The 71,472-nt window shown below is 40.8% G+C and overlaps 6 protein-coding genes across 11 annotated transcripts; 5 read left to right on the forward strand and 1 right to left on the reverse strand.

Annotated features, from left to right (window-relative positions):
- Positions 1-1,193: 1,193 nt before the first annotated feature.
- zmynd19 (zinc finger, MYND-type containing 19) lies at positions 1,194-9,388 on the forward strand. Its single transcript, XM_080419037.1, has 7 exons — positions 1,194-1,455; positions 3,221-3,280; positions 3,395-3,501; positions 3,984-4,124; positions 6,061-6,241; positions 6,696-7,930; positions 8,240-9,388. The coding sequence occupies exons 1-6, from the start codon at positions 1,405-1,407 to the stop codon at positions 6,837-6,839; spliced, it is 684 nt and encodes a 227-aa protein (XP_080275163.1). The 5' UTR covers positions 1,194-1,404; the 3' UTR covers positions 6,840-7,930; positions 8,240-9,388.
- Positions 9,389-12,524: 3,136 nt separating this feature from the next.
- On the forward strand, positions 12,525-16,334 carry tmem141 (transmembrane protein 141). The gene is made up of 5 exons (XM_080418840.1): positions 12,525-12,713; positions 12,822-12,888; positions 13,256-13,339; positions 13,470-13,589; positions 14,463-16,334. Exons 1-5 carry the CDS (start codon positions 12,660-12,662, stop codon positions 14,522-14,524), a joined length of 387 nt encoding a protein of 128 aa, XP_080274966.1. The 5' UTR covers positions 12,525-12,659; the 3' UTR covers positions 14,525-16,334.
- A 1,970-nt stretch (positions 16,335-18,304) lies between these two features.
- Positions 18,305-32,509, forward strand: sapcd2 (suppressor APC domain containing 2). 2 transcript variants are annotated; one of them, XM_080419787.1, is made up of 7 exons: positions 18,305-19,151; positions 19,604-19,810; positions 24,485-24,621; positions 28,199-28,345; positions 28,977-29,078; positions 29,437-29,541; positions 30,165-32,509. In XM_080419787.1, exons 1-7 carry the CDS (start codon positions 18,482-18,484, stop codon positions 30,291-30,293), a joined length of 1,497 nt encoding a protein of 498 aa, XP_080275913.1. In that variant the 5' UTR covers positions 18,305-18,481; the 3' UTR covers positions 30,294-32,509. The 2 variants fall into 2 exon arrangements, with proteins under 2 accessions (XP_080275913.1, XP_080275914.1); XM_080419788.1 differs by having other exon boundaries at positions 18,305-19,115.
- A 3,623-nt stretch (positions 32,510-36,132) lies between these two features.
- Positions 36,133-37,014, forward strand: hcar2 (hydroxycarboxylic acid receptor 2; the record flags this gene model as incomplete). Its single annotated transcript, XM_080420250.1, has 1 exon — positions 36,133-37,014. The coding sequence occupies one exon, from the start codon at positions 36,133-36,135 to the stop codon at positions 37,012-37,014; it is 882 nt and encodes a 293-aa protein (XP_080276376.1).
- A 306-nt stretch (positions 37,015-37,320) lies between these two features.
- LOC308078087 (uncharacterized protein) lies at positions 37,321-41,572 on the reverse strand. The gene is made up of 2 exons (XM_080419151.1): positions 41,239-41,572; positions 37,321-40,071 (listed from the first exon to the last, which is right to left on the reverse strand). The coding sequence occupies exons 1-2, from the start codon at positions 41,450-41,452 to the stop codon at positions 38,414-38,416; spliced, it is 1,872 nt and encodes a 623-aa protein (XP_080275277.1). The 5' UTR covers positions 41,453-41,572; the 3' UTR covers positions 37,321-38,413.
- Positions 41,573-43,534: 1,962 nt separating this feature from the next.
- On the forward strand, positions 43,535-60,296 carry LOC308077735 (uncharacterized protein). Of its 5 annotated transcripts, none has more exons than XM_080418624.1 (16): positions 43,535-43,635; positions 46,855-47,534; positions 47,832-47,928; positions 48,105-48,489; positions 49,138-50,838; positions 50,970-51,050; positions 51,155-51,267; positions 52,120-52,178; positions 52,264-52,353; positions 52,812-52,855; positions 53,023-53,195; positions 54,053-54,123; positions 55,228-55,373; positions 56,047-56,191; positions 56,621-56,767; positions 58,861-60,296. In XM_080418624.1, the coding sequence occupies exons 2-16, from the start codon at positions 47,055-47,057 to the stop codon at positions 59,143-59,145; spliced, it is 4,017 nt and encodes a 1,338-aa protein (XP_080274750.1). In that variant the 5' UTR covers positions 43,535-43,635; positions 46,855-47,054; the 3' UTR covers positions 59,146-60,296. The 5 variants fall into 5 exon arrangements, with proteins under 5 accessions (XP_080274750.1, XP_080274752.1, XP_080274751.1 ...); XM_080418626.1 differs by lacking the exon at positions 43,535-43,635 and adding an exon at positions 43,949-44,018; XM_080418625.1 differs by lacking the exon at positions 43,535-43,635 and adding an exon at positions 44,051-44,265.
- The last annotated feature ends 11,176 nt before the right edge of the window (positions 60,297-71,472 follow it).

Raw genomic sequence — 71,472 nt, forward strand, 5'->3', positions numbered from 1 at the left:
ATAGCAGGTGCACCTAGTCAGCAAGTGCTTTGAGAGCCTGTGCCCCATGCTTCTCCAAGCGTACGTTTTTCACATGTATTTCACATCTATGTATACCTTGTGTTGTCTTTGCTTACTGTTAAGTCGCTCTGGATTAAGAGCGTCTACTAAATATTGTAAATTGTATGTACCTAAAAAGTGCATCTAAGTGACAATAAAGTGAATCTGAATCATGTAAACTTCCAAATGATAGTCTTCAAGAGACAATAAAGTGGCCGCACACACTGGTAGCCAAAGTGCCAATATTCTATTCTGGATGCAAAGTAATGGAAATGGATGTATCAGCAGCTAATAACTGCCTTCTATAGGGCCTTCTTTACCCTGAAGAAGGCAGTTACGAAATGTTGGTTTCAATTACTCATGGGGTTTCTATATGTGGCACCACAAAATGTAGGGCTATCTTATTGTGTCATATAACTACATGATACAAGTCACCATAAATTGACACTATTGTTACGCTCTTATTCGTGTTTAATCATAGTGGCACTAAATAAGGTGGCAGTGGACCTAAATCTTGTATTGCTTTTCTGGATTGTGGATTGGTAGAGCATTGTGTGACCAAGTGTCTGTCCAGTGACAATACTGACTGATAAATAGAGTTAAATAACATTACCACATTACAACTTTGTCATTTGTTACATCTCAAATCTCTAATTTGCAATAAATGAATGCTAAAGGGGTCCGCTGCTTTAATCAGCAGTAATTGTCATTTGAGGATATTTATATTCTGGTCGTCTACCTGTAAAAGACTGAAATTATTACATCAAAAACATGATGAAATGAAATGGCATGTTCCAGGTGATTACTGTGCCATAATGAGTAGGTAAATTGAATCAAGTTTCTACTGTTTTTACTAGGCTTATATAGGTGATCAAGTGTGTTTCTGCTACCGCTATTTTTTAAATATGTTTTAATGATGAACATCATTCCTATAATTATAGCAGGCATATGCCCAAAATAAGGACGCCAGGTTGAGAGTGGTTAAAACAAATTGAGTTTTAATAACTCTCAACCTGGCTTCCCTGTTTTGGATTAACGATTAGAGGACTTCAAAATAAGACGAATAGCTCGTTTTACTTTGAAGTCGACTTATCGGAAATCCGACCGTTACTGAAGTTTACTTGACGCAGGTCCCTAAACGTTGTTCGGCTTCCTTACGCCAGTAGCGGTGTGTCAGTGGGATCTCATCGCTACCGGAGTGGAGAGAACCAGAAAAACGGGCAAGGGGAAGGCTGGACCCACTAACCCACAAACTGGCATCGCATTGGGGCTGAGGGGGTCGCCCTGACGAGTTGTCAACTTCAACATCGTTCAAGTTGATCATAAGTTGAGCTGCGTGGTGTGACCATCTGCTCTCTCTCCCCAATGTCGGATTTCAAGCTCGGGATCGTTCGACTTGGCCGTGTGGCCGGGAAGGTGAGCTGGATCCGAGGAGGGCTGCCATGTGCGACGAGCAGAGGAGGGCCCGCGCGGATCACAAAAGCGCATATAAACTCGCCTTGGCGATGCTTGACCACCGAACGGTTCAATTGCAAACAACCGTTGTTGATACGGCGCCCGTGCAAAACGTTCCAAACCTGGTACAGTGTGTATTTCAGCGGATTAGTGTGATGCCGCCGCGCCGACTTCGACTTGATTTTTCCTCCATCTCCGCTAAAGCTAACGCAGACCGGGTTCGATTCGATTTAGCCAGTTTGGCATATCCGATGTCGAGGGTGTCGGCGGATACGGAAACACTCGCGTTTGTGCCTGTGGGATATGACCGGATTCGAGGTTCAGAGTAGGCGGGCTCTAGGCCGGATGGCTCTGTTTAAAATGGAATGGAAACGGGGCTTTCCACGGGTGCTGCGGAAAGCCTGGTGACGCGAGGTTTGAAGCTAACATCAGCTAGCCAGCGGCTAACGTTAACCCTTAATCCAGACTAAACGTCGTTCAGTCAACCGCATGTGTTCTATATCGACAGGAGCGAGTGTTATTGCTTTCCGTAACCTATAATTTTTCCACCTGGTGTTTTTTAAGGTGAACTTCAATGTGATGAGGATGTTGGTGTGCAGCTTGTTGTTGGTTAATGAGGAGGAAGCCATTGCCACGCTAGAACGTTATATCCACTATCTTTTGTGTAACGCGGCAGGGCTCTGGTATAATAATGATCATACGTGGTTTATGCTTTATCGCTTAAACTGTCTCCACACATATGATATGATTTAGATTCTCCTTTACTCAAGTTGCGCCATATTGCAGACTGACTGCACGGTAAAATCATGAGTGGTACTTAAACTCTTGAGAGTGTTTGTCTGTAACGAACGGGGGTCCATTTGGTTATATCCTCAGATGGATAAATGATCAGCTTCCCATCTGCAGAGTATCACAGAGTAACGTTAGTTAGCTGACCAGTAGATAACGTAATTTAACACTGTAAAAAAATGCATGTCCTATAAAAAATATGGAATTCAATGTCGCTCAAAACGCTTGTTTTGATCCCTCTGTGGCATCCAGTCTGTGTTGTATTATTTAAGCAAGGGTGCACTGTTTTCTCAGAGATTCGAAGTTGGTATATTGCTATGTGCTGTATGTGCATCCTACTACGTTTGGACAAAATCCAAGTAGATTTAAAGATCTGAGCCATCACCTGCACTGACTGAGTCACATGTAGGATGCCCATTGTATGTCCCCAATTGCTTTGTAAACATTGTCAACGTTTTTCAGGCCAAGGACCCCTTAGCTGAGGGACCCCCACTACATATTGTATACAATACACCATACACCAAAATGTGTTTGGTCTATGGTTTTTGTTTATTTCAGACATTTAACCACTTAAACCCTCAATACTTAGTAAGCTTGACCTTTGGCTCTTGGACCTTTTGCTAATCTTTCCCTCCATACCAAGCCACTTTGCCGAAAATAGCCGATCTACAAGCTCACAGCTGTGAGGCGTTGTGAGCTTATAGATTTTCAGCTAATGTTCCCCTCAGAACAGGGATGTTAGTGGTTAATGTAAAGGGAAAAAATCCTATCACATAAATATTTGGTGGCCCCCTGTAGTAACTCTGAGGACCCCCTATGGGTCACGGACCCCCCGATGAAGACCTGATGTATATGAAACCTGTTTTAAACATGCCACTTCATTCTGCTCTACATGGTGCTCTTACAGATAGAGCATTAAAGATAATGTTTGTTTCAGACTAAATACACACTGATTGATGAACAGGACATACCGCTGGTGGAAAACTATGCGTTTGAGGTAAATGGCTAAGATTTGCATATTACAGAACAGATGGGTTAGGCTTTCCAGCTTTATTGTATACTATATATATTGTATTTTCGTGTTCAACATTTGCATTGATATCACTTATAGGCACGCATGGAGGTTGATGCGGATGGCAATGGGGCAAAGATCTTTGCCTATGCCTTTGACATTGGTAAAGGGCGATGGGCAGGCAGGCCACTACATGAGCTGCTCTGGTGAGTTGATTAATTAATACACCTATACTGTATATTGCAATTTCTCTTTTTTTACATTCACATAATTAGAAATGCATGGATGGAGTGAACCAGTGTGCATAGAGATTGTTCATAGACACTGCATGGATTGGAAGTTTGCTCTCAATGGAGAGACGGATGTCTGTCTTAAGAATTTGACTATGCTGTTTGATTTTTGACATACGTATAAGGGTGGGCTGTCAAATGTTCTCTTACGAAAAAATTAACAACTTAAGCCCTATATACGCCGTTCTATGACGATAGAGAAAATAGATCATCTACAAACTTGTGAGCTTGTATCGTAGTTTGCTACTTTTGCTATTTTAGAAATTTTCTGAAAATGTTTGCCTATAACGGCATGCACAAAATAGGAATGCCAAGTTGAATGTGGTTAATAACCGTTGTTATTCTGCAACTTATCTGCAGTCTTACAGATAATTATAAATGTGCATATATTTCTATAGGGAGAAGCACAGAGGAGGCATTGCCCCCAGTTTTCAAGTGGTCCACATCAACTCTGTGACAGTGGACAACCGGCTGGACAATTTGCGCCTGGTTCCAGTGGGCTGGAGCCCCAAACCTGAGGAGATCTCCAGCAAGCAGAGGTAGTACCACAGCTAGTTTTGAGTTAATATTATAAAATTGCAAGACAGATTTTCTAAAAATTTGACTTTCCTAATAGTTCCGTGCAAGTCTTTTCCGTGCAACAATTGCCACCAACGACACTTCATTTGCACCAGTCCGAGGCTAGCTTTACGATGGAAACTATCACATTAGCAAACATGCACAGATGTTTTAGATTAATTTAAAGTTCCTCTCACTAGTTTCCACTGCAGTTGATTTTAACTTGGGCCTAGTATATTTTGATGTGATAAACAAGCAAATCTTTTTCATACAAATGAAATGATTGTATGAAAACTGATTCTGTCTCCAGTCTGACATTACCTCCACCCTACGCACTTTCCAGGGGGGGGGGGGGATTTAATTTCCCTAACCAATCATTAGAGATCAACGTATCCGATCCTCTCTGTGAACTGTGTAGTTTGGGCCATCATCAACCAAATAAGAAAACTACATTATTGAAATATGAGGCACATTTCAAGTGACAACGCGAGTACCTGCCGCTTAGATCCCGTTACCTGAGTGGACGGTCGCCTGAACGTGTTGTGCTGATTTATCCAGTCAGTCGACAACCTGTCTGTTTTAGTTCAGTGAGTGGATATGCTACACAGGCAGACCTCCAGCCAAGCACTGAACAAACTGGTGAACAAATCATTTGAACGAAACATTTTAAGGAATTTTACTAAATCATTCATTGCACACTGAAAAAGAACATTAAATCCCAACACTGGTTATTACTCCTCACCAGTCACCTCAGCTCTTGTACACAGCTTGACAACAGCACGTAATTAATTGGCTAATCATTAGACCCACCCCCAGGCTGGCACTCATTGGCGAATCGCTTTTTCAACTGGGAAAACTGCAGGTTCAAAACATAATGCCTGGCAGACCAGATAAGCAGTCTACTCAGTGAAGTGTCCTTCAATCCTAATCCAGGGTTGTTTCTTAAATTGTTAGGGGGTTAATATTGTTGGTTTGGTCTTGCTTGTTTGTTTCCAGTTGTTATTCCATCTCCCCTGTTGACTACAACATACCCCTCCTGGTACAACATGATGTAATGTGACACATTCCACAAATCACTATTCAACAGCAAGTGGTGTGTATAGACCGCTTATCAGACCACGTCACACTGACATCATGCAGGCATGTGCGCAGGCAGGTTGAAAAAGAACCTGCCCACTCAAAAGACACAATGGAAAAGAAGGCATGTGTGAAAAATGTTTACACTTCAATGCATTCCATTGAATAGAGGTTTCAAAAGCAATTCCAATACCCTTCCCCCTATTGCTGTGATTGGCACAGACACGTGCTTGCCTAATAACCTATTCTGTGTCCACCAAAGCTTGCCACCTCAGATGGCGAGCTTATTGACGCTCAAAAGCCCTAAATTTAAATGGGGAAATGTGGCAGGTAAAGAGACAGTTGATGTTCTTAGAATTAAAATGCTAAAACTTTGAGGAAGTAAGAGGAAAGTGAAATTAAGATTCAATATTTTATTTGTTACATCCAGACAAGATGTATAGGTACAAAACCGTTGGTCAAACTGAATTCCCACTCGGCACTGTGACTGCACACCCCCGGGTCGTCTTTAAATACAGTAGCATAAATGGACCAATTAATAAATAGACCAATACACTCCAATGAACACAAGTGGCTGTGGGAAGCCGCGTGTGGAGGGTGATTTCTGTCACTGCACTAGCAACTCCTTCAGGTTTGTTGAGGCACCTGTTTAATGGGGGGCAGTACTTCCTCCACATGTATAGCACCCTGTCAGTTGAAAACAAGTGACTGGTGACATCACATGTATTGGAGGGGCCACGTGGCTGTCTGCAGCCAACCACCATGTTGGCACTTAATGTGTAGTGGATGCTTGTTCACTAATGTATATCCACCTGTTCTTTCTCCGTTTTCCATCTTCAGAGAGCAGTCCTTGTATTGGTTGGCCATCCAGCAAGTGCCAGCTGACCCAGTGGAAGAACAGTACCTTGAGCTGAGCCGAACGCGTTATTATAATGCCAACGGGGAGCTAGTGGAGGAGGAGGAATGCTCATGCACCTATTACGAGTGTCACTACCCTCCTTGTTCACTCATCGAGAGGAGGGTACGTATCATCACTAGCGGTCTTAACAAAAATATATTTGATGTTTGAAATATTTGAAGGATCATACTGGTGTCAATACACGTCTTTCTCTATTCAGAGCTTCTGCCATATAGCGTACTGTACATAAACATAGACTATTTTAGACTTTGTGTACATTTTAACCAAAGTTAAAACATAAAATGTTACCGAACGTACCTGAATAATTGGAGCAATTTTGGCCAAACACAATTGTAATAACAAGTTTGAATTTCATTCAGAAATTCAAACGTCGGGGACTATTTACTGGACAATTAATTTATTTTTATTTGTCCATATCAAGCTGTGGTTTAAATGCATAAAAATGCAGCAATAGTTGGAAGATGAAAAGCAAAGTTGTGCACGTACAGCCACGGTGCCAATAGTGTTTTCTGTCACTTAAACACACAATTTAAGGTGCTCTCATGCTTCTCCACAGCTCAGAGAGTTTAACATCTGTGGGCGCTGCCAGGTGGCACGTTACTGCGGCTCCCAGTGCCAGCAGAGGGACTGGCCTGCCCACAAGAAGCAGTGTCGTGAGCGCAAACGGGTGCTGGCCCTGGAGTCCGAGCCTGAACGATGATCCCCTCCCTCCATTCTCATCAGGAAGAGGAGAGAGAATGGGGGGAAGGATTAGACTTGTGGGAGGGGAGGGGACGGGGGACAAAGTGCAAAAATGAAAGAAAAAATAATAATAATCTGCTGACACGAGACTAACGACGGAGGACAATGTTGGTTGGTTGATGGGGTGATTGGGATTGAAGAGCTGGAGAAGAATAAAACAAAGACAACTACCACTTCCCAGAACTGATAAATCTCCATAGCTTGCTTCCCGTGTGGATGGGGATGTTTGGGAAACATTATTATTATAATTATTATTATTATTGTTTTGTTTTTTTCTTTCTTGAGGTTGGAGACCCCCGAGCTCCACCTGCTGCTATGGATTTGTATGTGAGGGGAGGGAGAGAAGTTGTTCCACTGATTTAAAAAGTTGGCACACTTTGGACCACAGTCGACTATGGACAGTTGTCATCCACTTTTTTTCTCCACCCACCAGCTGGGTTTGATGTGTGTGCGATTTGGGATCTAGGGGCTACAGTACCTGTCATTAAGCTGGTACAATGGGACATGGACCTTTTCACTGTACTGCTCCCCCTGTGACCTCTCTGGTACACATGGCTGCCATCGTCCTGGTCTTTCACCTCCTTAGCCACCTCTATGTCTGTCATTCTCTCCTGAGACCAACCAGAACATGCAACAGATCGATTTCACTGATTGAATCACACTACCAGTATTGTGTGTTTGTTTGTGTGGTTGTGTGTGTGGATGCGTGTGTGGATGCGTGTGTGTGTGTGTGTGTGTGTGTGTATGCTGCCGTTACAGACTGAAGGACACTGATGAAGTGGTGAGGGGGGGGGGTTGATTAGTGTATGTCTCTTGCTTTTGAAAGGGGCCATATTATAGAATTTTACAGCTCTTGATTCAATGAAGATATTTTGTTCGGGATCTTGTGGGGGGAGGGGGGGATTGACAGTTCTGTCAGGAAAAAACTATTCTGGAAGTGTTTCCTTGGTAAAAATGATTTATTAAATTCTAATCAGAACATTTCAAAGAAGGCTGAATTTGAATTGGCTAGGTTTATAGTTATTTGACACTCAAAAGTATGTTAAAGGAGTAGTTCACCCAAAAAATGACTTATTTTCTATCAAATGCACACCCCATGAAGCCTTGAATCCATGGATTTATTTGTGTTTTTGTCGCATTCCTAAGCTAATAATTTGATTCCTGTCTCCTACCGGCTAATGTATCCGGTAGGAGACACAAAGTAGATTCTTTGTCTCCTACCGGAAATGCACCCGGGCATCAAATTATTGGCTTAGGAATGCGACAAAAAACAAAATAAATCCATGGATTCAAGGCTTCATGGGGTGTGCAATTGATATAAAATAAATCATTTTTTGGGTGAACTCCTCCTTTAAGTAGAAACCTTCATGTACTTGATTCGCATTCCTCTAAAGAATGGTTACAATTGGCCAACCGTGAAGGTTTTTAAGTGGCATGCCCTCTGCAACACCTCCATTTGATCAAATTGGATCTTTTGACAGCAGGATCCAGTGTTGTAACATTTATTTATGATGTTTTGTTGGAAAAATCCCTATTGATTGAAATATGTTTATAAAACATTGTGAAGCACATTATTTTAACCACATTGTAGCTATTAAAGCAAAATCACAGAAAGCTAATGTTATGGGACTTTTTCGTGGGTATGTGGGAGATCTGGGCCTGTTCATTTTTTTAAGGCATTTTTCTTTTCTAATGGTAAATGTCTTGATTCTGAATGAATGAATGAATCGATCTCTACACCTCTTAACATGACTTGTCCTTCCAGATCCTTTACAGCCCAGCTCAGATCACACTTAACACTGAAGCCGGTTTTATGCTTGGTTGCGGACAGTTGTCACGAAAATAGCCGATATGCGTACAAACTCGCACTATGGCGCTTTGTGAGCTTGTAGATCGGCTATTTTGGTGCACGACCTCCCCCACACAACCAAGTATAACTCGGGCTTGAATACTCCTCTGTGAGGGATGTCCTGGGATAAAACACTTGAAATCCCCACATAATGCCCAGGTTGAATTTACATAGGAGACCGTATATTCAAAAGGCCTAATACCAATTCCTTTTTTTCCCCTTCTTCCTACTGCACAGGTATGATTCAAGTAAATTGGTTTCAGTTTCATCCCTAAGCACCTACCTTTTCACTGTATTATCCACACTCGCGCTCAATGTGTGTCTTCCTGTTGTGTCTTAGGTGACGAGTTCAGACAAACATTTGCATGTGGCACCAGATGTACATGCAATTTGTTGATTGTTTATTTTGTATGTATGGGTATGTGGATGGGTTCTCAACACTGCGCTCAAATGTTGGCTCCCATGTTAGTCTTTGTCATATGATTGGATGGGGAGTGATCGGCGGCAGGAGTGTACAGAATGTGTCAGAAATCCTTTTGTTTTGTAAGAATATAAGCATTAATCACCTAGAAATAAAGAGCTACAGTATGTGAATAGAAGTACAGTTGGGGGTAACTGACCATCTCTTCACTGTAAAATGATAAATAAATAAAATGTGGATATAATATGATTTTTGGGATTTTGATTGGGATGTTGAAATTACGAACCATCCTACAGGATGAAGAGTGCTGTTTTCATGTCGTGTTGTCTACAGTATATATGCATCTACTAGCTCTGGTCCATAGCGTTAGGAGTTCTTAACGCTATGGAAACAATGATCATGTATTTAAGTTGGACTGACAAAACCTAAAAAAAGAATTGTGAGGTGCTGTGAATATTGTAGTCCAGAGGTTCCCAAACGTTTACATGGCAAGGAAATAGCCTTAGCCTCTGGATGTACCCCCCCCTGGTTAAACTGGCACAATCATCTTATGAATTTAAATGGAATGTTTTATATATAGTTCTGCAGGCTAGTAATTAATGAAAAAGAATGTTATGACTGTTAATCTTATATATATTTTAATGAATCCTTGCTGATTAGAAAATCTCACTTTGTGGTGGAAAACTTGTGAGATCATCTGGTTTACCAGAACACTGTGAAAGGGATCTTGATTTGAAGTTTATGACTTCAAATCATTTGACATTTTTTGTCATAATAGATTCACACATTGATCTATGCTCTCATCACATTGCACTTATGGGTTTATTATTGATAATCCATACATAGGCTGTTTGTTCATTTTATGTATCCTGTACCCTAAACCCAAGCTTCGGTTGCAGCATTCGAGGCTTTAAATATCCCCAAGGAGCAAGTAAATGTGGACATTTCCTCACATCCACCAGTGCAGCAGGTTTGCGTAATAGATTTGCTTGCTTGCTTACAGGTAGATTTTCAAGTGTGTATTAATAAACTTAACACAAAAGACTAAGTCTCTGCACTTAGGTTGAGTTGTTTTCTTAGAAATATGCCTGTATGCCACAACAGCTTTCTTTTTCACCTTCTCACTATGTAGTCCAGCCATCCTAGGGAGGGGACTACAAATGCCAGTAAGACAAGTACAGTGAGTGTTTGTTCAGTAACAGGTCTCCCTGGCTCTCCAGCTCTTTAGTAAAAAAAAAGTCATGATACCAATGTTATTCAATCAGGAGAGAACTCATACAGGATAAACAAGTTAAATTGGAAGTGACCACAGCAAGAATGAGCCGACACAATTGGAACTGGAACACTCAAAATTAAGCTGATAATGATCAGGAGACGATGATGATACTGTCTCCTGATTGGATGAAATTGGTAACCCACCTGGAAATGTATTTTCTGTTTACTAAAGAGCTGGACAAACGGGGAGACACCTGTTACTTTTTATTTGAACCAAAACTCACTTACACTACCTTTAAAGACTTGCTATGGTAATTTTATATTATGAGCTGCATCAGCCACCTAGCAGAATACCTGTGGAAAATGACAAAAATGAACTCTCTTTTATGATGTACCAGTGAGTGACACACAACCATATTGTCTATTTTGATCTATTTGATATACTCTGATCAGCAGCTGTCCCTCAAGATAAGTTCACTTCACAATTGAGATCAAAATACCAGCTCTAGCAGCCAATCTGTCCTATTGTTCCGTGAATGGGAAGAGATATAAATAAATTCTGATGTATGAAGTTTCTATTGGATTTTTTAAAAATAAATTGTTCTTTGCCATCGTTGGGTGACTATTGACACATCTGTTTTGAATGTTGAATTTGTGTGTGTGTGTGTGTGTGTGTGTGTGTGTGTGTGTGTGTGTGTGTGTGTGTGTGTGTGTGTGTGTGTGTGTGTGTGTGTGTGTGGTTGTTGCATTCTTTCCATCTGTCTCCCTATCAGGTATCCAGCCTTCCCCCTCAGAATACCACCTAGAAGATAGAGCTCTTATGGTGTGAGCTGTCAACAGGAATGTATCTGCGATCAAGGGGGGCGCTCTCTTCTCATGTTCATCGAGACATCTGTCAGCAGGAATTTTTATGTGTTCATTTATTATTGGCTTCATTACTTTTGTTCATGCTGCTTTTGGTGTGGACATTTGAACATTTTCTGTGTAGTGTCTCTCTTACAAGTCTAAATGTATTTGTTTTAACTGTTCAAATATAATATAAAATATTTTATGGGGTTACATTTGGTTGGAGTTTTAGATTAAATTAAATTAAATTATTTGGTTTTATATCAGTGTTTTACGCTCATTACAAATAGCAACACGACCTTTAGAGCTTCAAAATACCAATATATTTTCAGTTTTTAGCTGTTATGTCAGTTTTAACAAAAGGTCAGTGTATGGGTGGAATATGGACATCCCAGTATGCCGGTGCCAAGCAGTTCTTAGAGTAGATTGTGTTAAAGTGCAGCATCAGTTGAGAAACAGGTTTTAGAACTGTCTTTTTAATTTGTCATCAGACTGCTTTAACTAAAAACGGTAAACTCACACAAACCAAGGACCCGTCAGCCCACAGCCAGTTCAAAAGGATCAAAAGCTCAGAATATTGTTCAATTATTATGCTACATTAACTTTCATAATAATTATTGTCCTCCTTGGTCTAATCTGTTCCAGTTGAACACCTGAATCGAATGGGAGCATAATGCTCCCTTAGCCCTATGTTCCCTCAGCCTTTTGTTCCCTCAAAACTAAACCAAACCCTAAACCCTAACCCTAAACTGAGGGAACATAGGGCTGAGGGAACATAGACATGACACATGACCCCAATAGAATCAAGGCAGCCAGGTTTGTGTGATTACTCCACCAGCTTAAGTACTCATTATGCAGAATGTCTCATTTCAAGTTTTCAAAATGTATACAAATCTTTTGAAAATAGCAGATCTACAAGCTCACAACGCGTCGCGATATGACGCGTTGTGAGCTTGTAGAGCGGCTATTTTCAAATAGCCGAAATATAGAGCTTAAGTGGTTAATGTATTTTGTAATAATAATCTAAATCTGAAGTTTTCAAATGATTGTAGTGTAGTACAAGTACAATATTTTCCTCTGAGATGTAGTGGAGTAGAAGCTAAAATATTGAAAATTGGAAATACTCCAGTAAAGTAAAATTAAATACATCAACATTTTACTTAAGTACAGTACTTAAGTAAATGTACCAAGTTACTTTCCACCACTGGACATGACATCTTTGAGCTTTCATCAGACTTGTTGGTAGACAGTTGCAGTATCACCTCCACTCCACTTGGCGGCGTTATATGTTGAGTAAAAACAAGTCCTGTCTTTACAACAAGGAAGTCAGTGGCAAGCAAGTTAGATAACAACTGGATATATTAACTATAAATAAGAGCATGTCGAGGCAGAATATCGCTCTGTGATTGATATTTCGTGTCAAGTATCTCATCATCTCAGACAACAACATGGTCAACATCGGGCTCACGAAAGTAGACGATGCCCTGGCAGCAAAACATCCTGTGGGTAACATTCATTCTGTGCATGCTTCCAAGGTTGATGGCATCCATTCACCTTTCCCATTATACAGATCAACTCGTGTATTTGATGTTGTGTTATTATCCTCTCAGGGTTTAGGGCAATATGCTGCTTGTCAGTCCGGCGCCTTTATGAAAGGGACAGGGACCTTTGCTTTTGGTGAGTCTTATCTGTTGAGAGACAACAGTATCACCTTGATTGTAAAGTATTATTTGAACTATTCCACAGTTATAAGGCTTTTGGATGTTGCATGATTATATTATCAACTATATATACGTGTGTGTGTGTGTGTGTGTGTGTGTGTGTGTGTGTGTGTGTGTGTGTGTGTGTGTGTGTGTGTGTGTGTGTGTGTGTGTGTGTGTGTGTGTGTGTGTGTGTGTGTGTGTGTGTGTGTGTGGATTGATTGATTGATTGATTGATTGATTGAATACTGTATTAACAGTTTGCAAAAGGTACAGAGGTACAGTTAGTACATTAGTATGTACATAGTAACAGATGTTGTATCCTGTTGTGTGCTCCTTTTTAGGTACTGCTGGTTTATTTGGAATTCAAAAACTTCTACAGATGAAGCTTCCTTATCCCTTTCAATGGAACCTACTTATATCAGTTGGTGAGACCATTTTTGATCAGGCTGGTGAATAGTCTGTGACCACCAGTTCACCCCACATACCAGACCAGACATGTCACTCACAGTGTCTTTATTTGTCACTATTCTTACACTCCCTCTCCTCCGTTGTCAGTGACTTCATCAGTTGCAAGCTATTTAGTGACACGCTGGGAGACGCAAAAGTGTACAGATCTTTGGATTCTTCTAGAAACGGGCAAAGTCCCAGACAGATCACCACCACCGGCACCTCAAAGTGAGTAGGCCTGTCACAGTTATTACATACTCGCCTAATCATAATTATTTGAGATAATCGCAATTATTTTTGCATAATCGTCATAATCGTTCCCATGTCTACAAGCTTCAGATCAGATTTTTCCACTATATATATATATATATATATATATATATATATATATATATATATATATATATATATATATATATATATATATATATATATATATATATATATAAAATAAGTATACAATTATTAAATGTGTCAGTAATTTCTTTGTATGTTTAAGTTAATTGTCATATCGGCCCTGTGCAATTTGTGATTATGAAGCCTAGAAAACAAACAGAAATTAAAATTGTATTCATATGTTGCAATGTTCAATGCCGAAAACATAATTAAACCGTTAATCGCAATTATTTGTGTGACAATTAATCGTCAACTGCTGACCAATTTGTCCATGCCTCATGTTATTTCACCTGATGAAATAACATGCATTTTTCACATTGTTCAGACTTGGCCTTTGTATCATGCACATTTGATGTGCCGCCAATACCTCTTAATCACTTAAGCCCTACACTTAGTATGATGAATAGTGAAAATAGCCAATCTACAAACTCACAATATGTTGCATTGCGGCGCCTTGAAGATCTGCTATTTTTGCCTATAATGCCTATAATGACATGCCCAAACTTGGGATGGCGGGTTGAAAGTGTTAACCTGGCTTATTACGATCTCGCACTTGTAAGTTGCTCTTGATAAGAGCGTCTGCTAAATGCCTAAATAAATAAAAAATCATTGTACATGTTAAGTCAGAAGGAATGAAATATGAACAAATGTATATTTTCTTGCTGCCTCTAATAATGTTCTATTATTATTCTATCTGTCTTTCAGTACCCAAGTCGGATGAACAAACAGGCCCTAAGAAGACTCCTTATGGTGACGTAATGGAGTGACACAAAAAACAGCCCCCCCCCCATCAGACAGTTGTGTTTTTAAACATTTAATGGACTGCAAGAGAGAATCTGGGAGATGGTGCTGTAATGCAACAATGTTACCATCTGAGATAACCTGAGCTACCTCTTAATATAGCTATTGTTTCTCCATTTCATATTATGGTTCTTGTTAGATTACAGGTTTATTGTCAGACCTTAATAAATGATGAAATCATAGATTGAAAAGTATAGATACTGTATAATGGTCATAACTAAGCACACTTCTGTGTTCAGAACCACATACTTTGTTTTGATTTTTTGTTTTTTTTCCCCCATACAAATTGTCAGATTGGGAAGTCACAAATCTGTTGTTTTTTGGTATGGGGAATCAAACATTAAGCTATGATCCTGTATTATTTAAATTGTGATGTGTTTGTTGGCATGGTGGCACAGAGAGGTTTGCCACTAGTGAGTGGTCTGTCTTCATCTGCCAATATTTGTAGAGCTGTTATTTTTACTGTACGTTAATGGGAAAAACAACCCAATTAGTACCTGACTGTACAGTATATCAATACAATTTCCATTGTGGTTCTTCATTATGATGGCTGTTGGCATATATTATATAAAATCACAAGAGTAAATATTGCAACCTAAACTAATACAAATTGGACACTAATAGACTGACAATGTCTCCATTACCATGGATGTTTTGTAGTTGAATCAAGAGAGTAGTTTGCTGCTAGTACCAAATACTGGTAGCAAATGGTTTGCTATGTTCTACTACACACCAACATTTTGCTCTGTACTCTTATTGAAAGTCAAGGATTTAAATTATTCACATCCCTTCTCCTCTGAATGTTTGAATAAATACACCCTGTCTCAATCGGTAACATAATAATCTGTGTATTATTTAGAAATGTTACAATTTACAAGCTTTAATCCTGTTTGGAATTATTTTTATAAAATATTTAAAATTTAAGAGATGTTTATTTAGAAGTGTTGGTGATGGATAACAGGTCGCTCTTTTGTGCCACTACTTTTGTAAGTGTAAGCCTGATTTATACTTCGTCATATGACGGTATAGCGCACCGAAAATAGCCGATCTACAAGCTTACAACGCGTCGCATCCATGATGCATTGTGAGCTTGTCGATCGGGTATTTTTGCGACACAGGCATACGACGGAGCGTAAATCAGGCATTATTATGCAATGGTAAAGGAGTGCCCAGAGGCTTCCTGGAATGAGAGAGACATTTCTGTGTTGAATTGTCACCAGAGGCACAGTTTTTTTATCATGTACTATGAAAACTCACATTTGCTTTAATAATTAGTACTAATGTCTCTATATGAATACTGCCCATTTGTCATGATAAGTCACCATGCAGATACTGTATGGACTTCATATTTAGATAATACTGTAATTTGATGCTTCCTCAGTCCAGTGCCGCTATACAAAACCATAAGCAATACATTTTATAGATCACAAGTTTATATTGTGGATCATTACCCATAGAGTTCAGCAGCCCAGTCAGAACAGGATCACCTTTTAATTGATTAATTAAAGTACAGTGATTATGATAGTGTTATGTTTTGTCTAAAACACATTGTGACTCGAATTTGCATAGCTGAACTAGTTTTTCTTTCACTAATGGGGGCCATTGAAACAATGGACTCTTTCAAGTATGATATTATTGAGGAAACGGAATGACCAAAGTCCAGCCTTATAGACTCACAGTGAAGAAAAGCCACGACTGCAGGAAGCTGCAAACATAATTTAAGGTAAACCTACAGTGAAACATGTAGATGAATGCTTTCAAATGAAGAAAATGTTATAGAGAGTCTCATACAAATGCATTCTGAAACATGAAAGACATTGACTTTAATGTTTTTTTCCCCCTCTATCTTGCTGCAGCCAGAATCCACCCCCACTCGTTTTCTTTTGTCCTCCCACAGCAATTCAGCTCTGAGTAAATGCCTACAAGACTTGAACGTTTTGAAGCCCCCTTGCCTAAAAAAACAGAGGCATGTATAAATGAGCTCTCAAATCCTGTATCACATTCACAGTGATCTTATTAAAGAGACAGCTCAGTGCCATGAGATAGGGAGGGGAGAGAAAGTGTGTGTGTGTGTGTGTGTGTGTGTGTGTGTGTGTGTGTGTGTGTGTGTGTGTGTGTGTAGGCTGTAGTGACTGAGGATGTATTGGTCTAGTTAACATGAATGTTTTCTCACGTGTGGATGTCAGTCAGTGTATTTGCATGTGTACAGTATGGAGGACAGTGTATGTACCTGACCCCAAGCCAGTGATCAGAATGAGCCAAGCTTTCACTGGACAGTGCATTGATTGATCTCATTGATCTCCTTCTCCAGTCAAACTTGTTTGAATAATGATATTAATTTGTAATAATAATGTAACAATGCACTTTACAATAGTCCCAGTGGAATGACCAAAACATCTCCTGGGCTTCTAGTCTTCTAGCTTGCCAAAAGAAATTACCCCCCACTGTTTTCCTGTAAATATACTATTGCTGCTCCTAGTATTGATGATTTCTTGTATAGTATTGCATGTCTTTATATGTTCTTGATAAATTGAATACATAGGACCACAATGGAAACAAGCCCTCAGGGCTTTTTGAGTTATCCTTTTAGTATTATAGCACACACACACACACACACACACACACACACACACACACACACACACACACACACACACACACACACACACACACACACACACACACACACACGCTAACTTTCACAGTCCTACAACAATTAAATAGTTTGTTTGTGTGTGTGTGTGTGTGTGTGTGTGTGTGTGTGTGTGTGTGCGCGCGTGCGTGCGTGTGTGCGTGTGTGTGTGTGCGCGCGCGCGCGCGTGTGTGTGTGTGTGTGTGTGTGTGTGTGTGTGTGTGTGTGTGTGTGTGTGTGTGTGTGTGTGTGTGTGTGTGTGTGTGTGTGTTGGAACTCACAGCATGCAGTCTCACCGTTGTACAAATTCAAACACACTGCCTGAGTGTGTATGTGACAGATTCAAACACACACAAACAGTCTGCTGTGTGTTGTGAATTTGTGTGACTGTGTGTATGAGAGGCTATTAGGCCTCTGTGTTCAGAATGAAAATTATTTAAAAAAAAAAAAGTATCTTCTTTGTTTTGAACACACAACGGGCTAGACTTTTGCAATCTTTACACCTCTCACTAGGCTTGTCATAACACTATTATATCATATGTGTTTAAAACTGAGAATAAGATAAGTGACAGGCCTGCTCTGATAGTTGCAACTTGCATCAGATGGATCACTGGCATATTAGTGGTAAGAGAGCTCAGGTGTGAATTCATACTTTCAATATTTTCTCGAGTGGGTGGAGTGGAATGGAATATGAATCCCGAAGTGAATATAACGTCTCAGATTAGAGAATAACAAAAGGCCAACTCAAACTTCTGCCTTCCACACGCCTCCGCCAATAGGCGCATGGCAGTGGCTCGCCGTGACCAATGGTTGAAGGTGTGAGTGAATGTGCGCTGACGTAACGTTACGTCACCAGACTGTCTTCGGTACATGTGTGAAGCCTGGCTTCTATTTACTAATCAGTGCTTAGATCCGGTTTAGGACACGCCTACTGAATCCGGTAATTCACACAAGCACATAAAGGCCGTGTTCGTGTCCGTTCTAGACCGGATCTGCAACTTGCTAATTGAATTGATCCCAGTCTATCGCTGACGTTTGAGGGGCGGGCCTGCAAGAACAGAATAGATTGAATGCATAGACCTGCGGAGCTTCAGAACTAGGTTGGAAGAGAAGAGAGAGTTTCGGCGAGAAAAAGACAGAATTTCCATTCAACAATTTCCATGTAAAGAGCAAGTATTCGTTTCTCCAAAAATAGTTTATGTGATTCGGCTGCAGGCTGTTGTAATAACTTAACATTGGAGCGAAATTTCTGTTGTAGCCTTATCATAAACTAGGCTATTGATAACTCCATATGGCTTTAATAGCGACAGACCAGGGCTGCAAATTCAATGGCTCGTCGACAATATACAGCAGAATCGGAGCAAGAAAGGAAGATTTCCAAAGCAACACGGGAGGAGATCATTTTAAAACTGTCAAAAAAATGCAACCCAAAGAGACGGACCAGTATTCCACAGACGGATTGCCGAAGGCATTCCTGCACAGTCTGAGGACCCTCTTTGACATCTTGGATGACGGACAGCGAGGCTACGTCCACATCTCGGAGATCGAGAGCCGCTGGCAGGGCGCGGGCACCCAGGACCTGCCCGGCGGGGTGCTGGGGTGCCTGAGGCGGGTCGCCCCACCGCATGGCTGCCTGACTTTCGAGCGGTTCGTCGCGGGGCTGCGCTATTCGATGCTCAACCCGGAGAACCGTCACGTCGTCGTCAAGACCCAAGCCGCCGTCCACCCGCAGCAGCAGCAGACCCAGCAGCATGTGCAGAAACCTGCCCCACTTTCAGCTTGTAACGTCGGTACGCGGATTGAGAACAAAGTTCGGCCGTTGGGGCCGTTAAGTAATGTGACCAACACACAGCAGCAGCAGCAGCAGCAGCAGCACCGCGCCTCCTCGCTCCAGAGCCGGACCCGACATGAAGACCAAGACCGCGGTGGGTTCCCGGCATGTGGACCCAGTGGTGGAAAAAGTACTCACATGGTTGTTTACTTAAGTGAAAGTATCAATAGTGCAATGTAGAAATACTCTGTTACAAGTTAAAGTCTGGTAATCAAAATGTACTTAAAGTACCAAAAGTAAAAGTAGGCTACTCATTATGCAGAATGTACCCTTTCACAAGTTATATGTAAAATGTATAGAAATCTTTTGAAAATAGCCGATTTAGATAGATCTGCTATTTTCAACTAGCTGAAGTATATATAGAGCTAAAGTGGTTAATACTGTATGTTTTGTAATAACAATCGAAATCTACAAAGTAACTAGTAACTAAAGTTTTAAAATACTTGTAGTGGAGTAAAGGTACAATATTTGCCTCTGAGATGTAGTGGAGTAGAAGTAAAAAAAAAAAACTCAAAAGTGTACTTAAGTACAGTACTTGTGTAAATTTACTTAGTTACTTTACACCACTGTGTGGACCAACAGCATCACGGTACAAATTCAACGCTCACGCTGGGTTCGAAAGAAGTGGAAGGAGCTTGGAGCGGATCATCCCCGTCGTTGGACCAGAGGGAGGAGGTGGTTGTTATCGGCCTGACCACCAGGTCCACGTCGCGAAGCTGCCGCCACAGCAGAGTCGTGTTCGGTCCATTGAATCGCTCGCGCTGGAGTCTCCACAGCTCCAAAAGCCAAGTAAGAGCATGATGGTTACATAAACCAAGTCTCTTCCATTCCATCTTTAAAAAAATGAATGTTTGTTTACTTTGTTTTAGGCTTGAGTTCCATAACATCAACAATAAACCACAGTCCAAATATGATCTCTAGAATTAAATGTGTGGTGCAAGCACGTTATATATAGGTAGCCTATACATAACATAGACATAAAGCTGATATATATCACTGCCACTAATCCATATTAACTGTGATGAAACACTGTTGTTGTCTCATCTCTGACCTGTCACCTGACAGACCTGAATCTGACCCTGTCTGTGCATGCTCAGTATGAGACTTCCAGATTGGTGAAAAGTACCTAGGCTACTTCTTGAATTTGTAGGCTGTTGCTTCCTCCCCGTTGTGGATTAAAAGATGGATTAAATTGATTAAATGAGCTGATTGACTATAAAGATTCTGACGGAAAACCTACGATTATGAATCATGAGAGATACTTGAATTCAGAATGGTCATGAAAGGATGTCATGCACATAGGCACCAAACAGGATAGAAAGTGAATTCCCAGAATAAATCATCAACACAAACAGAGCTGCACATACAGGGCCATGCAGACCAAGTACATACTTTAGCCCTATTTTTTACTTTTATACTATTTTTGAACATTTAGATTTTTTTTTGCCTGTAATGAATGACATGCCAGGACATGTCAACCATCATGACATGCCAGATTGAAAGTGGTTCAAGTGGAGATGTCTGTTATTATCCATAGATAAGGTCAGAGATAGGCAGCCTATTATCTGAAATCTCTGGAGAGACTACCCGAGTTCAACTTGAGGATGAGGAGCTATACGAGGAGCTCCAACCTTCCCTGACCCTGCTGTGGCTGAATGTTAGGGGCAATAAGGGGGGACGGGAAGCTTTAAGAATGTCCAATTTGAGCTTGTCATTACTAGACTGACCCTGGTATACTAAAGTTGGAGGAGTTCAGTTGTGCCAACTCTCTTATCACTTACTCTTTCAGTATCTGTCATATTTACTCATACTCATGCTGGATCAAATTTCCCTATCTCCCGTCTTACACCACGTTCTCGCTCTTTCTCCCAGAGTGTGCTTGATCTGTACATAACCAGGCCTGTCTAGAGCTATAAGTGTAACACCGTCCCCACCACCTCCTTCCGGAGCCCTGGGGGTCTTCTTGGCTACTTACTTCACTTGCACTCAGGGCAGCGTTGTCACTTGTTAGATACATTAAAATCCTCAGTATTCATTTAAACCTCGAGTGTACACATGTAACCAAGGGACCACTTGGTTACATTTGTACACTAGAGTTAGAAATGGATAATTGAACATGTTAATTGAATCCGTTAATTGGACTGAAAGCAGTAGCCAAGTGGAACTTTCCTAGAAGCATTGAGATATTGCAAGCTTTTCCTTCTGACATGCTTGTTCTCAGATGCAATATTAGTGGCTTTTGTACACTCTGGTCTAAACTCACAATGAATTATAAATCATTAGTAATGAGAACATTTTTGTATTGGTGCTTAGCTGCTGTAATTATACACTTTACTTCAAGTCTGACCTAGGGTAAGCAAACTTCAATTGCATAGACCGTGGGTCTTATTTACTGACAGTTGTAATACTTCAAAAGGCAGCCTCTGTCTGGATATCATTCTATGAATGACACTATTCCAACAAGACAGAGTTGTTTCATAGCGTCTTCCTCATGTGTACAGGTATATGGGTTATACATTGCAGGGGAAGGAAGACTATTTTGAGAAAGAAAAACCTGTCAAGACCTGCTGCCTGTCTGTGACTTCCTAGGACTACACAACATTAGCTCTGAGGCATAAAGAACAACCCTCGGGGAGGCATGAGCATGAAGAGATGCGCACACGAGCACACACACACACACACACACACACACACACACACACACACACACACACACACACACACACACACACACACACACACACACACACACACACACACACACACACACACACACACACACACACACACACACACACACACACACACACACCAATCATGCTCCCTAACCTGTCCTTTTCCCACAGCAAGTTTGAAAGAAGTAAATAACACATTCCTTAGCAGTCGTTGGTGATTTGTACTGCATGAGATCATCGCTACATGGAGCAATGAATAACACCTGTCCGCACTGTCTGGAATGTTTTCTCATCACTGCTAGTGAGATGGTTAAGAACTATGTGCTGTGATACTACACTTAAAACAAGTGGACAATTATGTCAGCTTGTCACAGGAGTGTTGATACTCACTGTGCTGTCACTGTGCTGTTTTCTGAGCTGTTCCTAAATTATGGAAATGTTCTCTGAAACAAAAACATTGTGTTTGCATTATGAAAATGTGTTTAGTTGTACATTTCTTGTATGGTTATATCAAGAAAATACTACTTACTGGATTATTGAACCACACAACATTGTTAAATGTCACACATTTTGTATTCAAAACATTATATGACAAGAAGACCCCCAGGGCTCAGCAAGGACATATTGACTTGTGGTTCATGTGTTCCTTAGTCTTTTCAATGGAAAGTTATGGGAATAATGCTGGTTTGTTGATTTCAGCATTATTTGAGGAATATGGCTCCCTCCTGTGGTAGACATGGAAACTCACAGCTTCAGCAATTTAAGCAAATGTAATTTCTGTTGCTTGGTTGCTGTAACATGCATTAGTGGTACTCTTCTCTACTAGTATTTTGTCAATTTTGTCACCTTATTTAATAACTTATTGAAAAAAGGCAAAGACTTTCCATTTAACAATAACAGATCTCAAGTACATATATTTGTGTTATTAGAACAGAAAACGTATTTCAGTGGATGCAGGCAACATGAACAGGTCAGGTGCAGGAAACATTAAGGCAGGTTTAAGTGGGTCCTAACGCAGTCAATACATGTCATTGTCTATTTATAGTGTATTTGGCCATATATTGTAAATAAACATAGAACGAGTAAATTTTATACATTGATAGGTTGTGGATATTTGAATTTGGTTCATAAATAAATATGTTTTCTATTTTTCTATTTTTGTATAGACTTTTATCAATCAATCCGTACTAGAAAATGCATTAAAACGCAAAGATAACAAAAAATAACTTAACTAAACTTAATGTGTTGGAATTTCTAAAGCAAGCTTAAAATCTCTGTAAGATGATTGAAATGAATGGAATCCAGTGGCTTTCTCCAACAAACCCACACAGTATGCTTGAGAAATGATCAGCAAGTACCTTAAAAACATGCCTGTCTGGTATGTGGAATGCAGCTTGATGCAGCCTTGAAGTAAGGTCTTGAGTTGAAACCAGTTAGGATTGGGTCAGGAGCGGCAGCTTGAAGTGTTACTTTGAAAGAAACTTACAGGCAGATGAAGACAACTTTGCATAAGACCTAATAGCGAAAATCGCCGATCTACAAGATCTTGCCACGTTGTGAGCTTGTAGATCGGATACGTTTTGACTTTAAAGAAAATGTTCGCTTAATGGCATGGCCAAAATAGAAACTCAAAGTGCTTAAAAGCACACCGTTTTTCGTTTACATTTGGTTCCCTCATAATATCCATCACTGTCAAAACATGATCAAGTAAAACTATGCAAATAAATGATATAATGGCTAAAAACACAAGCACCACATTGCGTTAAAGTAGACATACTTCCTTGTTTAGCATCACTCAGAGAATTCAGTTTTGACATTTCCCATGGTGTGAAGTTACAAGGATGTAGGCTACTCTAGGCTTGGAAGATATCCAAAATTTGATATCTTGTTGCAGTCCCACCAAAATGTACGTGTACTTGTTGTCGACACTATTATCATATAGGTCTCATAGGTATACTATACTATACTAACTAGCTATACTAAACAATACAAACTATACTACACTACAGTACAATACTAAACTATGATAAACAATACAAACTATATTACATTATATTAAACAATATTAAATAATTAATTCAATATAAATTCTGGCCTGGGTCCCAGATACCAGGCCCCTATCATCACTGTTGGGCAGAAACCTTGTATCTCCATATTTCATCCTTTTATGTTTTTTAATGAATTAATACACTACTTTGTCATAAAAATTTCGAGCAAAAATAGCCAATCTACAAGCCAGGTCACAACGTACGTGTGTCCACTTTACCAGAGATGCTGTCCTTGAATGGTCATATTCTATGTACAGACATGTTACACTTATAGACAACATCAATGGTATTGCTGAACCAGCAAGAAAGAGAATAGTGTGTAAATAGACAGTGGAACAGTTGTTGCTTAATGACAGCAACAGGAGCTGTGAAAAGACCCCTGCTGTGAGTTTAAACCTCCTTGGTTCAAATACAGTTAGATAGTACAGAAATGATTTTAGAACAGGTTGGCTTTCTAAAATATCCATCACAGCTTGGAGATTGTCTATTCTCACTATTTTTGAAAAACATATAGCAAGATATTCGCCTATAATCAATCTGTGGGTGTTATAAATATTCAACCCAGGGAAAGAGCTTGTAACTAAATAACAACTGGTATTTGGTCCATTGGAATACAGGTTCTTTTTTTGTTCTGTACATACAAGGTATCCATCCGACAGCGACCATATACTGATGATGACATTAATACTGTGGGCCCCCATGTAATGCCCCGTGAATTATTATCACTCTCTTTTTTCCAGGTGTTCCAGAGCCATGTTTACCAAGATCTCAGAGTGAATCAGCAACAGGGTTTATTACTGGTGGTTCCAGACGCCATTTGCGTAGTCGTGAAGAGCAGAGACGGCACACCATCTCAAATGGAGTGGATTATGGAATGGTTTGTTACATGCACACACTCACACACATAAACACACACAGAGAAGTAAGCCTGTCGTTGCTGTCGGGCAGAAACCATGTATCTCCGTATTCCAAATATTTTCTTTTCTTAATGGCCTACTTCGTTCTAGAAGAGAAAATAGCTGATCTACAAGATCACAACGTGTCACAGACTCACATTGCGACGCTTACGCATGGTTCTAGATCTGCTATTTTAGTTATTTTTGAAAAAGTGTAGGTGGTTAATTCTGTGTGTGATACGAACATGACAAATGTTAACAAGAGCTTGTGACTAAATAATTAGCTACATTGGATCCGTTGGAGCACAGCTTATGTTTTTCTATTTGCTGGAAAGTAGCGGTTTTGGACATACAAGGGTTTCCACCCGACAGCAATGCTATGTACTGTATGTTCCCATGCCTGTGCTATAGCTTCACTTCTTGTTGGGGTATTTGTCAAGTACATTTGCAAATACCTGAAATTCTTCCCATTACCCATCATAACTATTAGGAGCAGTAGATGCCATTATTACTCACTTATGGTTTTGTGAAGTGTTTATGATTAAAACAGTGCTGTAATATGGGCCTTAAATTGGTTAATTAAATTGTTCATTAAAGTTAGTAAAAAAACTTTTTTTAAACCCCACAACATTGATGCAGAAGTAGGTAGACTGCATTTTCTATGTACATTGTATTATATAGAAATGGAGAGGACTCAATGGGCTGGCTTGGACAAGTAGACCAAGGAAAATATGTATCCTAAGCCTATTACCTAAACTCTAGCTTAGATCAAGTGTTTGATTACAAATAATATGCATCAATGAAGATAGTAGAAAATAAAGAAACTAAACAGGCCAACACAATATAGAAAAAGGCTGCTTAGTGGACAACTTCTATTGGCCATCACATTCCCCTCCCAATACTTTTCACCCACCCTCTCCCCTCACTCAGACCCTCCCACTCTCCAGTCCCCTGCTCTTGCCTCCCTTCTCGTCCTCTCTACCTCACTCTCTTTCTCTCCCCCTGCCTCACATTTTCCCTCGGCCTGCTTTATCCCTACCTCTCTTCCGTTCTCTCCCTTTTTCCGTCCCCCCGCTCTCTTTTCCTTTGCACTCTCTTTTCCCCCTTTCTCTGTCTGGAGCGTACTGACGGAGTGGTTCCTCACCTTCTTCCTCCCTACCCCTCTCCTCCCCCTTTCCCTCCCTCCCCCCCCCCCCCTCCGACCCACCCTGGGCAATTTTGGTCTGCTGCTGCACTGATGGTAGTGAGCCGGGTCGGGCCCAGGGGCCTGGTGGAAGCAGGGGATTCGCTTGGCCGGCCCGGCCCAGCTTGGACGGCAGTCTGGGCTGCCTACACTACTATCTTCTTCCCCCTCAGTAGCAGTCTCTACAGCAACAAGGCACTCAATTATTTCCTCTGGGTGAGTAGGTTAGAAAAACAGACAAGGAGGGTACAGAGAGAGACTACACCAGTATCAGTAGTCAACTATTGCCTTGGAGGAGGCTTGTGTGTCCTTGCGTGCGTGCGTGCGTGCGTGTGTGCGTGCGTGCGTGCGTGTTTTGCAACTTACAGATGCCAATATGCTATTTGACAGGGAAGATATAAGCAGCTGTCAACATCGTCTGTGATTGGCCGTGTTCTTGATTGACATCTATATAGTCTATCTACTGTTTATCGTTGCTTTTTTCATTTGCCAGTAGGTTATTAGAGAATAGAGACTGAGATTAGGCAGACACAGACGGTACCTTTGACTGATGAAGACGCACCATAATGAAACTTGAATCGTTAGACTTGAATAAAATACGCTAACTTGATTGCTTTGTATACGTGTGCTCCATTGTTCTATTTTGGACTATACCTCTTAAGATTCTCCCAGATATAAGAACAGAGCCTTTGCTATTTTGCTTGTTTGTTAGTTTGAACTTGTTGGTAACTGCCCATATTATTGGAATACTTCAAGGTGAAGCTCATGCTCTTTGGAGTTGCTTTATAGATTAAAGTTGAAAGGCCATTATATTGCTCTTTGTGGTTTTAGCTAAGCTGTGTTCGGGGTCGCTGGTGTCATGATATTATTTGTGTTGTACGGCTGCTTATAGTATGAGTTTTGTTAGCCAGCTCAGCTGTGACATGTATTACACAGACACAGACACACACACAAAACTTTTCCATAACTTTTCAATCATTTCCTCTCGGTTTCCGTCTCTTGCTCACTGTGTGTATTTTCCCCAGCTCTCCTTTTAAATTGTGGATTTGAATGCCTATCACCAGTGGCCACAACATAAACACAGCCCGACACTGTTGGGTCATTCTTCATTCCAGGCACAAAACACCCCTCAACCCCCTCCCTTGCGTCCTATTATACTCTCTCTCTCTCTCTCTCTCTTTCTCTTTCCCTCCCAATCTCTTCATATTCGATTAGTCAGAACAGAATGCATAACATATGTTTAGTGTGCAATATTACAAGAGAACACATTAAACATAGATTGACTTTGGAATTAATTACAAATTGGTCTTTTGAATTCCATTGGGACTTCTGTCCAATTGGATAGCTTTGTACTGCACTGCACATGAGCCATGGAAGAGGCAGTGGGAAAGGATTGATGGAGGGATGGAAAGATGACACACCAGGTGGCTAAATGCCAGCAGTGGGGCCTGGGCTGTGAGCCGCATGGAAAGCCTGGTCAGCACAACTCAATGCAGCCTTGCTGGGATTCTCCCTCTCTCTCTCTCTCTCTCTCTCTCTCTCTCTCTCTCTCTCTCTCTCTCTCTCTCTCTCTCTCTCTCTCTCTCTCTCTATCTCTCTCTATCTCTCTCTCTCTCACACACACACACACACACACACACACACACACACACACACACACACACACACACACACACACACACACACACACACACACACACACACACACACACACACACACACACACACACACACGGGCGACTGTAGTTGAAGTGGGTCTGCTGTTCACCCCATTCTTAGGTTGCTGTGTGGTTGTCATGACACCGGGCTGATTGCTCCTCTAAACATTGTCTCTGTTCAGAATGGGGTGAGAGTCGGGCACAATTGGTACGGCTCCATTGTATCCACCAGCACAAAAGAAGCCACTGCAGATGCCCATGTGAAAGGATGAGAGTTTTTCTACTCACCACTCGCAGTACTGGCAGAAAAATATATTGTCTATATATAGTCTGTTTTTATTTGATTTTGGCAGCGACATGAAGACTTTTTTGCTGATGATACAAGCTTGTTAAAGTTTCATGGTGTCTTTTTGGTGGTTGTTGTCATCTAATTGAAATCAGAATGTGGCATCAGGTGACTTCGGACCTTGGGATTGTTGTGTTTAATCACTTAAACCCTATTGGCTATCGTACAATGATTAGCAAAAATAACCGATCTACATGCCAACAATGCGTTGCATTGTGATGGATTGTGAGCTGTAGGAAATGTTTTGAAGAATTTTCAAGATTTACATCTCTTATGACAGATACACCAGGTTGAAAGTAGTTAACTGACCATGTTCCTTTTCTCTCCTGCTGTCTCCATCGTTGCCGGTCCTTCTCCATCATCTGTCCCAGTTGAAGCAAATGAAGGAACTGGAGCAGGAGAAAGACTCCTTGCTGGCAGGTCTGGAGGTGGTGGAGCGGGCAAGGGACTGGTACCAGGGTCAGATCCACAATGTCACTGAGAGACAGCGGCAGGTTGGCCAGAGCAACCACTGCACGGTAGGTTCATGTCTTCTAAATCCTTACAGTTTTCTGAAAAACTTATCAGTGGTGCTCAAAACCTTTTCATGTCAAGAACCTCCAAGATTCTGTATTTTGCTGCCGACTCCCCATCTCAAAAAATGTTGTTCCAGGGACCCCCAGAAGCAAAGATTTGAGTTAAAATGTTCGCTTTAAAAATATATATATATTCAAAGATTTGTGCCAATTTTCAAGATTTTACCATCTCATAGCTATGAGCTTGTATATCTGCAATTTTTTGAATAGCCAAAGTATAAAATAATAGTTCAAGTGGTTAAAATATAGCTCAAATCTAAAATGACACAAATGCTTTCTCTCTCTGAGAGATGCTGGGTTAAGCACCTCAAAGTGTGCAAAGATTAACATTCTACTTACGACTGTTGTTATTCATAATTATCTCTTTGTTGTTATTTCTGCTACAGTGTTGAGGAACAAAAACCAAAGAATTTGACTCTTGTGTACTTCTATATGAAATGTAAAAATCTTGAAATACTTCCTGCTCTGCATGAATCTTTTTATTTGTCCAGTCATCCATCTCACTTTTTTCTATTTGCAAAACAATAGACTGTAACTTTCTCTCACGTCCTATTTCGTCTTTATCTTCTAACAGGATTTGTTCACAGAAGCCAGCCAGAGTCGCATGAATGTCCTGCTTCCCAAATTGCAAGAAGTCAACCGCTGCCTTAGTGACCTCATTTCCTGCTCTGGGATGGTAAGTGCTGATGATAATTGGCCCCACATAAAATAGCCTTACCAGTGACATGGCTTAAAATACATATCTAACCTGTTTAAGCTGTAATATATTCTTTTGCATCCAAAGCCACAAAGTGGCAATTCAAACGTTCAAATTCCATACATTTAAATGAACAATTATCTTACTTACATGGGTGTAGTCCAGAATGTTTAGGTTATTCTACAAGCTGAGCTTCCATCTGAAATGACCACTCTGACCAATACAAATTATCTTTTAAAAGCTGACGAGGTACTGCATATTGGATCGACAATATACTTACTCAATAATCTTCATTCAGTACTGGATAATACGGTTATCTCTCTTTGTCTTTGAGCAGCCAGTCCCTCAGAGCACAACTCTATCCACTGGCTCTCAGCCTCCAGCTCCAGCCCCTCCGCAAGCCATCCAAAGACTGAAGGACCAGAACCGTCTTCTCACACAGGTAGGTGACATTCCATACAGCTGATACACAAAGACATGTGTTTTCTCTGTAGGCTTGGAGTTTCCGGCTTGAGGCAGAGCATTATGCTCCTCTTATTATTCTGTCATTGGAAGTGTATGGGTTATTTGGGGTGGGTAGTTGTTCTGCCCACCATAACCACTTATGCCCTATACGCATTGTCGTACAACGAATAGCTAAAATAACCAATCTAAGCTAATCTAAGCTTGCAACTCGTTGCGATGCGTTGTGAGGCAATTTTCTTATTCTCTTTTTGAAAATATTTGAACAAATATTGACATGCCCAAAATAGGGACATCAGTTTGAAAGTGGCTATGGCCATAGTCAATCACCTGGTGGATGTGGCCATGAAAACAATTGGGGTCTGACAGTACACCTCCTTCCAAGCCAGTATGAGCAGTCTGTGATCAGACTAGCTCAGAAAAAGCCTGATCAAACACACCAGCTCTTACCACTATTTGAAAGGCTACATCACCATCATTTCTTTCTTATCTTGATAGAAAGGTACTACTACTAGCAACACCTTTGTTTGCACAACAAGATAACACTTGGTAAAATACATGACTAATTTCTCTCTTTTTCTTCTCTATTTCGTGTCCATGAAGGAGGTGACAGAGAGGAGTGAGCGCATCACCCAGCTAGAACAGGAGAAGTCAGCGTTGATCAAACAGCTGTTTGAGGCTCGTGCCCGTAGTGCACAGGATACGAGTGCCATGGACTCTACTTTCATATGAACACAACTACACACAATACTGTAACACAAGCATGTTTCAGCCATGACATGGCCATTATTCAACTACAAAGCAACCACCATGAATCGAATGTGACACAATACCATCACCAACAGAATGGGACTGTATTTGGGTAAACTTTTTTACAACCATGGCAGATATATGAACTGAGATAAAACCGCAACAAACTGACAATGGTCCAATTGTAAAATCTCTGTAGTCAGGACAAATGTTTTGAAAACTGAAGCGTTCCTCTCTGGTCAGCTCAGTGCGACAGGACTCATGTTTACCCAACTGACCAATTGTGTCATCGATGCACCCTTAACTACAGTACTACATTACGATACCCCTGAATACATTATGTAATCACTCCACATGCTTTCCACACTCCTTAAAAGTACAAAAAAAATGCTAGTTGGACAGAGGACTCCAATTACATAGGGATCCTAGATCCCGTTATTTGTTGCCTTTCCCCTGACCTTTCCCAACCACTATATACCACCCCCACCAATCAGACAATCTGATACACTATCGGGGTGGAACTTGCTGAGATCTGACTCGATGACTCCCCGGACACAATGGCACCTACGAGATCCCATGGATCGCCCTGCTGTTGAGCACTCCTACCATGGATCACCTTGCTGTTGAGCACTTCCACCATGGATCGCCCCCCCGGTTGAGCACTCCCAGAAGACTTCTTATGCTGCTCTGCGGTACAAGCAATAGAACATGAACACCCAAACATACTTAATATCAAAAGCTGTTACACAAAGACATTGGCTGAAATGGTTTCTTTTGCATTTATATGTGTACCACATATATAGGCTATTCATGCTGAATAGGGAAACAAACTTAATTTGCTTGCTGTGACTTATCAATCTTGTTTTGATATTTAAAAAAAGAAATCCAGGTACTTTGACCCTAATCACACCCATTGATTTATATTACATTTTTCTGTTGAATATTTACTTAATTTTCTATTTTTTAGAATGAACACAAATGGTTGATCACAACTTTTGAGGACTGACAAAAAGGATACAGAAGGAATTTCACTTGTATAAATGGTGTGAAGCACTACTGTCAATTGCGTAATTAATATAGCAGTATGTCATAACTTTGTATGAATTCGGAGACATTGTCTCAACGGTGGAAAAAGACGAGAGCACAACCAAGGAGAGGGAGAGTTATTGAGAAGATGAGATGTTTGCACGTAGAATAGAATTGAAGAGGAGAAGCATGGTATTAACTGAATTTGTTGGAGAGCCCTTGCTTGCCTGTGGCCTTAAAGAGCAACTTTGCCAATAGTTTTAGCTTGGCAGACTGTTATATTGTGAGGAATGAAAATCTGACATAATGCGTACTAATATCTAATGTGACTTAAGAGCTCGCTCTTAAAGGCACTGGAAAACACTGCCAGCCTATTTAAAACAACACACCAGGAAGTGCCATGTCAGTTTTTCACATCATCAACAATAGAATTCAAGCTAAAAACTTGCTCTGTAACTAATGGCCTAGTCACCAAAGGACTGGTTTGGGAGGGCTCAGAGTAGAATGTGGTCGGGTGGGCTAGCGGTACTAAATGACTCCTTGGTTATTAGATTTCTTTCAATGTGGTGGCATAACCATAAAAATAAATATTTTTAACGACATTGGCTATCTAGTGCCAGATCCCCTGTGTGTCTATACAGTGGAGTTTTTATTCTTTCTCAAAGTCATGGTTAAATACATTTAGAATGACTCATGTTTTTCAGTTTGAATATTTGATACATGGAAGAAATTTCTGTTAGTGTAACTTGGGGATTAAGTGTTAGCACAGATGGTGGTACACTCAGAAAGGTCCCCTTAAACCAGCAGCAGGAACTAGATATCAAATGTTTCTATGATCACACTGTAACAACATTTGAAACATTTCTCCATGTGTTTACAAGAGGAGAGTTCAGTTAGAGGGTGGCATTAGAAAATATGTAACTGTACTTTTAGGAGGTCTGCACATAAAGTAGCTATATCCTGTTGTTTATGTCTTGTTTACTTATGTTATGTGATTCTCTTGCTGCTCATAATACATTATTGGTGAATGGAACCATTTCCTTTCTAGTGTCTGTCCCGATTATGAGTCGGCTTCGAATGACTTGTAAAATAATAAACATTATCAAATGGTGCTAAATTGGTTGTTGTATCAAACCCATGTTGTAACGCACTTATTGTTTTTGTGTTGTGAAAGTGCTTTAAGTGATATTCTTTGGTAAAAAACAAACAAAAAATTATAAAATAAAATAAATAGAAAATAAAAAGTTAAACCTTTATATTCTGATAGTAATTATTGCTATAGTGTATTTGTTCAGTAACAGCGGTCTCTCCATTTCATCCGCTCTTTAATAAACAGAAAGTATGTTTTCAAGCTGAGACACCAATTTCTCCAATCAGGAGAGAGAACCCCATAAATATCATTTATCAGCTTAAATTTGATAGTGTTCCAGTTCCAATTTTGTCTGCTAATTTGTTTTCTTTCATCACTTTCAATTTCACTCATTTATTCTGTATCCTGTATCAGTTCTCTTGCATGATTGGATGAAATAAGTAACCCGACCAGAAAATGTATTAATTATATTTACTAAAGAGCTGGAGAGACGGGAAGACCCCCGTTATTGAACAAACACTCTACACAGCAATGATTGCTAGGATATAGAGCTATTTAATGCTTAATTAAAAAAAACAATTGAAAGTAGTAAACTATGTAAAGGTCATTTTGAAAATGAAATCCATACATAAACTAATCCAAAAAGTGTTTGGTTCAGTAAACAGTTTCTAAAGATGTAATGCACACAATACCACAATGTTCCCAATCATACAAAGTGGTACTGATGGCATAATCAATTATTACAGCTAATATGTACTGCTAATCTGCTTTAGCTAATCTTAGTTTTAAGATTTTCTGTGGAATAAATTACTCAAATAGATTTTAACAGACACAATCCACTATAATACCATCAATTATTGTACAAAGAGAGATTGTATAACTGTCTCACACATCTAGTTTTCGATTGGCCCAACAATCACTGCTTGAACAACTCCAATTAACCACTTAATCAATTTATACAAAAATGTGTAATTCTGTAACATTTCACATATAATGACATGTCACATGCCCAAAATAAGGACGCCAAAGTTAATGTGGTTAAATGTCATACAGTGAGCATGGAAGCAGCACAAACCAAGTTTACTGGTTGTCTGGAAATGGTTCAGCGTTCTGTGTTAATGTAAATTGGCAGTGAAAAAAACGAATCATAACAGATAACTGAATTTCCAAAACAGTTCTTCATGCCTGATTCAACTATGATGTTATAGCCAGTGGAGACTAGATATGAAATACCCCTTGATAGGCTGGATAGTATGATGTAATTTATCTAGCAGATTTACTCTACACCCTCAGAAGGGATTACATCAGGAATATTTTAACAAGAAATGCAATCATGCTTGGCATGCGGTGCTCATAGAAACCCTGCCCGGACAATTAGTGCAATGAAATGGCCTAGTCTAGAGACGCCTCTTGGCAATTATGGACTTAAAAATGTCTTATTACAGAATAGCAATATTCTTAATAAAAAATCAGAACATTTAGATATATCTTTGTTCTGTGTATACTTTTCTAATTCTTTCTGCAAGAGGAGTTTTCATGATTTTAATCATATTGATTAACATGAGTTGAATAATGACTTACATTCAGCTCGTCTTCTCTTCACAGCCAGCTCAATTCCCCCAGATTAGCAATGTATATTATCTTTAATTTAAATGTAATTGGAATCTATTTGTTATGTAAGTGCTTCAAGTTTCAAATTAAACAGGGTATGACCTATGATCTAAGTGTGCCATAATTACCAAATAACTTGGTAACTTCACTTCCTGTACTAAAATTAAGATTTTTCAGTCATTAAAGAGAAATGTATACATTTATAATGGACAGCAGACAGCTAATGAAAAGGACACACCTTATTTGTTTACACAAATGTAAACAGACCACCGACATGGGTTGAGTTTCATAAGATGGCATGCCAGGTAGATTCAAACACACTGAACAACCTACTATAAAGCCATAAATCCATCAGGTTTAACCTGATGACGCCTTTCCTGTGAAAAATATTGTTTGTTTGAGTGGGGGCCAATAAAGTACTGGACAGCAATATGTTTGGACATACCTTTCTTTACATAGGAAAAGTAGAACAATGTAGCTGGATATAGAGACAAAAGTCACAGTCTACGCTCTGTCTGTATCAACCGACAGGCATCACAACTTGTCAGAGTCATGTAACAGATTACACATTATTACAATGAATTTCAAAAGTGGTTCTTCTGGACTGTTGCATCAGTTGTTTACCACCAAATTTCCGTCAGGCACCAATGGCCTGTTGCATCATTGTCAATCGGCGTGAACAGACAATGGCTTGCTACTGTACGCGTTCTTTAAACAAACTAATCAAAATCCTCGTACCAAATTTGTTTTCAGATTTCAGTGTACATATCTCATGAATGGCCTAATTGTAAATTGCAGTACTTTTACAATTAATATAGTATATAATGTAGATAATGTATTAAAGCTGTGGAAAACGACGGTATTAGCCTACCGGTGGGGGCCAAACAAGACACCATGACATCCAGAGGGAGAACTTCCAGGTTCCACACCCTTCTCTCAACACTGATTGGATGTAGGAGGATCTCTAATGCCTTGGGTCACGAGTGAAGGGGTGTTTTCCACATCTCATTTTGAGTTGAGGGCTTAGTTTTTGCTTATACAGTGACAGATGTAACCAATCAAGGATGAAGTAGGGAGTGGGGACACCAACCACTGAATTATTGTGCTACATTATTCTACTGAACAGGTAAGTGTCACTTTATTTGCATAGCCGAATGCCATCTGGCATTTCTATTTAAACAGACATACTGTAAATATATATAAATATAGACATTATATTATCTGCTTTTTGGATTTTTACACTTAATAGCCATATACAGTACATGTAGTGCACACATGAATTTTATTGCTATGTGCTAAACAGAGTGGTAATGTTTTACCACCAGTAAGTCAATGAGATACTGTAAACTGGAGCAAACTGTGGGTCTCTCGTTAGGCTATACATGCACATCACCTTTCAATACGGAGATAGTGCGTGATTGCATGAGAAATATATATTTCAAACATACCTGCAATATTTTCAGAATGTTTCCAGAGATATTGCACCAAATATAGATTCAGTTGTGTGATTCAGTCAGCTGTACCTCCCAGGACTAGAACTGTAACACGAATAGTTTACAATATCAGCCTGAGAGTGAATACAAAGGGGTTTCTTCATTATGGAATTAAATACAGATAAAACAAGGTTTGTTTGTTTTTTACATCCAGATCATATTTTAGCTGTAAATCATAGGTTGCGAGATTTACTTGAAAGTTTACTTAAATAATTAACAAGGGAAGAAGCTTTGTTATTGCTATTGGTTGTCTTCTATTTACTGAATTTGAATTAAGTATTTTCATGCAGAAAATATAAATGTTCCCATCAGAGTCAAATGAAGAGAGCAGAGGCACCTTTCAGTGATGTGCAACAGTTGGGGGAATATTTATGTTCCATTTAGGATATAGACAAATAATTGACAGCTTTACGGGAAGTACACATGGATGTGTATGACAGGAACAGTCTGATAAGAAAGGTAAACAGTCCTTCACTCCAATTAGCTCTCTCATGCTGAATACATTGTAAATTCTGATCTTACCATTTTATTCTTTGCCCAGGTGGATCACTATTGGTTATCGGGTGGTGTCCTCCTGCGAGACCACACCAATCCAGGCTTCATGGAGGTATTTTACATCAACTCCTCTTTGCTGCTTATCTCCCAAAGACCCATCAACTACAGTGATGCAGAGAAGACAGTGTACGAGGGTTGCGCACACATGCCAGCCGTCTTAATCTGGTACCTGAGCTTGCAGCTCATTAACATGTTACTAGGTATTCCAGCTAACATAATGGTGCTATGGCTCATTCACAAGAACAAGGGGGACTCGTCCACCTCGGACATTTTTATACTCCACCTGGCGGTGCTGGACATCTTCTTCTGCCTCACCATTCCTCTGGAGATCGCCAACCTTGTCTACCTGACAACTGGCAGCACCTGGTACGTACTGCGCTTCATCTACGGCGTCAAAGACTCCTCGCCGTTCTTTCTGTCCTGCATCTGCCTGGACCGCTACATGGCTGTGCTCCACCCTATCGTCTTCACTGAACTAAAGGACCGCCACCACAGAGCTGTCCTGGTCACGGTGGTATGGCTCGTCACGCTGGCCTATGCTGTCTGCAAGTGCGTGGGCACTATTGTCAAATTTGAGATGGCCTTCACTGTCCTGATCCTTGCAGCGTTTGCCTTCATGGTGTTCTGTAACATTGCAATCCTCTGGGCACTCAGGCAGTCGGGGCCCGGGCGGGATGAGATGCACCCTGTCAAAAAAAGAGCCTTCAAGATGGTCCTGATCATTTTGGCCATCATAGTCTTTAACTATTTTCCACCTGTAGCACTATTCCCTTTCAAGCAATATTTTTCTCCTGATGTGTTCCACTGCTATATTCACTATGTTGCATTTGGCTTGATGGACTTCAGCAGCAGCATCCAGCCTGTGCTTTATCTGTCCGGTAAGAAGACATGGAGCTCTGGCCTGTGTTGCCAGAGTAACCCAGGTTAAGTTAACTGAATGGGCGTGGAGGTAAATCTTTATTTGCTACTGTACGAACAATGATTGTATGTATATGTTGTTTTCACAATGTTTGTTAAAAGGACAGATGTTGAGTTATTCTGAATACATGTACAGTGTGGCATTAGCTCTTCTGCACAAATTATGTTGACTGCAAGACAATAAATGTCATTGTGGACTGTGTTGTAATGTTATTGTTGTTTTTTGAGTTTTTTTTTATCTAGAACCATTGCCTTAATTGATTGGATGATATGGTAAATATAAGCAGCAAATAAAACTACGGGAACATTTGGATTATCTTTTTTAATTTAGACATGAAGCACACAAAAGAAAAACTCCACATTGAATTCCCAGTAACAAATAGCCATTTCAAAATACCTTGTTATGTAGGCATATCAATCAGCTGCAACAGTTACAACACTTACAGTAGCCCTATCATCATAAACATATGTTACGTCTTACTTGCACCCCGACTTGTACATACTTAGTGGTAATAGACATGATTCCTGGTGGTACACCGTTCAACCTATAACAAATGTTCTAAGATCACAACATTCATCTTTAAAATCAGTATGGCTTGTAAAACAGTTATTGAGTAGGAATATTGTTGAACGCAGTTCTATTTGTATTAAAACATCTCTGTGTCTCATACTCTAGCATTAGGCCTATACAAATACATTCTTGTCAGTTTAATATGAGCAGAAGACTGACCATATACTTAAAGCTATATACAGCACAATATTAATGATTTGCTTGTAGAATCAACATGATGTTGCACAATGTTCTACCTGTCGCCACCTAGTAGTGTTAATGAATATAAAAGCACCTTCATTTAATTAAAAATCCATTCAAGCATTTTCTTTTCCCATAATACCATTTCCAAAATATGTTATGTTAGAGACTTTGGTAACATATGCAACTCTGTTTTAACAACAATGGCATCGCTCATAATTTCATAAACCATTATGTTGAGAATAAACAACAATCAAGTTAAGGGAATGGGGCTTGCCTGCAGACTACAAGGAGAATAACAATTTTAATCATCAGAGATAATTAATTTAATCATTAATAATACTGTATTGCTAAATATTGTAGGCCTACTAAATCACAGCAAAGATTAGACGACAGTATATTGCACTGTAACACAAATCATATACAGCACGATCTGTTCTAAGCCTTTAGCTTAATCACCTTCAAGGATTTGGCTCTCACATTTATTAACCACATGAACTCTAGTGTCCTTATTCTGGGCATATCATAATAGGCGAACATTCAGTGAAAATAACCGATCTAGAAGCTCACAACGTGATGCAACGCAGCGTGTTGTGAGCTTGTAGATCGGCTATTTTCACTATTTTGTCGTACAACGAAGTATATAGGGCTTAGGCGGTTAAACAGCTGAAGACGGGTCAGCATCGGTCAACTGGGCAGCATCAGAGTTTACCTCAGCTGTGCTGGTGCTTCCCTCCATTTGAGCCTTCATCTCCCTGGCTGCATGCATCTTTAGGTGCTTTTTAAGGGAGGACTGATCAGTGTAGGTCTTGCCACACTGGCTGCAGAGGAAGACCTTTTCTTTGGTGTGGACCAGTTCATGTCGTTTCAGGTGGCCAGACCTGCTGAAACTCTTGCTACAGTAAGAGCAGATATACTCCTTCTCCCCAGTGTGAGTCCTCAGGTGCAGTTTGAGGCTGCTAGCGACCGTGAACTTCTTTCCGCATTCAGTACAACTATATGGCCTCTCTCCAGTGTGCATTCGCATGTGTATTGTGAGGTGGCCAGCCTGGCTGAAGGTCTTCTTACACAGCTCACAGCTATAGGGCCTTTCCCCCGTGTGAATCCTGTAATGTGTTTTCAGATCACCCAGACCATTGAATCTTTTCCCACACTGAGCACAGCAGTATGGCTTCTCTCCCGTGTGGATCCGTTCATGAATGCGCAGATTGCCCGCATTGCTGAACGTTTTGCCACACTGGTTGCAACTGTAAGGCCTCTCGCCGGTGTGGGTTCGTAGGTGGACTTTGAGCTGGTTGTGCTCGTTAAAGCGCTTCCCACAGTAAGGGCACGAATAAGGTCGTTCTCCAGTGTGAACACGTTTGTGTATCCTGAGCTGACTGGGGTGGGCATAGTTCTTACTGCAGATGTTGCAGCAGTAGGGCCTCTCGCCGGTGTGGGTGCGTTTGTGTGATTTCAGGAGGTCAGCCCGCCCAAAACGCTTGCCACAATAACCGCAGCTGTGCGCTTTCTCACCACTGTGGGTCTTAATGTGGATGTTGAGGGAGGTTGCTCGACTAAAGGTTTTGGGACACACGGGGCAACGCAAAAAGTTGTCGCGGTTCTCTAAAAAATCTGTTGTTTCAGGGACACAGTCCTTTTGCACCTGCTTCATGTCTGGTGTGAATCCCTTTCCACTTATATCAGCAGCATCCACTTCTGGCTCAGGGTAATAGCTCAGTAAATGCTCAGTAGGGGGTAACCCTGCCTCTTCATCATGACTATACTGTAAATTCTCTTCAGGTTCCTCCTCAGACTTCACAAAGGGTGCATCCTCATCCTCACACACCTCCAAGAATCTGTCAGAAACAATGGTGACTTTGACCTCGCTGTCACCGCCTGTCGAGTCTTGATCAGGGCCTAGAGATGGCTCCAGAGGCACATACACATCTTGACTCTCATAACTGATAGTAGGGGGGCTCTCTGACTTTATTGGCCTAGGAACTGGAACGAGAAGAGATGAAGGCTTGGAGAGATCAATAGCACAGCCGCCGTCACCCAGGGCAGGTTCCGTTTTTATCGATACTAAAGACGAGTCGGGCACACCTGCATCTGATGTAGTCACGCAGCAGGGTTCTTCAACCATTTGGGTGGCTGGTAGTGAAAAAGAGGCAGATGGCGTTCTGTTCTCCCTCAGCCTGTCTTTATTCTTTCTCCTGGAGCTCTTCTTGTCACTGCTGCATATGGACATTTTGAACGCACTATGAGCGGACGAGAAGGTAGAAACATCCCATTCCAGAGGTTCGTACTTTAGTTCCGTGTCCTGGTCACTCATGTCTGTGGGGAAAAAAATGAAGGTCCCAAAGATTATAAACAAAATAGTATAGTTGACACTACAACAACCCAACGAAATACTGTGAACGATTACCTCATAGAAAGAATGTAAATATACATATATAATTATTATGCACACATACTGCACACATACTGCACAGTGCGCACGCACATGGATAACATTTAGAAGTAGAAACCATGCACACACCACCTTCAAGCACCTCAAATGTACAATAACCAATGTACATTCTGTGTTATTCTTTCTTACAATTGCTGCTATTCCTTATTTCTTTGTTATTGTTTATTGTTGCTGCTATTAATATTATATCTTTGTTATAGTTTATTATTGATGCTATAATGTTGAGGAACCAAGACCAAAGAATGTTGCACATGTTTGTAAGATGTAACAATAAAAATCTTGAGTCTTGATAGACACAGACACACAAACACTTTTAGGTACACAGTAAAATAAAATAAAAACAGTCAGTATTCAGCACATTTTCCAGATCGCAGCTTCTTTATCAACAGTCTACAGATTTTAAATAATAGTCACATCAAAATAGCCACTATGGCTGTCTCTGAACAAAAGGTCAGTGACAGCGTGACGCTAGGCCAGCCTGTTAGCATTTCACACAACTAAACAGAAGCTTTTATAAATAAATACTATTTCATTTCATTCACCACCAGACCACACGGGTTGCCATGTCCGCCAATTATAAGCGACTTTGGGATTCTTATTCTGTAAAGTTGCTTGTCAATATTGGTGGTTGCTGTTTTTTTTGGGGGGCTCGTTTCTAAAGCGTAGTTACTTATTTGGGCTTGTTTCCCAAATGTTGTATAATCAGTGGTCTTAAACATTTTCATGTCAAGGACCCCTAAATTAATGTATTTGTCCACAGACCCCCCACCCCCATCTGAAAGTATTTTGTGCCAGGGACCCCCAGACAAGATTCGTGCTGCTCAAAACGTTTTAGTTTTTTCGCCTAGACTTTCTTTGGAAAAAAGCAGATCTACAAGCACACAACGCGTCGCATCGCTATTTTCAAATAGCCGATGTTGTATGTAGGTTTAAAGTGCTCATGTCATGTGGCCTGCCCTAAATTGCTTATTTTGGGCTTGTTTTCATAGACCTGATTGCTTGTTTCCCTCTCAAAACCTGGCAACACTGACCTCTGGCTGAAGAAGACTGGTCCGTGCTGCTGCTCTGCTGTGCATCATAGACCATCCGTCTAAGGTCTTCGTTCTCAGCCTCCATTCTGTGCACTTTTCCTTGATACTCGCACAGGGTCCTGTCCACTGAGTCCAGGATGTCACTCACAGTGGCTCTAAAGATCTCGTTCAACGACGACTCCAGGAACCCTCTCAGATCGTTGGAGACGGCCATGATCCTGACGCTTAAAACATCAATCCGCAACTATGCCGATGATTTTAAAATTCGCAGCATTAATACAAAAAAAAAAGACCATCTATCTTCTCGGAGTGGGTGTGTGCGCGTCGCTGCTGCCGTGTGCGGAACAAACAAAAGCACACAGACGGGGTCGCATGAAAGTGACGCGACAGGACCAAGTGTTGCCAGATTCTACGAGAAATTAGCCCTGAAACATGACTGTCGTATCATGAACTTCAACCAGGTGTTTGCACTTTCTCCCTTTTCGGCCCATACATCTACATAAACGTTCACATTTCTAATATAAAGTTCTTACCCTACGGCCACGAATATTAGACTTATGTACGGGCCCTCAGACGTACCTGTATATCCCGTATTGTTCAATGAAAAGCATTTAAATCCGATTGGTGGTCATTTTCTCATAGAGTTATAATGTATCAGAGTGCAATACACCTTCCAACCCATAGGGTCGCGTAGTTGAAAGCAATGGCGAAAAAACGGAGAAATGGCCACCGATTGGATTAAAATGCTTTGTATAGAACAATACGGAAGATACGTGTACTTTTGAGGGCCCGGACATAATTGTAACATCTGTGGCCATGGGGTAAACACTTTATATTTGAAATCTGCACGTTGGAGAAAGTGCAAACATCAGGTTGAAGTTCATCCATGACGGTCGTGACAGACGACCGTCGTGTGATCCATGGCTACGAGAGAAATAAGCAACCAGGTCTATGAAAACAAGCCCAGAAGAAGCGACTAGGCTATGTTTTTTTTTTCTTGGAGAAAAAAAAATAGGTAAATTTGGAAAATGTTTTAAACATTTTAACAACACAAATCTTGTTTAGTCACCAAATATTTTCATATGGGTGGTCTGTGGACAAATACATATTAATTTAGGGGTCCTTATGAAAATGTTTAAGAACCACTGGTTTAAACAACATTAAAGCCCAAATAAGCAACTACACTTTAGAAACTATTAAGCAAAAATAAAAACGCAACCTGCAACTGCCAATAATTTACAAGCGACTTCACAGAAAAACAAGCCCAAACTCGCTTATAATAAGCGGACATGGCAACACTGGACAGGACAGACGGCCCTGACGTTTGTTTTGTTGTTGCTTCTATGATCTGCACCACACCGACGTCTTTACTGCCCTCTGCCGTTCGGGAGCAGTTACTGATCAATACAAACAAAAAGTAAACGTCAAAACCCCTAAAACCGAAGTGCTCGGTGGGAAAGCTAAACAAAGTGACTGTTCTGCAGCTGCTCACGGAAACCTGAGGTAAATCATTGTTTACACTCGTAATCATACATGGCTAATGATTTTAAATAAGCTTTCAGGCCCAGGGTAGGCTTATTATGGCAGTTCCAATGTGATGGAATGTGTCAGAGTTTGACCTACTAGCACAGTGGTTCTCTTTTTCATGTCAAGGACCCCCACAATCATTTGCATTTGGCTGCGGACCCCATCTCCATTTTGTGCCAGAGACCCCCAGAGGCAAAGATTTTGGTTCAAAATGTTTGCTTTAAAACATATTTTGTGCCGCACTATGAGCTTGTGTAGATCTACTATTATTGAGTAGCCAACGTATAAAGTATGATATTAACTTTTTTTTGTTGGAGACCCCCTGGAACCCCCCCAAGGACCCCTGGGGGTCCCCAGACCCCACTTTAGAGAACCAATGTACAGTACTACTAGCACACTAGTGAAGCTAGCTGGTGATGTCATTGTCCTGTCATCTCTGTCAGACTTGGTCCAAGGCTTGTTGGCTTGCATAGTATGTCTTTCACCTACCACATCATTCAGCTGCAGGAATGAAGAAAAGCCACTCCCCTGGCCTGACCTCTCTCTCTCTCTCTCTCTCTCTCTCTCTCTCTCTCTCTCTCTCTCTCTCTCTCTCTCTCTCTCTCTCTCTCTCTCTGTGTGTGTGTGTGTACTGTATGTGTGCCTTCAAGGCGTGTGGTGGGCGGAGGCCCCAGCCAGGCCTCTCAGGTGTCTCTGAGCTGCTGACTGCCAATCACAATGTCCCATGTCTTCCTTTTTGTTTGCCTCTTTCTGCTTGCCTATCTACCTCTCTACCCCTCCTCCCGTCTTCTTCTTCTTCCTCAAGCGTGTCTGTGTTGGAAACAGCGAGAGGAGGCGGAAGTCTGATCCCGATCTATCCAGAGAGGAGAGGTAGGACAGTGGAGGAGGAGGAGGAGGAGGAGGGGAACGCATCAGGTCCAGGGCTTATGACTTGCATGTGTTTATTTATGGGACACCTCAGGCAAAAGACTCTAATGACAAAGAGGAGCAAATAGATATTTAGCAGCTCCGAGACAAGCAGCTCTGAGGGATGTGTGTGTGTGTGTGTGTGTGTGTGTGTGTGTGTGTGTGTGTGTGTGTGTGTGTGTGTGTGTGTGTGTGTGTGTGTGTGTGTGTGTGTGTGTGTGTGTGTGTGTGTGTGTGTGTGTGTGTGTGTGTGTGTGTGTAGATAGACATGTATTGATCCCGCTACAAAAATTCAGTTGTCATAGCAGCACTGTCAGCAGTATGCATGAAACACAGGACATATACAGGTAAGAGTAGAGATACAGCTAACATTTTTGATTGTGTATGTGTCCACGGCGCGCGCATGCAAGTGCACATGTCTTATGTGTGTGGGGGAAGGTGTGTCTCTGTGTGTGCTGTCTCTGACGATCAGCTCTTTGACAGAGCTACAACACTAGCCTAGTGCTGAGACTTTCCCCTCCCACAAGACTTGACTTACTTACAGTCTCACACACTGTCTGATCATATGATGTGTCTTTCAGGAGCCTAGAGAGGGTAAGTCAGACTTCAGTCCTCAAAGCCTGACTCTTACTTTACTTCTAAAACCATGTTGTTCTTTGAAGTTTGATCATGCTGATCTTTGTTTTCCCATTATGTTTATCGTTCACCAACTTAATCTTTTGACATTAGGTCTCTTTATTCGTTGTTCTATTCGTTCGTCTATGATACAGCCTGAGACTGTATTATTATATACATCTCCTCAGGCCTGTGATGTGATGTGTGCAGAATGATTTATGATTCTGCCATGCAACCATACCATACTTGTTTCATTCTCATATTTATATTCTGACAGAAACACTCCTTTTAACTACATTAACCCTGGTGTCCATATTTTGGGCATGTTATTATACTGTAGGTGAAAATCTTAACAACATTTCCAAAGTGGCAAAGAATTTATTTATTCATTCATTCATTCATTCATAAATATATTTTTAAATGGGGTCAAAATGATTAACTGTAGAGGAATATCTGAACCCTTTTTTAAACTTTAAAAAGCTTTTACCATCTACAAGTTGCAGAAGATAACATCAGGCACCATAGAAGATTATCTCTAAACTGCTGCTATACCAAACACAAAATATTTTACAGATATAAACACTAAATATCTTAAATATCTTCTCACAGAAGAAGTCCAGGTGTGTCTTGGGATTTTGTGTCAACCACACATTATTATAGCAATATATACAACTATACAAAAGGTTATGAATATTTGTATTTATTTATTTACTATATCTAGGGCTGTCACGATTACAAAGTTAAGTTGATGATTAATTGTCGCACAAATAATTGCGATTAACGATTTAATTGTGTTTTTGGCATTGAACAGTGTAACATTATGAATAAACACTTAATTTCTGTTTGCCTTTTAGGCTTTGTAATCACGAATTGCAAGGGACAGCCATGACAAATAACTGAAATATACAAAGAAATTATTGACATATTTAATAATGTTATATTATCCCCCAAAACTTTAATTGCAGAAATAGCTGATCTACAAGCTTACAACGCGGCACGAAGTGACGTGTTGTAAGCTTGTAGATCTGCTATTTCTGCTTCTTTTTGATATTTGAAAATGTATGAAAATTTTTCAACATGCAAACGATTATGACAATTATGCAAAGATAATTGCGATTATCTCAAATAATTACGATGAGACGATTATGTAATAATTGTGACAGGCCTTACTATATCAAGTACTTTGTGTGCACTCATTTCCCAGTACAGAGGCAAATTCTATCTCACTCACTCACACAGTCATCCCATGGCTTCTGCTATGTGAAGCAGGGTTTGGAAGCTACAGCTCGTCCATTCCTTGATGTTGTCATCCGGGACTTCAGGCCTTGAGATTTTGACTTGCCCATTGGTGTGCTTTGAGCACATAAAGTTTGAAAACCACTGCCCTAGATTGAACCATGACTCTATTGGTGTCTGTGACATCAAGAGTTAGTTGCACCTTGACAGGAAGTAAGAAGCAGGCACCCACACAGGAAATGTGGTCAAAGCTGTGCTCGGATGTTGGTTGTGTGACATCAACAGAATAATTAAGATAGACAAAGAGGCGGAGAGAGAGTGAAAAAAAAAACCTGCATGGGTTTAGCACACATCGTGTGCTAAACATTATTTTGTGTGGAGTTTTTGAGAGTCCAGACAGGAAATCAAACATTGACTACACGGTTGGCTGATGTCATGTTGTTGCTCTGTGTGTCTAGATGAGATCTGTGGGTTGAGATAACTCAATTCAGAGAATGTCATTATTTAAATATTTCCAGGTTTTATCCATCACCACAACTTCAGCAGTGTGGTATTAAGATAAGCATTGGACACCGACCGTTAAACCACTTACCAAAAGCAACCCCTCAACCCCACCCTTTGACTCTTGCTCTGTCATTCTCAATGTTTGCTGTACACCTACTTTTAGTCTGTGTGTGTGTGTGTCTCTCTCTCTCTCTCTCTCTCTGTCACTCACTCACTCACTCTCTCTCTCCCCATATCTCTCTCTCATTCTTTTTCACTCGCTTGGTTGATTTCTGTGTCCAGGAAGTGCAGATGTGCTTTTGTAACGTTTTGGTAAAGGCCGTTGCATTACATCCGTCCCGCCACACTAAAATTTCACAAGTGAATGAAGATAGGTACAGTATTCCTTGCGTGGAATTTTATTAGACTGTAAAAGTGGTGAGTGAGCCTAGGATATATCATTTCTGTATTGTTTAAAAACTGTTTCTTACTAAATGTTTTACTTAATGCTTTTTTGTACTTGTTTCTGGTCTTCTTTCATAAATGTACCCAATTAAGGATTATAATGCTAGTCTGATGGTCTTTAACACTAAAACATGCTCTAATGCTATTTGCTCTAACAGCTAAATTCTGTGTGAGTATTATGAATATTTTTTTATCTCATGACTTCTCTCATGCAGATTAATTACATCATGGTTCTTTTATTTACATAGAACCAGTTTGGCAAAACCACATAACCTAAAACAAACACGTGTCTAGTTTTGGACATGGAGGGAAGTGTGGTTTTAGGCTGGGATGTAGTTAAATGTTTATTTTGGATTTAGATTTGTGTTCCTTTCTTCTTCACAGATATTCTTTCATTCATTTGGGCTGCATTGGAGTTCATGCCACGTCTTAGGAGTCCCATGTGATGGCGTTTGGGTGACATCGTTAAAAGATGGCCACTCCTCATACAACAGAAAACAATTCTTAACTGTCAGACACTCACAGCTACACACCTAGCCAAAAACCTGACATCCTGACACGAGGGCAGACTGAAGTAGAAGCTAATGGAGGAAGACGGCACATTCTCCTCTATTCCATACGATTCAGACAATGAGCATTTTCAAAAGGAATCATGGCCACCGGTGGACCATCCACAGCTCAGCAACCAAAAGCTAGCCATTGTCTGGGAAGAAGAGGTCCAGATGAACGAGGTGGACAGCAAGGAACAACCCCATGCTCTTCCACCTGCTGGAGGCCTGGATGATCCTGAGGAGGCAGAAAGCCAGTGGGGTCCAATAATTTTACCTGTATACCCCATGACACATCCTTCTGTAGCTCTGTCTTTTGCCACGGTGCAATGGGACATGCCTGTCCCCTCTTCTCAGACGCCTTACCCCACAGTCGACAACAGCTTGGCTGAGCTGGACTCTGTAAAGCCACAGGACACTGACTTTACCTCAGAGGAGGACACACAGAATGATGATGGGCGTGCGGCACTACAGCCTCTAAACTCGACTGTAGAGGAGAAAGGAATTGTTTCACAGGTATGTGGAGACAGAGAAAGAAATGTAATTATTTGATTCTTTTGTCATCTTTGGCCAATATACGAGTGTGTGCGCGTGTGCGTTCTGCTAAAGCAGTCTGTCTGAGAGTAAATCTGCATTTAGACATGCTGTCTATATACAGTAGCTACTGTATGTCTAAATTATTGCAGAGTTAGCGTCGGCAGGTGCATGTGTTGGTCAGACGAGACTCAAATCACAGCTGTCTAATGATGAACGGTACCTAATGTTAATCACAAGTTCCCTAACACACAACATCCTGTATGTTGCAATCTGTAGCCATGTGATATGTTGACTACAGAGGAAGAAACAAAACAGACAACACAGGAAGAGGAAGATCCAGTGTGGGAGCTACCAGACTGTATCGATACTGATGGTGGGTGTAACCTTTATAAATTGAAATGTATACTTAGAAATTCAGTGCACTGTTCATTTTTGACGGTCTTAAAGTGATGCAAACTTCTGCTTTACGAAATCCTACTTTACGTTTCACAAATTTGAATATGTTTTAATGTGACTACACGACTCACAAGTGATTTCCCCTATTTCCAGATGGGCTTGCAGAAATCTCACTGGCAGATACAGAGGAAGAGGATGGACAGTCGTTAACAGAAGAAGCTGTTGAACCTGCAGAGACATTACCGATCACAGAGGCGGGGATTGTAGACTCTGAGCCTGAGGAGGAGAGGCAGAATGTGGTCGACTCAAGACTGGATGAGGAACAGGAAAGGCCTGACATTCTGCTGACTGGGCAGACTGACTTGGAGCAAGAGCCTCGCTCTGCTACAGTAAAGAGTCTCAAGACTGAAGAGCAGCGTCTGGGAAGAGTGGAAGATGAAAATTACAACGGGGAAGACGAGGAGACTGTGACAAAGATTCCCTGCAATGAAGAGAATGAAGAACCTGTGTCAGTTGTTCTAAAAGGTCCACGTGAAAGGTGAGTAATATGACTTAAGTAAATATTTTCATAAGGACAATGTGGATATCCATGTTATTCATTGATTGATTTGACGTTTTTATTGACATTAATGCATATACTGTACATTAAAGGGATAGTTAGACCCCAAAATGACATTTTTTCTATCGATTACTCACCCCATGGAGACTTGAATTCATGGATGTTTTTTTGTTTTTGTCGCATTCCTAAGCCAATAATTTGATGACCGGCAGCGGTTCCGTATGGAGACACAAAGGAGACTCTTTGTGTCTCCATACAGAACTGCGGCCGTATGGAGACTATCCCTTTAACATATACTGTATTTGTACGTAGCTATCAAAATGATAAAACACAAAACAGCTTGAGAGGTTATTTCCATTGTGGTCCAAATGTGTGTCTAAACTGAGTGCCACGCACCCCGTCTGTGTCTGTTTATTTTAAACTTAACCTAAGCTGTATGAATAACACCAGCAGTATTACCAGTAAGAGCAATGATGGTGACAAGCCTTTATTTAAAAAGGACAGGTGGGTGGAAGAGGCAAACAACTGCCCTGCACTTACTTCATGTTGTGCCTTTGGCTGTTATTCATTTGTGGTGTTATATAATTACATGATTAAATAATAGACATATTTCTCACCCCTTATTAGGGAGCAGCTTGGAGAGTGCAGCAACCATGTTGGACTAATCATAAAGCCTGATCAACCGATTCATGCAGAAGAGTTTCAGAAGTTGACAGAAGTGTGGCGGTTGCGTGAAAATACAGATCTCAACAATGAGACTGTTGTAGAGCCTCTAGGATGTGAAGAAGTTAATCAGATTTCAAATTCTGAACAGATAGCAGAGGTCCTTCAACAGCCAGAACTCTGGCTCCTCACAGAAATCTGTCAGGAGGAACCAGAGCAGAATAACCAGACAGAAAATGCATATAGTGTAGAACCGCCATCAGAGCAGACAAGACTTTGTGAAGAAACAACAGAACATTCTGTGGAGCCACAAGACTCTGAACCCATGCACCTAGAAAACACTGAACCATCAGAGCAATTCCAGCCATCAAATTGGGCTGAGTTACTAAACCAAACACAATATTCCAACGAATACTCAAACGAATCAACAGAGCCAGAACTTCTTGACCAATCTCAGCACATTGAGCAGAGAGAACAGTCACAACAGTCAGAAGAACAGTCAGAACAACTATCAAAGGAAGAACAGTCAGAAGAACTAGAAAGGGACAATCAGCCAGAACAGCCACAACAACCAGGAAAGGAAGAGCTGTCAGAACAACCAGAGAAGGAAGGGCAGATAGAAGAGTCACAACAACCAGAAAAGGAAGAGTCGACAGAACAGCCACAACAACCAGGAAAGGAAGCGCTGCCAGAACAGTCACAACAACCAGAAAAGGAAGGGCAGACAGAACAGTCACAACAACCAGAAAAGGAAGGGCAGACAGAACAGTCACAACAATCAGAAAAGGAAGGGCAGACAGAACAGTCACAACAACCAGAAAAGGAAGGGCAGACAGAACAGTCACAACAACCAGAAAAGGAAGGGCAGACAGAACAGTCACAACAACCAGAAAAGGAAGCGCTGCAGGAACTGTCAGAACAACCAGAAACTGAAGAGCAGACAGAACAGTCAGAACAACCAGAAAAGGAAGAGCAGACAGAACAGTCAGAACAACCAGAAAAGGAAGAGCAGCCAGAAGAGTCAGAACAGCCAGAAAAGGAAGGGCTGCAGGAACTGTCAGAACAACCAGAAACTGAAGAGAAGACAGAACTGTCAGAACAATCAGAAAAGGAAGAGCGGCCAGAAGAGTCAGAACAACCAGAAAAGGAAGGGCAGCCAGAAGAGTCAGAACAGCCAGAAAAGGAAAGCCAACCAGAACAGTCTTCTAAACAGTCAGAGGTAATCGCTCTGATGCCACACACTGCAGTGATAGAAAATCCAGTGCAGACGGAAGGGTCTCAGCAGAGTGACCAGTCATTGCAAACGAGTAGCCCATCTCCAACGCCTTCAACACCTCCAGGAATGCAAGCTGAGACCGACCGGACTGGTGAGACGAACCAAGCACAAAATAAATCTCCTGACACTGAAGTCACAGAGCATGTAGCAAGGACTGAGTTCACACAGGAAGAGAGGCAGACTGAAAACTCACCTCAGAATATACAGCCAGATTGTAGAAAGGGTGCACCAATGCAGACCGTGGTGTCAAATGGAGGTCCGCCTGAGCTCGCTGGAACCTTGGAGAATGAAACAGTGGTGGACAGGGAGAAGGCCTCTTGCTTGGCTGAAAGGCTCTACAGGCTGGACGGGATTCAACGTAAAGACGTGGTCCGACACTTGGACAAAGAGTAAGGACATAACTTGTTGGTCTTTCCTCTTAGTGCACCCTTTTACTATAGTTCAGCAAACATTTGTTTTACATGGAATTGCCTGTGAAATGTATGATAGCGAATCACAGAATGGTCTGTTTTTTATGTAGTAATGACTTCAGTCGAGCAGTGGGAGAGGAATACCTCAAATTCTTTGATTTTACTGGACAGACTCTAGACAACGCCCTGAGGTGAGTATTATGGTTAAGCTATCTAACACGAGCATATTCTCTTGTCTCCTGTGAGGAGATTATGGAGTAATAATATTTATTATTCATGTTCTGTTTTGTTTCAGGTCTATCCTGAAGGTGGTGCTTCTGATTGGGGAAACCCAGGAGAGAGAGCGAGTGCTGCAGCATTTTGCCTGCCGCTTCCATCAATGCAACCCTCACTCCTTCTCCGATGCAGGTGAGCTCTGGTCCTGACTAGGGGTGGAACCGTTAATTAATCTTAGAAAATTCTTGATTTTAATGAAACAATCTATTTTCAAAAATGAAAATAGCAGATCTACAATCTACAAGGTCACAATGTGTTACATCATCCCAGCGGTCTGTGTGCTTGTAGATCTGCTATTTTTGTGCTACACCGACATACGACAAAGTTTAAAATAGGGCTTAAGTGGTTAATCAGTATAATCTAGTCGATTAAGAAAATCTCAATAGAATTTATCAATAGAAATTCATTGATGAATTTATGGGATGGAAAAGCCTCTTGATTATTATTATTACTATTAATTTATTTTAGCCAATAATTTTTACCCCCTTTTTCTCACCAATTTAGTCCTTATGCCAATTAATTCCTCCCCACACACATTTCTGTGTTGTCACTGCTGTTGTATCCTACTGACTCACCTGCCAGTGAGGAGCCCCCACCGGGAAGACGTAGAGCCTTCGTGCTACTCCTCCCGCCCAACACTCCCTGCTGACAGGTGCCGCCCCAGCCCCGTAGGGGTACATGCAATGACCAATATCACCCTCCCCGCCCGGCTTCCCTTTCCCCGGACACGAGCCAATTGTGTTCGGCATAGACGCCCGACAAAGCCTGATGCACCACGTGGATTTGAACCCACAACCTGTGCGGTGGTGGGCAGGGACTTTGCCACTGCGTCACCCGAGTGCTTAGCCTCTTGATTATTTGATTAATTGCAAAAAATAATTGATAGTTGCAGGCAGCTATAGTCCTGATATGCATTCTTGTTCAGAGATAGTAAATTGAGCAGTCAGAGATAATAAAACCGTCATGTGTGGTTTTCCCTCTCAGAGACAGTGCTGATGCTCACGTGCGCCCTGATGCTTCTCAACAGTGACTTGCACGGACAGGTGAGTCCTGAATTATTTATATAAAAAACATGAGATAATAAATGTATCACATCATCTTATGCACCTTTTTTATTTTTGTTTGTAGAATGTGGGGAAGGCCATGTCCTCTTCAGACTTTGTGTCCAACCTGGATGGGATGGATGAAGGCCAGAACTTCAGCAAGGAACTACTCAAAGTAAATCCCTCATACTGTTTGAGAAATCACTGTAATGTTTTTAATATGCTGGTTTGAGGAAAGTGCAAGGGACTTAAACCACTTTAAACCTGGTGTCCCTATTTTGCACGTGTTATTATAGGCAAACAGTAGCGAAAAAATTGTGTTGTGATACTACTTTCGAATATCCGATGTAAAAAAATAGGGCTTAAGTGGTTAAATCCTTAGAATTATTAACCACTTAAAGCCTATATACTTCGTTCACTGGGGTACCCCTGGGGTCTGTACTTGATCCCCTCCTTTTCCCCCCTTTTACACTAAATCTCTTTGCCGCAAATTGTTGATCTACAAGTAGATCTGCTATTTTCACAGAATGTTTGCCTAGGTTTGCCAAATGTTCACCTATTATGACATGCCCAGAAAAGTGATTAAGAATGTGGTTAAAGTCATTCAGTCTTTTATCTATGCTCTTCTTTCAGAACTTCTACAGCGCCATTAAGAACGAGCCTTTGGAATGGGCTGTGTAAGTGGAACCAATAAATACTATATCACATGCTTAAATCTACCACAGGGAAAGCTCTTGATTTGTCGCCGCAATTGTCCTTTGCTCTTCCTTATGAAACCTTCCTCATTTAATTTAACTTCTCTGTCATGCATGCCATCCTCTTTGTCCTCCCATGCCGTTGGAAGTGATGAGGAGGAACTGAAGAGCTCTATGTTGTTGGAGGACGATGCAAAAGAGGATGCACCGGTGCGCTGCAAGAGCAACCCCTTCCAGGATGTACCTCACAACAGCAAAGCCACGGTGTTCAAACAAGGCTTCCTCCAGCGGAAGACACACGCTGACATCGACGGCAAACGCAGTGAGTGGTGTTGTAAATACAGTACACTCTGACACTAGTTTTCTTCACCACATTACATTATCAAACAAACAAGAGTGACACTCTCAGATTCATTTGTTAGCTACCTAGTCACTTGTAGATCTGCTATTTGGGGAATTTTATAATTATTTTTAAATAATATAATAATAATAATGTAGAGAACATAAAAAAGTCCCTTTGAATAAAAAAAGAAATGTTTGCCTATAATTACATAACCAAAATAGGGGCAGGGTAATAATACTTGAAGCCAAAATCCATACTTCAAAAAGTATACAGTATAATCTCATTTGATACAGATAGCATGCCAACACACATAAACAGCAATAATAACATCATTAACATCATTAACATCAATAACACACATAAACAGCAATAATACTAGAACACATGATAACTTTTCCTTCTCAATCATTATGGAATATTAACCTGTTAATCACTGGAGGCAAACACGCAGCAGTGGTATTTGGAAATCATTGTTACAAGACAGGTGGAGCAAGTTGATTGAGATGTTAATTCTATAGTCATGCAGACTAAATGCCTTTCAGTCTGAATGAAAATGAGTCACACCCTTGAATGTGTGGGCGTGTCTGCAATGGGTACTCCGTTGGGTGCAATACTTATTCATTGCCTTGCCCACCTCTAAAGTGAATTTGGAGTTCAATATTTTGGATGACATCTTTTAGTCAGAATGAAACACTAACCATTAAAAATAATGAAAAATGAATACATTTATTAGAGACTTCATGGGCGGGTCCATTTGGTTCCATTTGTACACTCTCAGAGTTAAATTAACATTGAGGATTTTACTGTATTTAACCATCATTTAACCTGTCTGCCAGCTCCCTGGGGCAAGAGGAGCTGGAAAACCTTCTATGGGGTGCTGAGGGGAATGGTCCTCTACTTGCACAAGGTATTTAACACATCTCCATTCTGGACCCTTGAAGGAGTTCACCCAAAATATTACTTATTTTCTATCAATTACACACTCCATGAAGCCTTGAATTCATAGAGATTTTTTTTGTTTTTGTCACATTCCTGAGCCAATAATTTGATGACCGGGTGTATGTCCGGTAGGAGACACAAAGAGTCTCCTTTGAGTCTCCTACCGGATACATTAGCATCATTCCGCCGGTCATCAAATTATTGGCTAAAGAATGCGACAAAAACAAAAAGAAATCCATGACTTCAATGCTTCATGGGGTTTGTATTTGATAGAAAATAAGTATTTTTGGGGGTGAACTACTCCTTTAAGGGATAACTCTCAAGAGTTAAAGGAACATTTAACCTTTTTTCAGCATCATCTTCATTTATGGGTCCTCACTAATGCACACTATTATAGGACAGTACCATTTCTGTCTACATGCTCTGTCTCTCAGAGGTGATTCTGAGAGGTAGTTCAAAACATTGCCTGTCGATGACTTCATCAGTGGTAATTTCAAACAAGATTTCAAACGTTTTAATATTTGTATTGACGCAATAACAGTGGCTTCTATTTCAGCGTGCGAACTTTCCAGTAACACAAAAAATTAATTTTCCCTCAGGGAGCAACGCTGCAGCTGGATCCACGGGATCGCACCGCTCTCCTCATGTGACTAGACACGTTTCTACGCGTCACATAGAAAAAAAAGTTCAACACATGTCGACTGTTGCTGCAGGAGGGCGGGTCCCTTTGAAAATGAATTGCTAGGTGCCTCAGTCGGCTTCCTGTGTGAAAACACCTAAAGGCTGTACTTTCCATTAGCCTGGAGACACATTTCCAAACTACCCAGTTCAGCCCACCCCTGAGACTCAGAGCGAGTAGACAGAAATAGTACCATCTTATAATGAGCATTAGGTGAAGAAGACTACTTATATGAAGATATGGTTGAAAATTGTTTGAAAATTGGAAGTGTTCCTTTAAGTTAAACTTTAAGTTCCTTTAAGTTTCACTGTGTACCCCACATATAAATATACAGTTCTCTTTTGAGGGACAATTTATTTCAGTCATCCGTGTGTGTGTGTGCGTGTTAATCAGGATGAGTATAAGAAGGAGTACCACAGCACAGAGGAGGTGGTGAGCGTGCACCATGGCCTAGCTGAGAAAGCGATCAACTACACCAAGAAACCACATGTCTTCCGTTTGCAGACTGCTGACTGGAGGGTCTTCCTCTTTCAAGCTTCGTAAGTGTCTGCTGGAGCGCGTCTGCATACCGTGTAGGACGGTGTGCGTGTGACATTTACACCTGCAATATTTACACCCGAGTCAATTACACAATTCATTATTAAACAGGATGGGATCTATTTAAAAAAAAGCATGGCTTCCCTGTGGATCTCGACATGATGTTGATTACGTCATATTAACTCATTCAGTGCCACTGGCCAAAATTCAATTTAAAGAAAGTGCTTAGGAGCCGAGATACAGCCTTTTTCAGTAAGAAGTTAAACGAGAAGTGAATGGAGCAGAACATTTTCAAATCATCATATCTTGGGTTCTGAACATTTTTTTCCAAAAAAAATAAAAGAATAAAATAAAAATGAATGTTTTTTTTTGTTTTTTTTTTTTGTTGTTGGACGTTTTAGATGTCCAGTGGCACAGGGCTTATTACAACGGACGTTTTAGACGTCCAGTGGCACTGAATGAGTGACCTCAAACTTGCCCAAATATGGAGGGATGATGGGTCACAAAATGTGTCACCGAAAAAATGTTCACCGATTTACTTCCTTGGCCTACTGGCCAAGGAAGTCCATACATAATCTGCTGCTAATCGGTTTAGCCACGCTATAAAAATGACTCTAAACAGCCAGCGTTGTAGCCCAGGGTCCATTTCTTCATGTCTAATCCCTCCCTCCACAGGTCCAGAGCAGAGATGAGCTCTTGGATCAACCGTATGAACCTGGTGTCGGCTCTCCACTCCTCGCCTCCCTTCCCTGCCGCTGTGGGCTCCCAGAGGAGGTTCTGTAGACCCATCCTACCTGCCTCACAGTCTGCACACACATTGGTACTTTCTCCTCTTCTTTTTTTAAAACCTTTTTGCATTTCTTCATGTCGTACTGAATCGTTATATTTCTGTTATATGTTATCATCTTGTGTTACAATGCTTTCCATCCATTTGAAAGTGTCACTGATTTGTGCAACTTTCTTGCAATGTTCTGTGCTACATGACTTAATTTTCATAGGTCTTACTATTATGTATTAGTGTATGAAAATAATATAGTTTCTATTCAAAAAATAACAATCAATGGGTGTGCTGTAATTTATTGGGAATTAACCATGAAAAAAATCTAAACAATATAGACAAAATGTAATTTAATTCATTTTTAACAGTTGATTCATGCACGACAATACACTTCTTTACTGTAAAACATGAATTATTCATCATGACTATTAAGGCGTACATAATCATGTGTTGTCTGATATCTTCACTCAGGAGCGTCAGCTGCAGTCTCATGCAGGAATGCTGGAGTCCTTCCAAAATGACCTGACGTTCCTGCACCAGAACCTCCCAGAAGGCAGACGGGCCAAAGCCAAAGAACTGGAGGAACACCGCGTCAGAGAGGAGTACCTGCAGCATGAGGTACCGTTAGGCCTGTCACAATTATTTCATAATCGCCTAATCGCAATTATTTCAGATAATCGTAAATATTCCTCATAAATCATTTCCAAAATGTTCATATATTATATTATATAACATTTTCAAAAATAGTGGAAACAGCCGATCTATACGCTCAAAATGCTTTTTGTTTACGAAGCCTAAAAGCGAAACAGAAATGTAATTTTTATTCATAATGTTCCAATGTTCAGCGACAGAAACATTTAAATCGTTAATCGCAATTATTTGAGCGACGATTAATTGTCAAGTAAAATTGCATAGTCGTGACAGCCCTGAGTACTGTACTAGGAGGAGTGTTGTGAGACTGTGTGTACATGTAAATACTGGTGGGTGTGCGTTGTCAAGGAAATGTGCAATGCATGTGTATGTAATGTTGTGTAAACAGAGTTGTCCTGCCAGTGTGTATGTACATACTGTAAATCAGTATGTTGTCTGAAAAGCTACTGACATATGATGTCAATAACCAAAATGACACTGTCAAGAGTTTGATCACTTTGATGTGTGGCTTGATATCTCTCCTAGCAGAGTTGTCCAATTAAGAACTGACAACCCAACTCTTATCTCCTAATACTTGTATTTGCATCTGCACTTCATGCTCATTGACTATTTAGATGCTAGTTATGTTATTTAGATGGATGCCCCGTTTGTTGTCTACGTGCTATCCTGTGCAGCATTTCTTGTTTTCATGCACACAGTGTTCTTAGCACTGTTATTACTTTGACACTGACCTTGACGTTTGACAAAGATCCATGGCACTTTGCACTAAAATCACTCTGGATAAGAGCATCTGCTAAATGGCTTAATTGTTGTTCATTGTTTTGTGTTGGGTTAGTATTGTGTGTGCTTGTTCTTAATCCGAGACCAAAATCTCATTGATGATGGATTTAAAGCCTAGTATTCCAAATTCTACTTCTCTGACTGTGTGTCTGATCCAAATGCCAAAGGCAAGTTATTTACATTTTTTTTGTCCTACCTGAGATTTGAAGCCGGGAGATCAAACATCTATGTCTTTTCCGAGACCGAATCCCTGCTTGCCCAGGGGAAATATTGTGCTTGTAATCTTCAGGCAGTACTTCTGGTCAACCAGTAGGTGTCCTACCCAACACCAAGGACTAAATATCGCAACGGAAGAGTAGGGAGTCCATAGATATATAATTCAGTACACATACAGTAAATACCACATTGGCTGCTACTGCTGCTCAACCAATTTGCAAGCGGTTAGGTTTATTACAAATGTTAATGTAGTTATTTTATGATATAGGACATTTGGTTACATAAAACATTTGTGTTTTCATATGATAATACCCTATCTTATGTAGATAATAACAATAATGATTATAAAACAAAAGTTTTTATCTCAGAGATATATACGACTCAGGCGTATTTCTTGCGGTGGAGTTATGGCAAGCTGTCCTGCTTAACTCATTCACTGCCTCTGAAGTAATTGACGTAATTAACCAATACTGCCACTGACGTAAAAAACGTAATTTTAATTTTAATTTTATTTTTTTCAAATTTTACCCAAAGACCAAGGAGATATGATTTTTCGAAGATCTAGACTCCTATCCACTTCCTTGTTAACTTAAAACATAAAAATTCTGTATCTCGGCTCCTGAGTACTTTTTTTTCAATTAAAAATCTCTGGCAGTGGGCAAACGCAAAAAAAAAAGATTCTGGCAGTGAATGAGTTTTATGGGGGTGGCATTGACGTACTGCCCCAGGGGCCAATGCAGCCTACGTATTTACGTTTATGGGCGACTACCTCCAACCATTGCAGATGTGCTAGTTATACTGTATTAGCCACTTTAATACTGGTGTCCCAATTTTGGGCATGTTATTAGGCGGGGGCGGGGGGAATCGAAAATCTTCCAAGATGAAAAAATCTCCTTCATACTGTACTTGTGAGCTTGATGCTTTATGCTTGTGAGCTTGGAGACTGGCTACTTTTTTTTTAATATAATTTTAAATGTTTTGCGGTTAAGTTTTTAAGTGGTTAACATGCTCTACCAGACAGATTGTTTAAAAATAATGTAACCCTTCTCTTGTTCACACTATAGATATGTCGGTATGAGGTCTACATTCGCGTGTTGGAGGCCTGGAAGGGTTTGAATATGGCAGCTGATGCCATAGTTGGCACCAAAGAATTCGCTCTGTTTGACAAAGGCTTGTCTAAAGACTTCGTGGGTGATGAGGATGAGGAGGTAGGACTGAAGAAGTCCTACTCTAGCCCTTCTCTGGACCTGGAGTTGGCTCCACCACCTCTGGTCAAAGTCAAACGCAACATCTCTGAGCGACGGACTTACCGCAAGACCATTATTCCTCGGCGTAATAAAATCCTCTAGGAGGTGTTTTACAGCAGTGACATTATGACTGTCATAAGATGACAAGTCTGTTGCCCTTGGGAATGATGTTACTGTATGTACTGTTGACCCGTGTGAATATTAGGGCAGGGTACCGGTATGCTGTACTTTCTTTCTTTGAAAATTGATTCAATCAATATGATGCCAAGTAGCAGCACAACAATACCACTCAAACAAATCCTGCAGTCAATCCCTACCTTACCATATAAGATGTGTATTCTTTTCATATCCACACCAACACCTGACGTGATTGACCCTCTATACCGGCATTTCTGGACTAAAGTTCTCTGCAACAAATGTAGCTGATGTGTTTAGTTATTGGACAAAATATCAGTTAACATTGAAGTGCTTGCTGTCTTTAAGACATTTACAATACTTTGCGTACAATCAGAATTTCTATTCTGTTATGTTTGTTTGGTTAGCTCTACTGCTTAATGTTTAAATTGCTTTTGAAATGAATAATTTATTAAGTTAAATATTTTCACAGTTTCAGCGTTATTAATAGTGGGTTGGCTTGCTATGAACCAATGTGCTTCCAGTTGCATAGTTGATATTCAAGTAACGTACTAATATGCTATTGTTATCACTTCAAAGTGATACCCAAATGATACCCAACCCTAGAAAATATTTTTTTATATTGATGTTGAACATCAAGAGTCATTGAGAGGTGGAGCAATCATCAAACCCACATATAGAATCTGACTCAGGAAGTCTGGTGTTATTTTTGTTTTTTAAGAGTCACCTTTCATGCATTTTTGCAGTTTGCACTTTCACAAAAACAAAAAAGGAACCTCAAAGAATTTAGCTCTCAAGTTGTTTCTAAAGTATGTAGTGGCTTGTTTTTCTGTGTTTTGTGTTTGACTTAAGCCACATGCAGTCTTTCTTTGTTTTGATAACTTGTTACTGTTGTCATTGTAACCAACAGCACTGCATTGTTTCTCCCAGTAGCACTGTTGTCGCTGCCTCAATTTTGGTTTGCCACAAAAAATATGCTTTGACAGATGTCAACCACAAGAGGGCGCGGTAGTACAAAATATGTCTGAACAGCCTAATTCTAATCTGGTACCTTTGAAATATTGTCAATTGCCTTGTTGTTCATTGAAGAATTGTATATAAAATATTATTGATTCAGCTTCCTAGTGAGTATCATTTAATATTTACAGTGTTATATTTTACACATGAAGAATTACATTTTTTATGCTACATGCATTTAGAATAAATGTAGGTTAATTCAATAGCTAATATTTAGAGTCAAGTATGTAAGAGTTCAACATTTTGTTAACCATTGACGAAAAAAACACCAGCCATGTAAAAAGTACCATTGTCCATTTTTGTCCTCTCTCCAAATAATGCTGGATATTTCCTTTTGTAACAAACGTTTTTCAGTTGGTCTTTGTCTGTCTGTTTTATGTCTGTCTATCTGTATGAACTGCCACTTCCACTATGAAACCTAATTATTTGAATGCTTCATTAGTCATGCCCTGGTAGATGTAAAATGCTAAGCCTCAGCAGTCAGATGGTCCAAACCAGGACCACACTCTGTGTGTGATCTCTCCCGGTGGCGCACAACGGAATCTGGGCCCCCATTTTGTTCTCTTTCAGCCTGACATGTTGAGCAGTGGTCAGCCTGGGGTGGTTGACAATAAGAACAGGATGTCTGGAATAACACCCCCACCACACACATGCACTCTCATTCCTCCTCCGTGTCCCTGTCCAGCAGTACAGGCAAGAATGTGATGTAACAATGGGAAGCACAATGCGGGCAGCACCCCAGGTCACACCATTCTGTCTGAGTAGCAGAGTGTCTTCATGGGATCAGGTGCTGAACAAGAGGCCATACAGTTCATATGAATTATCTTAACCACTTCAGTTCTATTCAAACATTTTGAAAAAATTGCCAGTCTATTATAAGCTAAAAACGTGTGGCATCGTGATGCGTTGTAGATCTGATATTTTTTGGGGGATGCCAGGTTTAAAGTGATTTAAACTGCAATCTGTGCCTTCCATGTCCTATTTGAACCCAAGTTGACCCCATATGTGTGCCAGGATTTCTATAGTTGTGTTATAACAGAGAGAATTTGTCAAGGTGAGATATTTCCCTTTGAAATTAATGCAATCTTGTCAGCCTGTAGTGGACAAAAAAAGTCTAAAAGGCACAATAGAAGAGCAGGGAGCCCACCTCCAACCACCACAAATGTGTTAGACATATTGTATTAACATACTAAAATAATATTTTATTGACTTTAAAAAGTTATAGTTTGCCACTTTAAAGTGGTTCACACTAAGAGATTTCATTGGAATAGGAGGGTAAAATGTCTTTGATCCTCAAAGTCACAGTAAAAACAGGATTTTGCAGTGTAGGCAGGCCTCCTCTGACTGCTCAGTAGCCGGACAGAAGTGGTGACTGCTGGGGTAATGGGACAATGTTTGTTTTGTTGTATTCTGAATGGAAGCAGTCTTCATTCATTCATTGGAATAACAACAGCTCATTAAGATAAAGTCAGATTCACCAGATGAAGGGTGACTGATGGGCCACATGACTGACAGGGGCCTTGGGCTATTAACAGCATCTTGGGCGGGGAGAAGCAGCTATAGGTGAGTTGAAAGACAGCGATGTTGGCTAAACTAGATGTTCTCAGGCTTGTGACTAAAATGTTGTAGTTGGAGACAGCTGGAGATTTTGTCGTATTTTGTGTATCATTTGATCAACGATTTTCATCTATGTGACAGAGGGACCAGTGGGGTGCTTGCATCTATAGAAGAGCTCTTGACCAGAGAGCTTTTCTCATGGCCTGTGGACCATGACACTGGCGGCGGCAGCCTTGTTTTGCACTCTCTCCTCCTCTTCAAGCACAATGCAGCGGCCGCAAGCAGCGGGGACTGTGGAGAGGCCTGCATTAGGCTGCAAGGTTCAGAGGGCATCCGTCTGAGGGAATTGGCCTTTTTATTTTATTTTTTTTCATCCTCGCCACTCCATTCTGGGGGTTGGAGAGCTTTGTGCTGCTCAGTCAGGCCTGGTTGAGTAATTAAAAAGGCGAGAGCCTGAGTTGTGATCATTAGGGCCTCGTCCAGTGCACTGCTTTTTGCTTTGCTTTCAGTCATGAGGCATCCAGCCTCCAAAGGAGACCTCTGACATGGGAGGTCATTCCAGCATGCCCCCCCCCCCGCCCCTCCTTCACACCACGAGTCATACATACAAATACTTATGTTGTTTTTGAACAATGTGCAACCCTCAAAGCAACTCCAATAGAGATCTGTCCAAATATGCCCCTTGCCCTCCATGCGTGTGTGTGTGCACGCACCTTGCCAATGTGTATATAACTTCTGTTAAATTCACTCTTAAGCACAAATATTTATTTCAGTCTCACTTTGTCCCTCAATATCCCTCTTGACAGACATTCTCCATCTGCTGCTCACGCCTCACATACAGTACTCTAATTATTACTGTTTATCTCTTACCCACGTTAACTCTTCATTTCTCTCTCTCTCTCTCTCTCTCTCTCTCTCTCTCTCTCTCTCTCTCTCTCTCTCTCTCTCTCTCTCTCTCTCTCTCTCTCTCTCTCTCTCTCTTCCAATGTTCCTCAATCTTTGGTCACCCTCTTCTTTTCTCTTCATGTCTTCTTCAATGGGTTTGCTCTTGACTGCCGAATGTTGCGACAGCCTTTTCTCTCTCCAGGACACTTGAAATCACTCTGTGAGACTTTTAGGAGGTTTCTGTCTCCTCTCACACTCTGGTCTCCTCCTTCACCTTGACATTGCAGCAGCTCTCTAATAACCCAGCAAAATCACGAGTGTTCATTTAACTCTGAGAGTCTCCCATTGTTTCCCAGTGTCAACTTAACACAGAGGGTAGGTCTCCAACATACGTTCCAACCGTCCAACATTGTAGCAAAAAAGGACATTCTAATTATCATAGGCTATATATATATATATATATATATAATAACCTATAGGACTATTGCTATATTTCTAATTGATCTGCAATAGATATGACTTGTCACATGTGTCATCACATTATAATTATGGACACAACCTATACTTTTCACATTGCTCACACCTAGACTGACCCCTATACTCCTTATAATGTAAGGAGTAGTAATATTATTACTAGAGCTGCCATGACATGACATGCTTTCATGTGTTGGGCGTGAGACTCACGCAAATTATCTTCTTTACATGCTCTCATACCACACCATTTATCCATTTTACATCCAAAATGTTTGATATTTGTGTAATCGGTTTTTGCTCATCTGCATGTCATGTCACTGTGTGGGTCAATTAATCTTGTCACAGAGGGTGCCCTGATTCTAGTTTGGTTACCAGTTTGTCGCCAACATCTGCCATGCGTCTGTGGTGCAGGAGATATGCCATTGCATTGTAAACAGAAGGTTCTTGGCTTAAAACCAAGAGTGATGTTTTTCTGTTTTGTGCCTGGCTTTAATCTTTCTCTAAAGAGCATGTAAGACAATGGGCAAAATACAAAACACAGTGGTGCAGTGGTAAGTTATGTGCCTCTCCTAGCAGAGGTTTGAAGTTCAAAACTCAGACTTAAAGGTCCTTTTCCTTTAGTCCTTTCATCAATCTTTAGAGCCAACTCCTGATGGAGGACAGATTGAAAAAGCTCACAATGTGGCTTTGTTGTCAACTAAATACTTAACCTCAATATTAGAGCGAGGTACAAACTTGGAAAAACAAACCTCATCCTTGGTTTTGAACCAAGAACCTTCTCTTTACAATGCAGTGGCATATTTCTTGCATTACAGAAGCATGGGAGATGTTGTTGATAACTAAATACTTCCTAAACCTCGTAGGATTTTGATGCAGAGTGAATGTGTTCCACACATCGGCTTTGAACCAAGGACCTTTGTGTTTAGGGCAAAGACATATACTACGGTAAAGAGGTAGAAAAAAAAATTCAGTCCAGTCTTCATCCCAGCCTGGGATGTAATTCACGTTGTAGCCTCGCAGGATGTTTTTACTTGCTGCCCCAAAGAGCACTTCACAGTAGGCTGTGTAGGCGGCATCTTTCTGTCTCCTCCGTGTGTCTCCCCGGTCTCTTGCGCCCTGATCTGCAAGCTGGGTGATCTGGGTGATGATAGGATGACGACATCTGCTTCGCAAGTGGGTCTTTCACCATCTCTCGCTACTCACAGGGGAGGCCACGTGAAGGCTGTCGTCTTCTCCCCTACCACAGAGGTACTGGAGTGAGTTAATGTGTGGTGATGTTCGGGTTTGTTTGTGAGTGTGAGTATAATAATAATAATACATTTTATTTGTAATGGACTTTATATCTGACACAAATCTCAAAGTGCTACATGGCATTATCATTTGTCATACTCATTTGTCTGGTTGAGAAGGAGTTTAGTGTATTCACTGTGTTGTCTTTTCATTTTATTTCATGTTGCTGTAACACCCTTAATTTCCCCCTGGGGATTAATACAGTGTCCATCTCATCTCCCTGATTACCCTGATTAAATAAATACTCCTCATAGGATATGGGTGCAAAGTGCACATTTTCAAAGTGGTGGTTTTGAAGCTAGAACCTTTGTCTTTGACACACCATCTATGCCACAGATGAACTAGTGGTGACCTTGACAACTAAATATCTAACCTCACATAATTTCATGTTTTAAGTGGTAGAAGTGACGTTTTACAAATATCTCAACGAAAGATAAGATAAGATCTTTATTGATTCTGGGGGGAAAGTCAGTCGCTAAAGGCAGCACAGCAGCTAAGATACAGTTACAAGGTAAGAAAAGTATGGTAGATACAGCTGGGTAAAAGACACCACGCACAAAATAACACCATCAATAATGAACACTGTACACCCTCAACAGTGCTTTCATTGTGCAGGACAAAAGAAATGATAAGAGAATGCACAGTAAGTGTGTCCTTAGTCCTTACTGTAATGAACTGATGTTACTTCCAAGCAATTAGTCTACTGAACGAGCGGAGCGACCATCATTGTGCGTCATTATACATCTTCATAGCTGTCGCAATGACATCTTAGCACAAGAGACAAAGACAACAATGTACATTTAACAATATAATTCCCCCCCTTTCTCCTAGATTACATTCACTGGTGTTGTTTTCTGAAGGCCAGACTTTAAAATAACACGTTTTTATTGTACTTACCAAGCAGACCCAGTAACAACATGAATAACTCTTTAGATTTCATAGCCATGCTTTCATGGCCTGTGCAAATGTTGTCTTTTGTACCGAAGGAGTCTCTCATTGCAGGAGTTAAGGTAAAGTCACTGGCTTAAGGGCATTTCAACGCATGACCTAACTTTGCCCTCTGCTCTTCTACACTCTCCTGGCTCCAACAATACAACCTGGGAAGGGACTCAATGGCTTTTAAGATGCAGGAGTTGTACACAAACATAAGGATACTGGACCTTGAAGGCATTCCACATAGGTTAAATCTACGAAGTTATTTTTAAAGGGCCATGAAACTCTATAGGCTGATTTTGTGTGTAAAAACTGCTGTCAATGCTTGCACATTGACACACCGTCACACACCTAAATCTAACACACACACGATTATTAATTTCATTCACTGCAGCTGCATTGCCTACATCACAATGTACTATAAGGTCAGACTGCCATGTTTTTACCTTTCTGTTATTAACCTGTACAGGAAAACAAACCCCAAAATTGGCATAGGGTTCTCCTCGAATTTTGTCTGTAATTTTGCTCTTTTAAATGTAAATGGTCATTCAACAAATAAATAAGTTATGTATGTGTAATGGCAGAATCTCAATGCACTTTGATGGTAAGATGTAGTATACTATAATCCTCAATCTACACTGTGCAATTTGGAGATAAAGCAGTATTCTTTCAAAGGGTCAGTGTGATAGTGAATGACCTCTCTGTCAATGGAGTGTTTGACTAGGCAGTCACCAGCTCGCAGAGGTCAACCTACTCCCTCAGGGCAGTACCTGATACCTGGCTGATTTTATCCAGGTGTGTGTGTGTGTGTGTGTGTGTGTGTGTGTGTGTGTGTGTGTGTGTGTGTGTGTGTGTGTGTGTGTGTGTGTGTGTGTGTGTGTGTGTGTGTGTGTGTGTGTGTGTGTGTGTGTGTGTGTGTGTGTGTGTGTGTGTGTGTGTGTGTGTGTGTGTCGGTCGCAGATCCGGATGTTGTGTGCTTTGAAAGGTGCGTTTCTCTTGATGTCTTCGAGTCAATACTGACTTCCTGCCCTTAAGGCTGGTCCCCCCCCACCTACAGTTTCTATCCAAAACATTCTCTGTTTGACTGGCACGTTTGTTTCAGATCCATTATGGCTAATGCCTGATTTAAACTTATACCTGGTCGAAAACAAGTATAACTACATGCTCACAACGTTGTGAGCTAGTAGGTTGACTAGTTCCAGTGCACGACAACAGTGTGCAACCATCTATATATCAGACTTACATGTAAAGGTGGGTGTCACGATCTGTGTAATGTTCTGTCTCCCTGTTGTGTTTTCCTGTGTTTCTTGTTTTACTTTTCAGTCGTGTCTCTTTAATTTTGTAGTAATGTGTCTTCCTTGTTTGTTAGTTTTAGTTAGGGTTTTACTTTACACTTTTTACACCTGTACTTTGATGTTTAGTCCTAATGTTTCCTGTATTCTCTAGTAGCTGTTTCCTGTATTGTCTCCAGTCCTGTCATTAGCAAATGTTGCACCTGTGTCCTGTTAGTCTTTTAGCCTATCCCAGTGTTCATTACCTATTGTGCTCACCCGCCTTCTGTGTATTTATACCCCCTGTTCCAAGTGGCCATGCCAGTTTGTTGCGTATGTCACTATTGGCAAGTTACTTGCTCCTTCTGTACTCCTGGTTAGGCTCCTAGTGTGTTCTTAGTACTTTTATCTCCCAGTGTACTTTGATATTCCTTGTGTTCTGCTTGTGTTCCTGATTGTGAATGTTCCTGGGCTGGACATCTGTTATTTTTGTAAATAAACCTCCTGAAATTGGACTGCTCTGCCTCTACGCCTCTTTGGTTTGAGTCCTACCATCTTGACTCACTTCGTGACAGTGGGGATATTAAATTGTCTTGATTTCAATATTTCCACATAGTAGAAGATACAGTATGTTTTATGGTTTGTTTGTGGTATAATCCACCAATAATGGAAAAGTAAAACCATAATAAACTTTATGGGGCTAAAGTAGTCATAACAATAAAGTCCCCACTCCTTTGCAGTATTTTTTGTTATTGTATACTTGCACATAATGTGAAATTTGTCCTCTGCATTTACCATCCTAACTTTTAAGAGCAGTGAGCACTATTAACACAGCAGTCTGGGGGCCGTTATGGGAGGAGTGAAGTGACACTTTGACACAAACCAGGGCAGAGGCGCAAACCCGGGACCTTCTGTTCCCAGACGGCCTCTTTACCCACTCGGCTATGGCCGCCGTGCCATGCACTATTAATGACATGGACACTATTGCTGTGAAAATGTCATCATAGCAGTATAATGAGCTCATTCTGAATGGTTTCCAAGATGTTTGTTCACGTTCAGAGAAGGAACCAAAGAGACAGGGTGGGTTTTATGTGGGGAAAAAACCAAACATCAGTCACCCACATCGCACCATTCAAATCAATTAATGAAGGTGCTGTGTTCAGTCACAGTGTTTTGTTTTTTTTACTGGTCCACAATAGGCTGAACTGCTAGGGCAGACATGGGTGCCCCAGCAGTGCTGCCATTCACAATTTGTGTCCCACTGTCCCTATTATGGGCATGTCATGTAGATGAAATCTTTCAAAAAATGTCTACAATATTTCCAGTCTTTCAAAATCTTTCAAAAATAAAAAAAAATAGCAACTTGCAAATTCACAACACGCCATGCATTGTGAGCTTGTAGATTGTCTGAGTCTGCACTGGTCGGACAATGTCTCGGGCTCGGAGATAAGTAGTGAAGTTTCCGGATGACGTGGCACAGGACAACCCTGATCCGTCATTCCGCTGATTGCCACACACTTCGCAACTGCCTTTTTGGCAGCAATTTCACCAGGGGGGCCCCTGGCCCCCCCAGTCCTCTCTGAATCTGTCCCTGTAATGCTTCTTGCACACATGACCCTCTTTCAAAGGCACAGTTATACACCATATAGTCACGCACACACACACACACACACACACACACACACACACACACACACACACACACACACACACACACACACACACACACACACACACACACACGCTCGCTCACATTCATGCACTAGTACATATGCGACATGTACATGAATCCACAAACGCACCATGTCAATGTGTGCACCGCTGCACGTGCTCACGCACACGCACACGCACACGCACACGCACACGCACACAAGCTAAATGTAGTAACCCTGTGTCCTCTCTCCTCTCTCCAGCCTGCTGGCTTTTGTCTCTCCTCAGCTGTTACGGACGGGTGCTTGTATTGTGCTGTTGGGCTCATTACTAGACTAGCACTGTGGCCCAAAACCTCATGGCTAATAGGCCCACAGTCATCCACAGCAAGGAAATACAGTTTGGTGTAGAGAGAGAGAGAGAGAGAGAGAGAGAGAGAGAGAGAGAGAGACACACACACACACACACACACACACACACACACACACACACACACACACACACACACACACACACACACACACACACACACAGAGGGAGGCTGGAGGGAGAGAGAGGAGACAGGAGAGAGAACAGGAGGTGTGTGTGTGCGTGCGTGCGTGCGTGTGAGAGAGAGAGAGAGTAAGAGAGACTGACAGACAGACAGACAAAGAGACAGTGGGAGACAGAAAGAGAGAGAGAGAAAGGGACAGAGAGATGTGTGATATTTCTGTTTGCGTCAGTATAATTTATTTTCTTTTTTCCATGGGTGTGTTAATGTTTAACAGTTGCTGTCATTATTTCTTTGGCATTACATCAGCTGGCTCTCTGCATAGCTCTACATATTTCTGCTATAGGGAGGGGACGGGCACTCATTTAGCCTCAGTTAAAACAGAGTGCACATCCACTTAAAAGCTCCCCTGTGGATGCGTACATGTGAATGTATGGATGTGTGTTTCTCTGCATGCCTGCGCAAGGGACTGGAAAGAAATGAGTGTGTTCAGCCAGTTGATGGGCAGTTTGAAGTGAGGCATTCCACTCAAACAACAAAGGGACAGGGTGCAGGCAGCTATTGTTAAAAGTTTACAGGACACTACACAATGCATACAGTTGTGTAGATTCAAATGTCTTTTTGAACAGAGGGGTGCAAGGAGGCGAACACTGGATGATGGTAAAAAGCAGAGGGCAAAGGCACCGGAAAGAAAAGCTGTGCATACTGTAAATAGAAATGTGTCACTATTAATCCTAATCAGGAGATGAATAGCTTATACTGCATCAACTGCATCCCATTAATAGCCAGTTTATCATTGATATTGAGTAGTTCAAGTCATTTTCACAGACAATAGCCTAATATAATTTGATGTAAGACTTGTTTTATCAGGTTTGAAGGTTTCGTTGGTGGTGAATTAGGCCATGAAGCAAAGAGAACATGGCTGGCTGAAAATTAGCCTAACCTACTGCAGCAGTACAGTGGACTAATGAAAGGATCGCCAATGCCCCCATGTGTGCCCACACAAAAATGACACCGTTTTTCTCTGTTCATGTTTACACGTTAAAATCGCTTAATTCAATTAAAAAACATATTGAAGTGCATATATAATTATATATATTTATGTGTGGGGGGGAAAAACACATTTAAGCCAAAGCTTTTAGGCTAATGGAATTCAAATAAAAGCAACAAATTAAAGTGTTTTTAGGCTCCCAATATAACAACAAAACATTGATTTTGATATTCTATAGCTTTCTGATGGGCTGAGTAAGCTTATTCTGTTACGCTCGCCCCTACCCGTCACAGAGAGCCGAGCCTATCCATCATGTCCCGCCTGGCTGTTATGGTGGTGGCTCCAGGTGGGGCCATGGCACCGCCGAACCGTGGCCTCGTTAACGCGGTATAATAATGAGGCCGCAAGAATAATTGCAAATAAAACTACATGATGCAGAAAATAAAAAACGAAATTAAACAGATGCGCGTGCTTTCAGGATCATTGCTTTCGTCCTCTTAAATTGCTGAGTTGCAGAAAAAAATTAACATTATAGACAGATTTGCAGGTGACTGCTAAAATGCAGCCAAAACTGCATATAATAATAATAATAATAATAATAATAATGTGTTACAACAGTATGGGACATTTCCCCTCAAATTATATATAAAGATTTTATGCAGCCATATAAAAAAGACAAATGAAAGGAATAACGTGTCATGCTTTAATTAAAATAATTCCTTAGAAATTCCATATTTACATATTTAATAATATTAACAACAGTGTCAGAAAAAATAGTCACGGATCTTACCAAACATCAGCATGACAACAAACTTCAAATTTCATCAAAGCCAAAGAAACATGTTTCAAGCATAGTTTTTCAGTAGATAAATCACCACCCCACACCCACCCTTCTTATTCTTGGAACCAAATTGCATCACATCCCCAATAATAGTTCATTATTTACAATATACATATTATCAAACATATACATCAGTTTTGGACAGAATTTTGAAGTTTGATTTGATCTGTGTCACATGAAACTACAGTCATCAGTTAAAAATGTTAAAGCAAAGTCCATCACTGCCATCTGAATTTACACCATGATATAAAACGAGCATAATTATCAAGCAGACATAAATTACAAAAAACAAAGGGATATGTGATGGTGGGACAGAACCTCTTATAAAAAAGTATTGTAAACAAAAACAGACATGGTACAATAAAACACATTGCATATCACCAGTCATTCATTTCAGTTGATATTGGACCATGTTGCAGATGTGACAGAAAGGAGTTCTTTGGCAAAACAGCATTGGAGCTATAATGACAATATGTACTACTGCAAGATTAATCCTTGCCTGGAATCAGCTCCTTGGATGAGTTCAGTTGGGAGTTGCGTAAATGTTCATGAGTCAAACGTTACCATGGGAAATGGCATCATCAATGGCAAATAGATAACTTATTAATTAGCCATGACTTAGGTGAAAAGCCGTATTTATACTTTTTCGTATGACGGTGTCAAGTCCCGGAAAGAACTTATCTACAACCTCATACAGTATAGATGTAGATCTGCTGTTTTCACCTGTGTGACACCGTTGCACGGCAAAATATTAATCAGACTTGATGGTCCATATAAGCTAGTTCCTTAGCAGTGTAAAATTGACATCCATTCTCCACTTTCATGCCTTGGTCCGCAGTTGGAAGTGATAGTTGCAATGATATTCATGAGTATGTACTCTTGGTCCATATCATAT

Source organism: Gymnoscopelus braueri, assembly GCF_963280865.1.
Source record: "Gymnoscopelus braueri genome assembly, chromosome: 22".
In the NCBI taxonomy this organism is placed as follows: domain Eukaryota; kingdom Metazoa; phylum Chordata; class Actinopteri; order Myctophiformes; family Myctophidae; genus Gymnoscopelus; species Gymnoscopelus braueri.

Coding starts and splice junctions, on each gene's coding strand:
- zmynd19 (XM_080419037.1), top strand. CDS start 1,405: ATGTCGGATTTCAAGCTCGGGATCGTTCGACTTGGCCGTGTGGCCGGG. Junction 3,281..3,394: donor TGGAAAACTATGCGTTTGAG/GTAAATGGCTAA, acceptor TATCACTTATAG/GCACGCATGGAGGTTGATGC. Junction 6,242..6,695: donor GTTCACTCATCGAGAGGAGG/GTACGTATCATC, acceptor GCTTCTCCACAG/CTCAGAGAGTTTAACATCTG.
- tmem141 (XM_080418840.1), top strand. CDS start 12,660: ATGGTCAACATCGGGCTCACGAAAGTAGACGATGCCCTGGCAGCAAAA. Junction 12,889..13,255: donor GACAGGGACCTTTGCTTTTG/GTGAGTCTTATC, acceptor GCTCCTTTTTAG/GTACTGCTGGTTTATTTGGA. Junction 13,340..13,469: donor GAACCTACTTATATCAGTTG/GTGAGACCATTT, acceptor CTCCGTTGTCAG/TGACTTCATCAGTTGCAAGC.
- sapcd2 (XM_080419787.1), top strand. CDS start 18,482: ATGGCTTTAATAGCGACAGACCAGGGCTGCAAATTCAATGGCTCGTCG. Junction 19,152..19,603: donor TGGACCCAGTGGTGGAAAAA/GTACTCACATGG, acceptor GTGGACCAACAG/CATCACGGTACAAATTCAAC. Junction 28,346..28,976: donor GCCAGAGCAACCACTGCACG/GTAGGTTCATGT, acceptor ATCTTCTAACAG/GATTTGTTCACAGAAGCCAG.
- LOC308078087 (XM_080419151.1), bottom strand. CDS start 41,452: ATGGCCGTCTCCAACGATCTGAGAGGGTTCCTGGAGTCGTCGTTGAAC. Junction 40,072..41,238: donor CCAGTCTTCTTCAGCCAGAG/GTCAGTGTTGCC, acceptor TTTTCCCCACAG/ACATGAGTGACCAGGACACG.
- LOC308077735 (XM_080418624.1), top strand. CDS start 47,055: ATGGAGGAAGACGGCACATTCTCCTCTATTCCATACGATTCAGACAAT. Junction 47,535..47,831: donor AGAAAGGAATTGTTTCACAG/GTATGTGGAGAC, acceptor TGCAATCTGTAG/CCATGTGATATGTTGACTAC. Junction 48,490..49,137: donor CTAAAAGGTCCACGTGAAAG/GTGAGTAATATG, acceptor ACCCCTTATTAG/GGAGCAGCTTGGAGAGTGCA.